Source organism: Phasianus colchicus, chromosome Z (genome assembly GCF_987193195.1).
Source record: "Phasianus colchicus chromosome Z, bPhaCol1.hap1.1, whole genome shotgun sequence".
Classification (NCBI taxonomy): Eukaryota; Metazoa; Chordata; class Aves; order Galliformes; family Phasianidae; genus Phasianus; species Phasianus colchicus.
In genome coordinates this window covers 21,977,008-22,044,508 of record NC_143476.1, presented here as the reverse complement: position 1 = coordinate 22,044,508, position 67,501 = coordinate 21,977,008, and the positions used below count along the sequence as shown (strand labels likewise).

General features: G+C 48.6%; 7 protein-coding genes across 7 annotated transcripts; all 7 read left to right on the top strand.

The window, feature by feature from the left end:
- The first annotated feature begins 4,446 nt into the window (after positions 1–4,446).
- Positions 4,447–5,967, top strand: LOC149912709 (N-acetylneuraminate-9-phosphate synthase-like). Its single transcript, XM_090132708.1, has 2 exons — positions 4,447–4,621; positions 5,674–5,967. The coding sequence occupies exons 1-2, from the start codon at positions 4,475–4,477 to the stop codon at positions 5,950–5,952; spliced, it is 426 nt and encodes a 141-aa protein (XP_089988834.1). The 5' UTR covers positions 4,447–4,474; the 3' UTR covers positions 5,953–5,967.
- A 5,572-nt stretch (positions 5,968–11,539) lies between these two features.
- LOC149912708 (uncharacterized) lies at positions 11,540–14,268 on the top strand. Its single transcript, XM_090131986.1, has one exon. The coding sequence runs from the start codon at positions 11,636–11,638 to the stop codon at positions 12,542–12,544; it is 909 nt and encodes a 302-aa protein (XP_089988112.1). The 5' UTR covers positions 11,540–11,635; the 3' UTR covers positions 12,545–14,268.
- Positions 14,269–20,638: 6,370 nt separating this feature from the next.
- On the top strand, positions 20,639–24,911 carry LOC149912707 (uncharacterized). The gene has a single exon (XM_090131043.1). It carries the CDS (start codon positions 22,279–22,281, stop codon positions 23,185–23,187), a length of 909 nt encoding a protein of 302 aa, XP_089987169.1. The 5' UTR covers positions 20,639–22,278; the 3' UTR covers positions 23,188–24,911.
- A 3,800-nt stretch (positions 24,912–28,711) lies between these two features.
- LOC149912706 (uncharacterized) lies at positions 28,712–35,554 on the top strand. Its single transcript, XM_090131966.1, has one exon. It carries the CDS (start codon positions 32,922–32,924, stop codon positions 33,828–33,830), a length of 909 nt encoding a protein of 302 aa, XP_089988092.1. The 5' UTR covers positions 28,712–32,921; the 3' UTR covers positions 33,831–35,554.
- A 5,392-nt stretch (positions 35,555–40,946) lies between these two features.
- LOC149912705 (uncharacterized) lies at positions 40,947–46,200 on the top strand. The gene has a single exon (XM_090131962.1). The coding sequence runs from the start codon at positions 43,568–43,570 to the stop codon at positions 44,474–44,476; it is 909 nt and encodes a 302-aa protein (XP_089988088.1). The 5' UTR covers positions 40,947–43,567; the 3' UTR covers positions 44,477–46,200.
- A 6,354-nt stretch (positions 46,201–52,554) lies between these two features.
- LOC149912704 (uncharacterized) lies at positions 52,555–57,843 on the top strand. The gene has a single exon (XM_090132064.1). The coding sequence runs from the start codon at positions 54,211–54,213 to the stop codon at positions 55,117–55,119; it is 909 nt and encodes a 302-aa protein (XP_089988190.1). The 5' UTR covers positions 52,555–54,210; the 3' UTR covers positions 55,120–57,843.
- Positions 57,844–58,425: 582 nt separating this feature from the next.
- On the top strand, positions 58,426–67,094 carry NANS (N-acetylneuraminate synthase). Its single transcript, XM_090131744.1, has 6 exons — positions 58,426–58,613; positions 59,210–59,425; positions 62,567–62,666; positions 63,367–63,521; positions 64,573–64,839; positions 65,302–67,094. Exons 1-6 carry the CDS (start codon positions 58,482–58,484, stop codon positions 65,509–65,511), a joined length of 1,080 nt encoding a protein of 359 aa, XP_089987870.1. The 5' UTR covers positions 58,426–58,481; the 3' UTR covers positions 65,512–67,094.
- The last annotated feature ends 407 nt before the right edge of the window (positions 67,095–67,501 follow it).

Here is a 67,501-nt window from a genome sequence, read left to right as displayed (position 1 = left end):
TGGAGAAGACCTCTAAGAGGACAGAGCCCGACCATCAGCCCACCCTCACCATGCCCGCCAACCACATCCCTCAGTGCTGCGTCCACGCAGTTGTTGAACACTCCACGGACAGCGATCCACCCCCTCCATGAGCAGCCAGCCTGTGCCAGCGCAGCACCGCTCTTTCTGAGAAGACAGTTATCTCATATCCAACTGGCCCTCCTGTCGTGCAGCTTGAGGCCACTGCCTCTTGTGCTATCGCTGTGACCTGGGAGAAGAGGCCAACCCCATTTCTTCACAGCCTCCTTTCACAGAGTTGGAGAGAGCAATAGAGACTCCTATAAGCCTCTCCAGGGTCAACCAATCCAACTCCTTTTTCGTAATCCAATGCACAGAGCCACACAAAATCCAAACCCTATGTCTGAGAATGAATGTTGCCCAAACACTTCCCAAAAGCCGGCAGGTGCCATGGCACTGCCCAGGGGAAGTGTCTTGGTGTCAGTCCTCTGCCCGCCCATGGGCCAGGCGCTGCAAAAAGAGCCAGTGGAAGCATCTGTGTATGGTGCTGTGGAGTTGTGTGTTTTCTTTCTGATAGCTGAAAGCTTAAGCTATGCATACCATGTGTTAGGTGTCTTGGTTGGAATGGTATTATTTGTAGACAGTCATTCTGTCTAAATTGCATGGATTTTCTACCAAGATCTATGGCAAGGCCTCTGCCTCCACTTAGGTGCTGCCTGTAAGTCAGTGTGTGTCACAGTACATTAGAGATAAGCCACCCAGTCCTACTTTGTAGTCCCATTCCAACCTGGTTCTGAAGGTGGCCAAATACAGAGAAAAGCATCCCTGCAAGTCAGTTTTTACCTACATGAATTAGTCAAGGTGAGGCAAACTGCAGGTTGAGGTATGTTTTGTCCCGCTGTCAGTTATATTTTGCTAGGAAGGTGGTACAAACTGGTCCCACATGACTCCCTGCATCTTGCTGAGTCAGTTAAAACATGCCTGGTTTCTCCAGTGAAAACTCAGAATCTAGCATGGCAGGAAGCTGAACTTCTGCCAGTTTTATCTTCTAGGAAGAACAGAACTGTGTCATTTATTTTAATGAATCTCCAGCAGCCACAGGAAAGTGAAAGAATAAAGAGTAATAGCAGCAACTACGTCCTTCATTCATAACAGAAGACTGTAAAAATGACACTCCCCCATGAAGCACATGTCATGCTCACGCTGAAATTTACTGGCCTTGTCCCTTAACCTGAAAGCACACTCCCATGTACATTTTAATCACTCTTCTTCCCTTTTACATAAGCACACAAAAAGGTAGAATAGCCTTACTTGTTCCCTTTCAAACATTTGAGTGAATTTGGGATATAAACTTAGCAACTTCCTCTTCTGCTTTTTTAGTCTTTCTTAGCCCTGTGGGGGATTCCGGATGACTTAATGCCACTAGTACAAAGAGAATATTGTCATTTCAAAAGAAAAGCAAATCTGCATATTTGCTTGCCTTAAAATTGCATGATGAAGGATAAAACATAAGCAAAATAATAAGCTTGCAAATGGCCCAATAAAATTATCTGAGTTAAATCAGAAAGGATAATTTAATGTTACTGGCTTTAGAGGCAGAGAAAATTGCAGTGGGTTATTAGATCTACTTTGATGATGAATTCTTCAAGTATTTTTGTGCTACCAAAACTATTATTTTGTTCCTGCTTTCTCACCCCACAAAAGAAGTAGGGATACATTGTTTTCTAAAGGCATATGTCACATCTTAGACTACAGACTATAATAATAGCGCCCTTTGTAATTCATCCATGGTGATTTATGTGCCAGGGAGACTAGCACAGGAATGTTATATGAATAACACTTTATGGAAAGACTAAATGACAGTCAGGCTACAAATGACTTTAAGGATAGTGCAATTTCTCCCCACTCTTTGTAACAGAATGACTTACAATTGTCACTTCTAAAAATACTGAGCTCTATTTTTAAAGTAATTCTAAAAAGATGTTTTCAAGCATTTAGCAAACTATGACAGCCGTTACGTACTTCCAACATTAAGGAAATAATTTCAACAGAGTACTGGGATCTTAGAATGGTTTTGATTTAAGAAATTAGAGATTTAGTAGAACAGATGTTTCCAGAGCAGAAAATTTAAAAGCAAGTGCTTTCAGCTCTCTCTTAACTCATTTGGCATGCAAATGAGACAGGCATAGTCTAGCTGACATCTGGACATGTACTGCATCTCTGAAAATTTCTCTAACTAGTCTTATTTCACAGAAGCTGATAGTTTTGGCAATTAGAAAGGAAGGGCACAGTCTGGCCCCCCAAAATCAATGAAAATATTCCTCAACCATCAAGCTATAGATAAGAGTGAGGAAAAAAAAAAAAATTCCATGCAAAGGAACCTAATATTTTGCTTGCTACTTGCTCACAAGTTACAGGAGCCAAAAAGAACTGGCTTGAGAAGCACAGGAAGCTTACAGCATCTGTCTCCCTCACAGCAGCTATTCTGCACATCATTTAACACCAAGCTGCAAGTTTCCTCGAAGCAAATGCACAGAGATCACTAAGCACACACTGACTCAGGCAGTTACAGCTACAGCTAACAAGAAATGACATAAATAAGCATGTTTGCTACAGTGGGAACAAGATGTGAGATATCATATGAATGACAGAAAATCAATGTCTTGAAAGTGAACTCTGGGGAACATGAGATTATAAGGCCCCATTTTGAATGGATTGACTGGGGCTAAATAACACAGAGAAAATAACAAAATTTAGATGTTTTGGAAAGGAATTAGACATTAAGAATGTCATTGGTTATTTTTGTTTGTTTTTTGTTTTTCCCATCAAAAGAAGTGGCAAACAAATCACAGACTCTAAGAATTATTAAGCTAAGAGGAGACCTCCTGAGTTTGTCTATTCCAATGTGCTTGCTTAAGCAGTATCAACAAGAATATGTTGGCAGGACTGTGCAGGACTGCACACGCTTTCTGGGCAACCTGTTTGAGTGTCTATCTTCACAGTAAATAAAGGTTTTCCTGTGTGCTCAAATTGAATTTATTTTTTTTTAATTTGTTTCTAATGGCTATTGTTCTGTCAATGTGCTGTACAAAGATGAGCCTGGCTGCTTCTTCATTCACTCCCATCAGGCATTTATACACATTGGTAAGATTCCCCTGAACCATCACCTGTCCAGACTAAGTAGTTCAAGCTCTCTCAACCTTCCACATGAAAGATGCTTTTCAGGTAAAAGTCTCATTAACAAGAGGAAAAAAATCTGACCAATGTAGAACAGCTGAAGACTGTAAGAAGCCATGGTGTATAAAATTTGTTTAAGCAACTCTCCTCTGGTATCCACACTAACAAGGAAGCTGATGGCATTGTAGGGCTGCTCTCGATCATCTTTGAAATGACATGGGATAGTTCCTTAAGACTGGAGGAGAGCAAGTGTCTCTCCTACACTGCATCTAAAGTGCAGGTATTTGGCATCAGCATGACCACATTTACAGGTATTGTTTTCTACATTTTTCTGCAACTGGATATCCAAACGATCTTTTGTCCCTGCTGATGGCAATGGGGCTGGTCTAGATGATATTTAAAGACCTTTCCAACTTAAATCATTCTGAGATCCATTTCATCATTCTACTTCAAGAACTGCTGCACAGAAAACTCTTCACCAGTGAGAGACAACCAAGTTCTGATTCAACAAAGTAATGATCCATATATCTGACTTTACATTTTCTTGCTCTTTTAAAATGCCCTGCACATCATATTCTTTCATCCAAAAGAATACACATCAGCCAACCTGGCAGGGAGAAAAACTAGTTTACCACAAAGACTAACTGCCTAGTATGTCTGATCAAACAGATAGCAACTGAGCAGGAAGTAACCCCCCATCATTCTGTTGTAAAAGCTAACCCTTACCTCCTCTGATATAACTGAAAGAAGCTGTTTAGCTTACAGCAAAAGCTGTAAATTCTTCCAGCCCTTTAAGGTACATGACCAATTGACCATTCAGTTAAAAGTTTCCCCTCAGTAACACTTAAACAACAAAGACACTGACCAACTAGTTTTCCATCAAGTTTTCAGGACAACAGTCAAAGCACTGTACTACAGATTTGATCCAAACTTGTTCTGCTCGCAAAAAAAAACCTAAAAAAAACAAAAAACAAAACAAAACAAAAAAATAAAACAAACAAACAAACAAAAAAAACAAAAAAAACACACGGTTTATGCCAGGTTCTTGCCAGCAAAGAATTTTCAAGTAGGGCCATAATCATGTACAAAAGTAGGAATAAAACTTGCTGAACTGGTGAAGGGGCTCTCTGGTGACAGAGCCAGAGCCAAGGTCTTACAGATGCTAATAAAAAAATCACCCGTCTTCCTTTTCTAGTTCAACCAAACGCATTACAGAACTTCAATTAAGCTTGTGCAGATTTCTTAGGGATCTAAACTTGAAATCTAGGCAAAACATTTTTCTTAATGGCTAGGACGCCCAATGGTGATTTCCAGCGGGATGCAGTCGATGAACACAATGCACCAGGTGTATCAGATTGTGAAGCCCATCAATCCAAACTTCTGCTTCCTGCAGTGCACCAGTGCCTACCCGCTTCAGCCTGAGGATGTCAATCTCCGTGTTATATCGGTCAGTGAGTAAGTAAGAGTGCCATTGGCACAGTACCACAGAAGGCCTCTGCACTTCAATTGCATTCTATTTCCAGGTCTCACGCATGCCCGAGTTTAATTCTGAGAATCAGTGGGAAAGTGCATCATGGTCCTTCATCCTGGCCTTGAAGTAAAACTATTAATTGGGTCCTCTTTTGGCAGAATTCAGCTTTAAGGAATACGATAAGAGAGACTGCTGCTGGGGCTTTGCAGTTAAATAGAAGGGAGGCTGAAGGGTGAGCGTGAGCTTTGAAAAGGAAAGAAAAGGATGTGGACAGTTACCTCACCTCTAGGAGGGTGTGTGGAACTGAGGACGTGATTCTCAGTTGGGAGCTCAATCGGATAATTCCATTAAAAAGGCTTTGTGTGAATATCAGAGCTGTGAGAGAAAACAGATTGTAGTTTCCTTTGAAATTATTCCTTGGATGTGCCTGGTACCGATGCAGTAAAATGTTCCCAGGTCAGCCAGCGTTCAAACGTCTGCCCAGCTTTATGCACGCAGTATTTGTTAGCTTGAGTATATCTGGACTTGACCGTATTTCAGTCCCACAGGCAGTTAATAACTCCTCTGTGTGCTGCTGAAAGGACCGCTTCAGATTGGAAACATGGGAAGGTGCAGCATCTGCTTTGAACACAGGTTAAGTTTAACAAGGTGTTGCGTTCTCAGATGAAAAAAAAAAAAACCTCCATTTGCACAACTTGCAGCAAGGTGGGCTTTTAAGACCTTGAAGAGCGCAAATAAATTGAAAAGAAAAGCGTGAGAGAAGTTGTAGAGTAGAACGAGCCTTTCTCCTTGCCAGTATAGATAATCACAGTGAACTTCTCAGAACACAATGGAGTGAACTTCTTAAAACAGAGTGGTTGGTAATGCAGTGTGACCTGTTCAATTGGAAATTCTTCCTGAGCGTAACCAACAGCTTGTTTTGTGGCACGGAAACTGCCCGCGTCTTCACTGCAGTTGTTATTGTTAAATTTGCTCTGTCTTTGAAATTGCTGCCTTGGCAACTGAGACCGACTCTATCGTGATTGCAGGCGTATCAGTCAGCTTTTCCCGACATCCCCATTGGCTATTCGGGGCACGAAACCGGCATTGCCATTTCGGTGGCAGCTGTTGCTCTGGGTGCAAAAGTGGTGGAGCGTCACGTGACTCTCGACAAAACATGGAAAGGAAGCGACCACCAGGCTTCCCTGGAGCCCAAGGAACTGGCAGAGCTAGTGAAAGCCATCCGTACTGTGGAAAAAGCAATGGGTTCTCCAATCAAACAGCTCTTGCCTTGTGAAATGGCTTGCAATGTGTATGGGAACTGTTGAATCAAGACCTGAACCTCTGACTCATCACCTGAGGTGAGCAATGAGTCAGCCATGGAAGCACAGGTGAAGGCAATTCACCTGTGCTGCCGGCAGGGGTGGAGCCTGGCTGCACCCCTCCTAGACCCATTTAAGAGCTGACTACCAGTGGGGAAGGATCTTTTCTGGAGATCACCTCCACTAGAGTTTCCTAAGTGAGCCCAGGATATGGGTAAGTGTCTTCTGTTTTCTGCTTTGGTGTAATAACTATGTAGCCAAGCTCTTTCTTATACTATAACATCTGTATATTCATTGATTGTATAATTGGTGTGCCGGCCAGGCCAAATAAATTTTATATTATGTCCTTTCTGTGGAATTTCTATAAGTGGGTCAGGGGGGAGAACATCACCCCCTTAGGTAAAATGATCCCCAGACAGACCCCGGGGTTTCTGGGTTCTTCTTATTACCAGTTAGCAACCGTAGTTGAGAAATGGTGTCCCCTGCATTCTCTGGGGAGTATTTCCCCATTCTGCATGATGGAATACTTTCAAGGATTAGACAGAGACATCCTAACTACAAAAGAAAGGCAGTTAGCTGCTTCCACAGTGGCATGGCCACTGTTAAATGCCTTAAATCAAGCTGAGGTAAGAGCTGACACGTTAGAAAGTGAAAATCAGCTATTAAAAGATCATATTGAAAAACTGGAACAGGAGCTTAATGTATTAACAGGGAAAAGACCAACTTTACATTCCCTGATATGTCAGGTCCACAATATTTCAGTAGATAATAGCCACACCTCTGAAGTAACGGATCTGGTTGAACAGGAAAACAAAAACTCTAAGTCAGATTTAGAGGTTCCACTTATGGCGGATTCCTCGGATCTCTGTCCTATTATAACCCAAACGACAAAAAAAGTACAAGATAGACTGACCAATGGCCCCCTGCCCAAACGCATTTACACGTAATGGCCAGGCCATATACACCAAAAGAACTAATGGATATGGTGCAGCAATTTTGGCGGAGACCAAAAGAGTAAACCCACATGGGATTCAGGGGCGGAAAGCGTCATGGTTAATGGGCCAGAAGTATCAAAATTGGCCACCATGACGGTACACCCTGCCCTCAGGCAGAGAGAGACTGTATGTTGCTATTCAGTATAACAATGAGAACCATTCAATAATAGACTGGTTAATGGCAGCATGCCGTGTGGTTTGGCTGAACAAATCAGGTATTCCATTAAACACAGGATTATGGTCCTCCATGCAGGATTTTCAAAATTATATTTGTGAACTGGGCATAAGAGAAGCGATATATGAGGACTCAGATATGGTAAAGTTTTCAGCAGGTATGCAAGATTTAATCTTACAGCAGGCCCCTTCTCACCTATATGGGACCTTAGTTTCCATATTAAACCCCCTGGTGGCCTCGGAGGCTGTGATTCAACAGGCTGCCCAGTTAGTAGCTGATCTAAGGGCGTCAGAACATGTGCGTTCTAGGTGCAGTATTCGAGTAGTAGAAGAAGCAGAGGTGCTTCTAAAACCAAGAGGCCACCTGTGCAGAATCCTCAGCTGGGGTCTGTAAGGGTCTTGCGAAAACAAATGTTCAACGATCTTATTTGGGCTGGGGTCCAATTTGCAAAAATTGACCGCCAGCCTAATCATATCCTGGAAACAGCTGAAGGACAATCAGAGATTGCAAAATTACCCTAAGAAACCAAGGGTAAGAGTAATAATATAGAAAGAGATATAGAATGTATAGAAAGATATACCAATGAAAGAGTGCCATAGAAAGAGTACCAACAATGACATGGAACTTAGAGGGTTTCATTGTTCCCAATAGAAAAAAGCCCCCTCAGGTGTCTCGGGCTACAATGCACAACAAAGACTTGACTTTGGCTCAGTTCATGGCATGATGAGGGATGTTAGTCCCCCTAGGGCCTCCAGAAGGGACTGGAGGCCTGATGTGGAGTTGACAATATTCTGGTCCCAGAAAAATGTCCAGAAAGTTATGGCACTTGTCGATATTGGAGCAGAAACATCAATTATGTACGGAGATCTGACCAAATTTGATGAAGACAGAGTGATGATTGGTGGCTTTGGGGGAGAGACTATTCCTGTCACCCAAACATGGTTGAAACTGGGGGGTGGACATCTCCCACCATGGGAGATTAAGGTGTCTATGCCCCAGTATAGGAACACATCTTGGGCATAGATACTCTATAGGGTCTGGCTCTCCAGAGTGGGAGAGTTTAGACTTCAACAGAGATGTATTAGTATCTGGGCAGTGCAGGCAATATTAAGAGGCCATGCAAAACACGGGCCTATTTGCCTGCTGAAACCACGCCAAATTACTAATGTAAGACAGTATAGACTCCCGGGTGGGCAAGATGAAATATCAAGAATGGTGCAGGAATTAGAAAAAGTGGGGATTATAAGACCTGCACAGAGCCCATATAATTCCCCCATATGGCCAGTGCGAAAGTCGGATGGCACATGGAGAATAACAGTAGTTTACAGAGAATTAAATAAGGTCATGCCACCTATTCATGCAGCCATGCCCAATATTGCCTCCCTAGTAGACACATTATGTAGGGAAATAAAAACCTATCATTGTGTCCTAGACTTAGCAAACATGTTTTTCAGTATCCCAATTGCTGAAGAATCACAAGATCAGTTTGCATTTACATGGGGAGGCAGGCAGTGGACCTTTCAGGTCCTGCCACAGGGGTACGTGCATTCACCAACGTATTGTCACAATCTAGTGGCATGTGACCTGAATGACTGGAAAAAACCTGATGATGTTAACTTATATCATTATGTTGATGATCTCCTGATGACATCCGACTCACTGGAGGCAGTAGGTCAGGCAGCGGATTCATTAACCGCCTATTTACAACAGAGGAGATGGGCTATAAATCCCCAAAAGGTGCAAGGTCCGGGCCTGTCCGTAAAATTCCTGGGGGTGGTTTGGTCAGGAAAGACCAAAGTACTACCCTGTGCTGTCATAGGTAAGGTTCAGGCGTTCCCAGTACTTACAACATTGAAGCAGCTGCAGGACATTCTAGTTATATTGTGTCACTGGTGTTCCTTTATACCTCACCTAGTGCAGCTGCTGCTGCTAAGGCCACTGTACAGACTCACAAAAAAGGGGCAGTTATGGGACTGGGGGAAAACAGAACAGGACGCTTTCCAACAGGCAAAACTGGCAGTTAAACAAGCCCAGGCATTGGGTATATTTGATCCTACTCTTCAGCTGAGTTGGACATTCATGTTACTCAAGACGGTTGAGGTTGGAGTCTGTGGCAACACCAGAGTTCTGTTCAGATCCCAGTGGTGTCTGGTCTCAGGTCTGGCATGGAGCAGAAGAAAGATACAGTATGATTGAAAAACAGTTATTCGCTGCCTATTCGGCATTACAGGCAGTAGAGCCAATAACTCAAATGGCTGAAGTTTTAGTTAAGACCACTCCACCGATTCAGGGGTGGGTGAAAGATCTGACCCACCTTCCTACGACACCCCTGCCCAAGCACAAACAGTGGCACGATGGGTCGCCAACCTCAGCCAAAGGAGTAGTCTGTCTTCATCACCCTTGAAAGAAGAACTTCAGAAGATCCTAGTCCCAGTGACATATCACAGTGATACACCAAAAGAAATATTGGTCGTTCTGCCAGAGAAGAGTCCCATTCAGGAGGGAAAATATCCTATCCCTGAAGATGCCTGGTACACAGATGGGTATAGCAAGGGCAACCTGAGCAAGTGGAGAGCAATAGCATACCATCCTTCCACTGAGACAATCTGGTTTGATGAGGGGGATGGTCAGAGCAGCCAATGGGCAGAACTGTGAGCCGTGTGGATGGTTATAATCAAGGAACTCGGTGATGGTATCCTGAATATCTGTACAGATAGTTGGGCTCACTCTTTGGATTGCACAGTGGGCCACCAAGAAATGGACTATCCACGCCCAGCCGATCTGGGGCAAAGACATGTGGTTAGACATGGAATACAATCAAGCACAGGACTGTACGTGTCTACCATGTTTCTGGTCATCAGCCCCTACTGTCACCAGGAAACAATGAAGCCGACGCGCTGGCCCAAGTTCGATGGATTGAGAATTCGCCATCTGAGAACATCGCTTGTTGGTTACATCAGAAGCTACGGCATGCGGGACAAAAGACAATGTGGGCAGCTGCTAAAGCATGGGGACTGCCATACAGCTACCTGACATTGTCCAGGCATGCTGGGATTGCTATGCTTGCTCTGAAATGAGACCAAGACTGTTGCCCGAAACAACAGCCCATCTTGCTAGAGGACACAATCCTCTCCAGTGATGGTAGGTCAATTACACTGGGCCCCTTCCTCGGTCTGAGGGGGCGAGATATGCCCTGACCTGCACTGACACTGCAAGTGGGCTACTGCAGGCCTATCCAGTGCCAAAAGCAAACCAGGTATATACCATCAAGGCACTGACTAAACTGATGTCTGCCTACGGGACACCTCAAGTTATCGAGAGCGACCAAGGGACTCATTTTACTGGTGCAATGATACAACACTGGGCAGAAGAAAATAACATAGAATGGCAATTCCATCTGCCACATAATGCAACAGGGGCAAGCCTCATTGAACGTTATAATGGTATTCTTAAGGCTGCCCTGAAGACAGAACTGCTGGTCCTGACAGGGGTGGACGAAAAGACCCTATGAAACGTTGGGGGCCTGAATGGGGACTCCAAGATGGCAGATCCGGTGCCCTGAGAATGTTGCAGACAACGTGGGCTACCCCACTTAGGATCCAAATTATGGGCACTGATCATCAGGTAAGAGCTCAGATTGGTAATGAAAATAATCTTCTGCTCCTTGCCCCGGAGAATTTAGATCCAGATACCCATAGAATAAAATGGCCTTGGATGGTGCAGGTAGGACTGAAGTGTTGTGGCCTACTTGCACCTTGGGGAGATTATTGGAGGCTCAGTAGTCCCTCCAGTAATAGGTACATAGCAAGGCAGCCCAGTGCTGTATGGATCTGGAGATTCGTCACGGCTGGGGCCATGTGGGAAGACTCGGTCAAAGCCTCAGACACTGCTGCAAAGTGCCAACAGGGAGCAGACACAATATAGGGAACGGAATGGACAGAGGCACTGCGGAAAACCCGGATGCCATTGCTGGGATTGGAGTGCTGCAGATGACGCTCGCCCGTTGTGACGTCACTGGCACCGCTCCCCTACGTGAGGGATAGTGACATACGCAGCAGGGGATTGTGACCTCTTGGCCCTGGCTGCCTGTAGCCGGGCACAGAGTCTCTCACTCTGGCTTGTGCCCGCACTCCAGCCGAGCGTGTCCGTGAGGTTTGGAGCGAGGAGCAAGGATAGCCTTGGTGCTGGTCTCGTGTTCTGGGAGCTGCCGACAGCCGCTCTCAGTGCTCGTCCCCAGAGCCACTACAGCTTCTTCCCCGCCCTGCCTGGCTCAGGCAGCCGGGGCACCCAGGAGGCAGCAGCAGCAAAGGGAACCGGTAAGGGGACGCCTCAGCCTGGGTGGCCCAGCTGGGAGGGTTTCCTTCCTGAGGGACCCGGGCACTTGTTCCTCCGCTGGCGGGCTCAGCAAGTGACCGTGGCCTCTCTTCTTTTCCTAGCGTGACCCCTGCTGCTGCAGCAGCGGGGTGAGGAGCAGCCCCTCATCCCCTTGGCACTCCTGTCCACCCAGCAGCTGGACAGCATGGCCACCGAGCTGGACCGTCGCTGCCCAATTTGCCTGGACAGCATGGATGATGCCAGCTACACGATGCCGTGCCTGCACCAGTTCTGCTTTGGCTGCATCCGGAGGTGGGCTGAGAGCAGGCCCACGTGCCCCCTCTGCAAACGCAGGGTGGAGTCCATCCTGCACTCGGTGCGTGCCGACGACAGCTTTCAAGAGGTTGTCGTCGGACAGCAGGAGAGGGCCAGGACAGCACCCCGCCAGGCAGCACCAGCACAAGAGCCACCAGCGGTGCCCATTTCCCGCCAGCCTCCAGCTGTGCTCCGGCCCCTGCTGCCCTGGCTGCGCCAGGAGCTGGGGCAGCTCTTTGGGGCTGACCACAGGGCAGCCGCTGCAGCACAGCGCCGCGTCATCTCTGGCCTGTGCTTCTTTGGTCTGGACGGGGGAGCGCTGACTTTGTGGCTGTTCGGCTCCCTGCGAAGCCAGACCGCCAGCTTTGTGCGACGGCTCGTCGTGCAAGCTGCATATGTGTGCAATGGGCTGGTGCCACCCGCTGGCCCGGAGGCCTCCCGCGCTGCCACGGGACAGGAGGGCAGCCCCGCAGCTGCCCGTGGTGCAGCTGCCTCCCAGGCACAGACGCCTGTCTCCGGTCCACGACCCTCCAGCAGCACCGGCGAAGACAACGTTTCTGTGCCCTCAGCCGCTGCCCTCAGTGAGGGGCCCAGCCAGCCTCCATCCCTCCCGGCTCCATTGCAGACCAGCCAACAAGCAGCCCAGGAGGAGCCGGGGGAGGCAGTGCCGGGTCCCTCCAGCACCAACAGGGCCAGGGAGCGCTCACGCAGGGCGCCTCGGCGAGCCCCGAAGAGGAGGGCCCACGACTCTGAGGCCCCTGCACCTCCTGCCAAGAGGCCACCCCGCCGGCAGCACTAGGACACCGCCCCAGCAGCTGGCGAGAACAGGGCCGGGCCTGCAGCTGGGGCACAACCAGCTGTCAGACCACAGAATCACAGCATGGCCCGGGTTGGAAGGGACCTCAAAGATCGGCAATCTCCAACCCCCCGCCACAGGCAGGGCCACCAACCTCCACATGTAACACCGGACCAGGCTGCCCAAGGCCCCTCCAACCTGGCCTTGAACACCTCCAGGGACGGGGCATCCGCAACTTCTCTGGGCAGCCTCACCACTCTCCCTGTAAAGAACTTCCCCCCGACATCCCACCTAAATCTTCCCTCCTTCAACTTCAAACCTTTTCCCCTTGTCCTGCTGTTATCTACCCTTTCAAAGAGCTGACTCTGCAATAAAATTTCAGAAAAATCTCCGTGTTGCTACCAGTGCCTTTGTCAGCGCTGTGCACGGGGGAGGTCAGACCTCTGCTGGGCCTGGAGGCCTCCCATGCTGCTGTTACCGTTTCTTTAGAATTGTTGGGCCACAGAATCACACAGAATCACAGAATCGTAGGGGTCAGAACGGACCTCCACAGATCATTGAGTCCAACCCCCCTGCCAAAGCAGGTTCCCTACACCACGTCACACAAGTAGGTGTCCAGGCAGGTCTTGAATATCTCCAGAGAAGGAGACTCCACAACCTCCCTGGGCAGCCTGTTCCACTGCTCCGTCACCCTCACCGTAAAGAAGTTCTTGCACACATTTGTGAGGAACTTCCTATGCTCCAGTTTCTGGCCGTTTCCCCTTGTCCTCTCTCCACACATTGCTGAAAAGAGTCTGGCCTCGCCACTCTGCCCCTCACACCTTAGATATTTATAGACCTGGATCAGGTCCCCTCTCAGTCTTCTTTTCTCAAGGCTAAACAGACCCAGTTCACGTAGCCTTTCTTCACAGGGGAGATACTCCAGGCCCCTCGCTATCTTTGTGGTCCCCCGCTGGACTCTTTCCAAGAGATCCCTGTCTTTTTTGTACTGGGGAGCCCAGAACTGGACACAGTCCTCCAGATGAGGCCTTACCAGGGCAGAGTAGAGGGGGAGAATCACCTCCCTCGACCTGCTGGCCACGCTCTTTTTAATGCACCCCAGAATGCCACTGGCCATTGGCCAAGGGTCCATCCCTTCCGGTCACATAGGGAGCAGAACTGCCAGCAATTTGCCTGCGCTCCCTGGGCCAGCCTCACCCCTTCTCCAGGTGCTCAATCACCAGTGCAAGCCATGACCTAACAGTTCCCCTGCATGAGGATGCCTAGTCTCCACCTAGATCCGACTGGTTGGTTACTGTGCTGGAATCGCGCCCCTATTTTGAGGATGTTGCTTTTGTGATAGAGGTCTTGTGGTCAGAAGGGACATTTAGCACAGAGAAGCAATACACCTGGAAGTAACTATGAGCAAGTACCTTGACTAGGCAAAATGGCAGATATGCAAGGGCACTGCTCTTATGAAGCACTATGCCTGCAAGTCACAACTAGAATGATAACTGCGATCAAGAATGGCAAATTACTGGCTCTAACACATCGCTGTCCCAGGGCAGGAGGGCAGCCCCACAGCTGCCCCTGGCCCAGTTGCCGCCCCAGCGGAAACTCCTGCCTCTGGCCCAGAGCCCTCCTGCAGTATGGAACAGCGTAGATGAGGTCCCACCTGCAGCTTTCTCCCACTTTTTCAAGGGAGAACTTGACAAGCGTGGCTCCTTGCCTTCCAGTCTTGCAGGACCTCTTTCCCTTTGTGACTCAGCAACCACAGGGCCTGGCCATACATACTTGCTGAGGTGAGGGCCTCTCAATCGGCTTCACAGAATCATGCGAAATTAAGGCTGGAGAAGAACTCAAAGCTAACCAAATCCAACTCTCAGCTCATCCTCACCGCGCCCACTGAACCTCGTCTCTAAACGCCACATCTACGTGCTGCTCGATCTCCTTCAGGGACAGTGATTCCATCACTTCCCCGCGCAGCCTGTTCTAGCGCCTCAGCACTCTTTCAGATAAGAAATTCTTCCCCTACGCACTTCTTCATAATTTTCTCGGTCCTCTGCTATCAGCGATGGTGGAAGGTCTGCAAATCCTGATGCAGTACATCTAACTGAAACATTAACAAAGAATGTAGTACTCCTTTTGTGGAATAATTTCCTGCTGACTTCCTTACAATAAAACCATCGAATAGCTGCCTTTTCTTTCTTTGAGTTGTAGATTTGTAGAATCATTAAAGGGCCACTTCCTCTGGAAGAGTTAAAAAAATGTAAACTTTGAGCATGTTCTTTTTTTCTTGCTCAAAATTATTTCTATTGGAGCCAGAGGGCCAGGATTACCATTGATCATTACCATCTCATTGCTGATAGTCCCCAGTGTGTTTGTTGGCTGTCGCCCCAGGTAAACTAACATTCAAATATCTGATTGGAATACTTCTCCTTCTTTCCTGAATTTCGCCTACTAAATTAGGGCCAGAAAAGTCTGGTTCTCATTCTGCATGTGGACATCATCCTTCCTAGGGAGCCCACCATATATCTGACAGGGGCTGAGGATGAGCTCTGAAATATCTGTAGGGCTTCACCAGTATAGAAGCTGTTACAAATCCCTGAATATGCACAGTTCGCCGTCTCTTCTAGCTCTCAGACGCTGGCTTGGAGCAAATAGAACAGACAGCTTCTCTCCACGAGGGACCTGAGAAGAAAGACAGAGCTATGAACTTTCAGGGACTCACACTTGAAATACAATGTCACCTTCAACAGCTCCTCCACACTCTTATTAGATGGCAGTTCCCTGCTGCATTGCAGCAGGGATGTGTACCCTGAGAAGTGCTTTGACAAAGTGCCATCCCGAGGGACCTGGACAGGCTCGAGCAGTGGGCCCAGGTGAACCTCCAGGGTCAAAGTGGGCAGCCCCCACTATCAGTACAAGCTGGGTGTTGAAGGAATAGAGCACAGCCCTGCTGAAAAGGACCTGGGGCTATCGATAGATGCCTGGACATGAGCCAGCAATGTGCAGAAAGCCAACCGTATCCTGGGCTGCATCGAAAGAAGTGTGGTCAGCTGGGAGAGGGAAGTGCTCCTGCCCTCCTGCTGGGGAGACCTGACCTGGCGTATTGCATCCAGGTGTGGAGTTCTCAGTACAGGAGAGACATGGACCTGTTGAACCGTGTCCAGCGGAGGGCTGCAAACATGACCCAAGGGATGGAACACCTTTCCTTTGAGGACACGCTGAGAGAGCTGGGGCTGTTCATCCTGGAGAAGAGAAGGCTCCACGGAGACCTGATTACAGCCTGTCAGTATCTCTGCGGGGGCTATCAGAAAGAAGGGGGCAGACTCTTTATCAGGGTTTGCTGTGATAGGACAAGTGGACATGGTTTCAAACTAAAAGATGGGAGATTTACATTGGTCACAAGGAAGCAATTTTTTTACGTAAGAGTGACGAGGCACTGGAACAGGGTGCCCACAGAGGCGGTGGGTACCACGCAGGATCTTTGGATACGTTCAAGGTCACACTGGAACAGGCTCTGAGCAACCTGATCTAGCTAAAGAAGTCCCTGTTCATTGCAAGAGAGTTGGCTAGATGACCTACAAGTGTCCCTCCCAACTGAAATGATTCTATGATTGTGCATGATGGCATCTCGGGGAAATACATTTATTAAGTAAATTCTAGAAGAAAATACATCCTGTATTTACTAAGGCATCTACCCACTTCAGTTCTTTTCCACAGGAAATACTAGGATATCGTAAGGCCACACAGGAAGAAAGTAAACTAGAGGGCCAGAGAGAGGAACTCAAACATGCAGACCAAGTGAGTAGTATCTGCTGGAGTACTTAGTACTGCCTCTTACTACTTACACTTACGTTTGAGCAGTGAACAGAAATATGACTAGGTAAAGTTTCTCAGACTCTCTCATCTTTCCTAGCCGTCACCTGGGTTTCCTCTGGCTCCAGAGTGCCAGGTGCCTTTCTGAAACAGGTGGCGTTGGTCTCAGCCTCTACCCTCCATGCTCGTTCCACCTCATGTTAACACCAGTCAGCCATGAAGAACACGCCAAATGACTTTGTCCCTCAAGAGCAGTGGTGCACAAGAATTTCTGCCCGAGGTCCTGGAAGCCTGAATTCTGCGACAGAACGAGAGGACCTGGAGTTGTTGTCCACTGTGCCTTGTGATCTGCTGGAGAAAAGTAACAGACCCGGATTGCAGATGTGCCTCTCCCAGCGGAGTGGAAGGCAAATTGGTGAGGACTTGTGGCTCAAACATACAAACAGGCTGGGAAAGATCCAGGCTTGACTTATGACAGCCCACAGATTGCAGTGATGACGCAGGTCTGAGATCCAGCTGGGATTTCAGCCGATGGGTCAGAGTCTCAGCACTCCTACAGTGCCCCTGGGGCACTGAAACAGGGCTACTGGGCCCTGACACTAAGGATTTCTAAGTTTCTTCTGGCTGGTTTTTGTGTCACGCCAGACCTTCTGCACCACATACTTTTCAAACACCACTCTGACAAGAGGTATCTTCATTTCACATTACTCGTGTGGCTCTTGCATGTGCCTTTCAGAAGAGCTGGGAGGATTTTCAAACTAATAGTTTACTTTCACACGCCTCTTGCCAAAATGAGAATTATTCCTCCCCTCTCTGCCCTTCGTTTACAGACTGTGTATTTCTTCCTGCACTTTTTTGCAAGGTAGAACTGAAGTATGGTGAGATATGAGTGAAAAGTGTCTGATTTATTCCCAAAGTCCGTTTAGAATTGTCAGAGACCAGGTATTTTTTATAATCAGTGTGTTAATTCAGCACACTTCTCCTGTTGATTTGTAGCTGCATGAATTCAGCCCTTCTATAAACTAGATCGTAATATCTTATAGCACACAGACATAAAATGAGGAATCCAAATTGGTAATCACACGTTAAGAGCCTATTTTAGTGATTTGCCCAGCATCCCCCAGCAAATCTGCAGCAAAGGCTGGGGAAATCAGCACTGACACAATTTATGGACCATCTTTTCTTTTCCACAAGGCCTTGATCACTCAGCCTCTCACCTTTTAAAACACTCCTAACATACGCACCTAAAGACAGTCATCTCCACTGCATCTGGTACAACCAGGGCAAATATTCCTTTCAGGGAGGGGAGTATATTTTGCTGACCATTCATTCTATACCAAGTAAGGTGAAAGATGCTTAAAATCAGCACCCCTTATCTTCAGCGTTTTTTACAGCCCTAAACATGTGCTTTGTGTCATCCCTTGTCATGCGCACTGCCAAATCAGAAAGCGGTGTCTCCCAGTGATACGCATAGGGATGGAACTTCTACACCTCTGCTCCATCGGCACAGGAAATAACTGAAGGAGGAGCAGACAGCTGTGCTGAAGGAAGGAGAAAATATGCCGATGGCACATCTCTGGCTAGACTCAAGATCGGTTTGATATGTGTGCTGGTGGGTCACCAGCTTTCCTACTGTGACTTTTTAGGGAAAAAAAAAATGGGAGGTAGAAGAAGGGGGGTGGGGGAGGAAAGAAAAGAAAGGAGAAGGGGGGGGGGGGGGGAATAATAAAAGAATGCTTAGCATCATCAGTCCTGTATCCTTCATTTCTCTCCTGCCTTTTTCTCATGCAGACTCCTTACTTTCAATCCCATTTGTCTCACTTTAGTCATCCCATTACAGAAGAGCACTTTGCTATTCATGACTCCTCAGCTGCACTCCTTTCACTTAGCCTCCAGCTCCCACTAGTTCCCCTGTCCCACACCCTTCAATTCAGCTTCTTGGGCTTTTCAGCTCTTTTTCTCTTCCCAGCTCTCCCTAGTCCAGTGATCCAATATCAGCCAGTTTCACTCTTCATTCTCGTTTTTCCCTATTTTCTCCTTTCATTTGTTCCTATGCACTTCTGTTACCTTTACTTATTGGCTTCTAGTCACACAGTTGTCTTCTCTACACCACCCCAGCCAATGCTTCCAAAGTCTTTATCCAGTCTCAGTCTTTCTCTTCTTCCCTAGCCCACAGTAATTCAAAATTTACAGAATATTGTGACAGGGCATATCTATCCATTCCCATAATTTAACTGAGCTGCTAGCAAGCTTAGAATCACTCAAAATATGGAGGCTTGCTTTCAAACTGGCAAGAGACAGGTGCACAGAGCAAAAGGGAAATGCTGGTAATCCTGAGTAGTCAGGGTCTATGTGGAGTCTGTGTGGAGTATGTACGAAGACAGGCTGAGGGAGCTGAGCTTGTGAAGAGAAGGCTGCAGGGTGACCTCGTTGCAGCCTTTCAGTACCTGAAGGGAGCCTAAAATCAGGAGGGGAGTCAACTCCTTGAAAGGATAGATAACAGCAGGACAAGGGGGAATGGTCTGAAGTTGAAGGAGGGAAGATTTAGGTTGAATGCCAGGGAGAAGTTCTTTACTATGAGAGTGGTGAGGTGCTGGAACAGGTTGTCCAGAGCGGCTGTGGATGCCCCATCCTTGGAGGTGTTAAAGGCCAGGTTGGATGGGGCCTTGGACAGCCTGGTCTGGTATGAAATGGGAGCTTGGTGGCACTGCCTGTTGCAGGGGGTTGGAGATTCTTGAGTGGTCCTTGAGGTCCCTTCTACCCAGGCCATTCTGTGATTCTGTGAGTCTGAGGTTCAGATGCTCTGCTGTAATAAAAAATATCTGCAGAAAAAAAATAAAATTCTTGTTGTTACCACAAGCAGGTATACAGCCTGTGACTGTTGCCTGCTGTCCCAGTAAAATGGTAGTGCCACTGTTAGAAACCTCACGTTAGCTTTGCAGGAGCTTTGGTGGGCTATTAGGGTTGTTACCGTCTTGTGCAAATTTTTAGTGCAAACTGGAAGTCAATACCAGGCGTTTTTTGTTGCAATGCATGTAGGTTCAATGTGGAGCAATAGCAAAGACCTCAAAAATACATGCACAGGCTGAGAACGTAAGCTACAAGACTAAACAGCTAAACTTTGGTCAGCTTCTGCTTACTGAAGAGGTACTACCATAAGAGCTGGGAAAGAATACAGAATAGAACCAAGAAGCAGTCCAACAGCACAATAAGGGCACCTTACGTGTCCTGGGGAAGTTACATCCACCAGCACTGCACAGCATACAGTCCCAGGAGCTGAGCACAACGGCTTACAACGCAACCTGAGGGGTAGTCTGACAGAATGGCATCTGATGCAGATGAAACAAAGGTGTGTCACTGAATTCTTCCGTGTGGAAACAATGGCATCTGCTGACATTCATCGACATTTGCTGCATGTTTGCGGAGACCACAAAGTGGATGTGAGCACAGTGAGGCGGTGGGTGGTACGTTTCAGCAGTGGTGACAGCATCAAAGAGCAGAGGTGTATCGGTTCTGTGGAGCTGATGGTGACTATTTCTGTAAGAAGAACTCAGAACACCTACTGAACTTTGAGGAAAAAACAGGGGCTTCGGACCACAAGACACGTTGCTTGGTTGCAGTAATACCTGCTCATGAGCAAGCGCTGTAGGGAAAATTAAAATTCTGTGAGAACTGGTATTTTAGAGGTTTGCTTTAAGAAATGCTTCTTAACGAACTGCTTTTTCAGTCAGCTAATTTTTGGGGGGAACATTATCAATCTCCACTTGCATATACATTCTGTGCTAATGCTGCACTCACAAGTTGTGTTGTACAGCCAATAAGGGGTGTGAGGTGGCTTAATAAATGGCCGGTTAACATTTACAGCCATGAAATTCATCAGCCTACGCTACGGCTTGCATCACCATACAACTCCTCAAGACAGCAATGCACTATTCCCTTTGCAATGGGGCAGGGGGCAGCAGGTGGTGCTAAATGTGCGTAGGAAAAGTCTTGGAAATCCCATTCAGCTTCACCCTGCAAAAAAAACATGTACCACACAATCATAATAAATGCCATGTGAGCCTTCGGTTCCATTAGAACTTCACAGAGAGGCCCACCGTGTGTCTGCATGTCTGCTACGGGATGTTTTTGGAGTAAAACAGTCTCAGAGGCAGCCTTTGTCCAAACGCTGAGGTCGACATTGTTTCTCTGGCGCCTCTGTACGGCCAGTTGGAGGCACGGACTCAGGACAGGTAGCTAAACCCCTGAAGACTTTTAGGAAGCGTACAAAAGCACAGGACTATGACACAGATATTCAAGCCTTTGGAGACAGCAAACTTTATCCACAAATTTATTTCTAAGGAGAAAATTGTGTCTTTGTTCCCATTCCTATCAGTTTTCTAAACCATTCTCTTACCGCGGTGATGGCGGTCTCCTCCTTTCTTGAACCTCTTGAGATTTCTGGTATGTTTTTGCATTCGTGTAGGACGAAAGTAAATAAACTAAGTAATCTATACTTCTCTGATCCTGTCACAGAAAATCTAAATGTTAAAAACCGAACTGTGTGACCAATCAAAATATCACGATCTCAGTTTCTCCAGAAGAGAGAATTTCCAAACAAAATTACTACGCTGCAATTAGATGGATCACCAGGGGAAAGCAAGCAATACCACCATGAGCTTATCTTTAAGCAGAACATCTTCCAGTCAGAAATCCCTTAGCTTTCCAAAACGTGTGCCCCCCTTCTTAATAAAATAAAATGTTGGTAATAATAATAAAAAGAAAACTTATCTTCTGTCCTACTTCCTGAGAACGGGAATGGGGCTGTCTTTCTACAGCCTCAGAACTTGCAGCAGCGGAGCTGTTGACTGCAGTGCCACGTTTTCTCTCATCAGGATGCAGAAACTTTTCTGGTATTCTCACTGCCTCATTACCAAGTTTAACCACCAGAAGTTCACTGGCGTGGCCTAATTCCTTTTCTAAGAGCATCATACGTTCAGCAAAATCTGTGGATGTTCTTTGCTTATATGAAGGTTAATGGGTAGGGTCAACATAAATGACCCACCAGAATGTCTCTCTCTTGCAGTGATCTTGATTGCTTAAAGTCTACTCCCTTAAAGATTATTGCTTGGAGTCTGTTCCCTAAGCACCATGCTTTGAAGTTCTCCAGCAGTTTGCACTGGGTAGAACAAGCCAATTAGTTAACCTGTCCTGTTGCCTCAGAGGAAGACATGGGTTTTGCTGAAGGCAGCCCAGTGCTGTATGGATCTGGAGATTTGTCACGGCTGGGGCCATGTGGGAAGACTCGGTCAAAGCCTCAGACACTGCTGCAAAGTGCCAACAGGGAGCAGACACAATATAGGGAACGGAATGGACAGAGGCACTGCGGAAAACCCGGATGCCATTGCTGGGATTGGAGTGCTGCAGATGACGCTCGCCCGTTGTGACGTCACTGGCACCGCTCCCCTACGTGAGGGATAGTGACATACGCAGCAGGGGATTGTGACCTCTTGGCCCTGGCTGCCTGTAGCCGGGCACAGAGTCTCTCACTCTGGCTTGTGCCCGCACTCCAGCCGAGCGTGTCCGTGAGGTTTGGAGCGAGGAGCAAGGATAGCCTTGGTGCTGGTCTCGTGTTCTGGGAGCTGCCGACAGCCGCTCTCAGTGCTCGTCCCCAGAGCCACTAGAGCTTCTTCCCCGCCCTGCCTGGCTCAGGCAGCCGGGGCACCCAGGAGGCCGCAGCAGCAAAGGGAACCGGTAAGGGGACGCCTCAGCCTGGGCGGCCCAGCTGGGAGGGTTTCCTTCCTGAGGGACCCGGGCACTTGTTCCTCCGCTGGCGGGCTCAGCAAGTGACCGTGGCCTCTCTTCTTCTCCTAGCGTGACCCCTGCTGCTGCAGCAGCGGGGTGAGGAGCAGCCCCTCATCCCCTTCGCACTCCTGTCCACCCAGCAGCTGGACAGCATGGCCACCGAGCTGGACCGTCGCTGTCCCATTTGCCTGGACAGCATGGATGATGCCAGCTACACGATGCCGTGCCTGCACCAGTTCTGCTTTGGCTGCATCCGGAGGTGGGCTGAGAGCAGGCCCACGTGCCCCCTCTGCAAACGCAGGGTGGAGTCCATCCTGCACTCGGTGCGTGCCGACGACAGCTTTCAAGAGGTTGTCGTCGGACAGCAGGAGAGGGCCAGAACAGCACCCCGCCAGGCAGCACCAGCACAAGAGCCACCAGCGGTGCCCATTTCCCGCCAGCCTCCAGCTGTGCTCCGGCCCCTGCTGCCCTGGCTGCGCCAGGAGCTGGGGCAGCTCTTTGGGGCTGACCACAGGGCAGCCGCTGCAGCACAGCGCCGTGTCATCTCTGGCCTGTGCTTATTTGGTCTGGACGGGGGAGCGCTGACTTTGTGGCTGTTCGGCTCCCTGCGAAGCCAGACCGCCAGCTTTGTGCGACGGCTCGTCGTGCAAGCTGCATATGTGTGCAATGGGCTGGTGCCACCCGCTGGCCCGGAGGCCTCCCGCGCTGCCACGGGACAGGAGGGCAGCCCCGCAGCTGCCCGTGGTGCAGCTGCCTCCCAGGCACAGACGCCTGTCTCCGGTCCACGACCCTCCAGCAGCACCGGCGAAGACAACGTTTCTGTGCCCTCAGCCGCTGCCCTCAGTGAGGGGCCCAGCCAGCCTCCATCCCTCCCGGCTCCATTGCAGACCAGCCAACAAGCAGCCCAGGAGGAGCCGGGGGAGGCAGTGCCGGGTCCCTCCAGCACCAACAGGGCCAGGGAGCGCTCACGCAGGGCGCCTCGGCGAGCCCCGAAGAGGAGGGCCCACGACTCTGAGGCCCCTGCACCTCCTGCCAAGAGGCCACCCCGCCGGCAGCACTAGGACGCCGCCCCAGCAGCTGGCGAGAACAGGGCCGGGCCTGCAGCTGGGGCACAACCAGCTGTCAGACCACAGAATCACAGCATGGCCCGGGTTGGAAGGGACCTCAAAGATCGGCAATCTCCAACCCCCCGCCACAGGCAGGGCCACCAACCTCCACATGTAACACCGGACCAGGCTGCCCAAGGCCCCTCCAACCTGGCCTTGAACACCTCCAGGGACGGGGCATCCGCAACTTCTCTGGGCAGCCTCACCACTCTCCCTGTAAAGAACTTCCCCCCGACATCCCACCTAAATCTTCCCTCCTTCAACTTCAAACCTTTTCCCCTTGTCCTGCTGTTATCTACCCTTTCAAAGAGCTGACTCTGCAATAAAATTTCAGAAAAATCTCCGTGTTGCTACCAGTGCCTTTGTCAGCGCTGTGCACGGGGGAGGTCAGACCTCTGCTGGGCCTGGAGGCCTCCCATGCTGCTGTTACCGTTTCTTTAGAATTGTTGGGCCACAGAATCACACAGAATCACAGAATCGTAGGGGTCAGAACGGACCTCCACAGATCATTGAGTCCAACCCCCCTGCCAAAGCAGGTTCCCTACACCACGTCACACAAGTAGGTGTCCAGGCAGGTCTTGAATATCTCCAGAGAAGGAGACTCCACAACCTCCCTGGGCAGCCTGTTCCACTGCTCCGTCACCCTCACCGTAAAGAAGTTCTTGCACACATTTGTGAGGAACTTCCTATGCTCCAGTTTCTGGCCGTTTCCCCTTGTCCTCTCTCCACACATTGCTGAAAAGAGTCTGGCCTCGCCACTCTGCCCCTCACACCTTAGATATTTATAGACCTGGATCAGGTCCCCTCTCAGTCTTCTTTTCTCAAGGCTAAACAGACCCAGTTCACGTAGCCTTTCTTCACAGGGGAGATACTCCAGGCCCCTCGCTATCTTTGTGGTCCCCCGCTGGACTCTTTCCAAGAGATCCCTGTCTTTTTTGTACTGGGGAGCCCAGAACTGGACACAGTCCTCCAGATGAGGCCTTACCAGGGCAGAGTAGAGGGGGAGAATCACCTCCCTCGACCTGCTGGCCACGCTCTTTTTAATGCACCCCAGAATGCCACTGGCCATTGGCCAAGGGTCCATCCCTTCCGGTCACATAGGGAGCAGAACTGCCAGCAATTTGCCTGCGCTCCCTGGGCCAGCCTCACCCCTTCTCCAGGTGCTCAATCACCAGTGCAAGCCATGACCTAACAGTTCCCCTGCATGAGGATGCCTAGTCTCCACCTAGATCCGACTGGTTGGTTACTGTGCTGGAATCGCGCCCCTATTTTGAGGATGTTGCTTTTGTGATAGAGGTCTTGTGGTCAGAAGGGACATTTAGCACAGAGAAGCAATACACCTGGAAGTAACTATGAGCAAGTACCTTGACTAGGCAAAATGGCAGATATGCAAGGGCACTGCTCTTATGAAGCACTATGCCTGCAAGTCACAACTAGAATGATAACTGCGATCAAGAATGGCAAATTACTGGCTCTAACACATCGCTGTCCCAGGGCAGGAGGGCAGCCCCACAGCTGCCCCTGGCCCAGTTGCCGCCCCAGCGGAAACTCCTGCCTCTGGCCCAGAGCCCTCCTGCAGTATGGAACAGCGTAGATGAGGTCCCACCTGCAGCTTTCTCCCACTTTTTCAAGGGAGAACTTGACAAGCGTGGCTCCTTGCCTTCCAGTCTTGCAGGACCTCTTTCCCTTTGTGACTCAGCAACCACAGGGCCTGGCCATACATACTTGCTGAGGTGAGGGCCTCTCAATCGGCTTCACAGAATCATGCGAAATTAAGGCTGGAGAAGAACTCAAAGCTAACCAAATCCAACTCTCAGCTCATCCTCACCGCGCCCACTGAACCTCGTCTCTAAACGCCACATCTACGTGCTGCTCGATCTCCTTCAGGGACAGTGATTCCATCACTTCCCCGCGCAGCCTGTTCTAGCGCCTCAGCACTCTTTCAGATAAGAAATTCTTCCCCTACGCACTTCTTCATAATTTTCTCGGTCCTCTGCTATCAGCGATGGTGGAAGGTCTGCAAATCCTGATGCAGTACATCTAACTGAAACATTAACAAAGAATGTAGTACTCCTTTTGTGGAATAATTTCCTGCTGACTTCCTTACAATAAAACCATCGAATAGCTGCCTTTTCTTTCTTTGAGTTGTAGATTTGTAGAATCATTAAAGGGCCACTTCCTCTGGAAGAGTTAAAAAAATGTAAACTTTGAGCATGTTCTTTTTTTCTTGCTCAAAATTATTTCTATTGGAGCCAGAGGGCCAGGATTACCATTGATCATTACCATCTCATTGCTGATAGTCCCCAGTGTGTTTGTTGGCTGTCGCCCCAGGTAAACTAACATTCAAATATCTGATTGGAATACTTCTCCTTCTTTCCTGAATTTCGCCTACTAAATTAGGGCCAGAAAAGTCTGGTTCTCATTCTGCATGTGGACATCATCCTTCCTAGGGAGCCCACCATATATCTGACAGGGGCTGAGGATGAGCTCTGAAATATCTGTAGGGCTTCACCAGTATAGAAGCTGTTACAAATCCCTGAATATGCACAGTTCGCCGTCTCTTCTAGCTCTCAGACGCTGGCTTGGAGCAAATAGAACAGACAGCTTCTCTCCACGAGGGACCTGAGAAGAAAGACAGAGCTATGAACTTTCAGGGACTCACACTTGAAATACAATGTCACCTTCAACAGCTCCTCCACACTCTTATTAGATGGCAGTTCCCTGCTGCATTGCAGCAGGGATGTGTACCCTGAGAAGTGCTTTGACAAAGTGCCATCCCGAGGGACCTGGACAGGCTCGAGCAGTGGGCCCAGGTGAACCTCCAGGGTCAAAGTGGGCAGCCCCCACTATCAGTACAAGCTGGGTGTTGAAGGAATAGAGCACAGCCCTGCTGAAAAGGACCTGGGGCTATCGATAGATGCCTGGACATGAGCCAGCAATGTGCAGAAAGCCAACCGTATCCTGGGCTGCATCGAAAGAAGTGTGGTCAGCTGGGAGAGGGAAGTGCTCCTGCCCTCCTGCTGGGGAGACCTGACCTGGCGTATTGCATCCAGGTGTGGAGTTCTCAGTACAGGAGAGACATGGACCTGTTGAACCGTGTCCAGCGGAGGGCTGCAAACATGACCCAAGGGATGGAACACCTTTCCTTTGAGGACACGCTGAGAGAGCTGGGGCTGTTCATCCTGGAGAAGAGAAGGCTCCACGGAGACCTGATTACAGCCTGTCAGTATCTCTGCGGGGGCTATCAGAAAGAAGGGGGCAGACTCTTTATCAGGGTTTGCTGTGATAGGACAAGTGGACATGGTTTCAAACTAAAAGATGGGAGATTTACATTGGTCACAAGGAAGCAATTTTTTTACGTAAGAGTGACGAGGCACTGGAACAGGGTGCCCACAGAGGCGGTGGGTACCACGCAGGATCTTTGGATACGTTCAAGGTCACACTGGAACAGGCTCTGAGCAACCTGATCTAGCTAAAGAAGTCCCTGTTCATTGCAAGAGAGTTGGCTAGATGACCTACAAGTGTCCCTCCCAACTGAAATGATTCTATGATTGTGCATGATGGCATCTCGGGGAAATACATTTATTAAGTAAATTCTAGAAGAAAATACATCCTGTATTTACTAAGGCATCTACCCACTTCAGTTCTTTTCCACAGGAAATACTAGGATATCGTAAGGCCACACAGGAAGAAAGTAAACTAGAGGGCCAGAGAGAGGAACTCAAACATGCAGACCAAGTGAGTAGTATCTGCTGGAGTACTTAGTACTGCCTCTTACTACTTACACTTACGTTTGAGCAGTGAACAGAAATATGACTAGGTAAAGTTTCTCAGACTCTCTCATCTTTCCTAGCCGTCACCTGGGTTTCCTCTGGCTCCAGAGTGCCAGGTGCCTTTCTGAAACAGGTGGCGTTGGTCTCAGCCTCTACCCTCCATGCTCGTTCCACCTCATGTTAACACCAGTCAGCCATGAAGAACACGCCAAATGACTTTGTCCCTCAAGAGCAGTGGTGCACAAGAATTTCTGCCCGAGGTCCTGGAAGCCTGAATTCTGCGACAGAACGAGAGGACCTGGAGTTGTTGTCCACTGTGCCTTGTGATCTGCTGGAGAAAAGTAACAGACCCGGATTGCAGATGTGCCTCTCCCAGCGGAGTGGAAGGCAAATTGGTGAGGACTTGTGGCTCAAACATACAAACAGGCTGGGAAAGATCCAGGCTTGACTTATGACAGCCCACAGATTGCAGTGATGACGCAGGTCTGAGATCCAGCTGGGATTTCAGCCGATGGGTCAGAGTCTCAGCACTCCTACAGTGCCCCTGGGGCACTGAAACAGGGCTACTGGGCCCTGACACTAAGGATTTCTAAGTTTCTTCTGGCTGGTTTTTGTGTCACGCCAGACCTTCTGCACCACATACTTTTCAAACACCACTCTGACAAGAGGTATCTTCATTTCACATTACTCGTGTGGCTCTTGCATGTGCCTTTCAGAAGAGCTGGGAGGATTTTCAAACTAATAGTTTACTTTCACACGCCTCTTGCCAAAATGAGAATTATTCCTCCCCTCTCTGCCCTTCGTTTACAGACTGTGTATTTCTTCCTGCACTTTTTTGCAAGGTAGAACTGAAGTATGGTGAGATATGAGTGAAAAGTGTCTGATTTATTCCCAAAGTCCGTTTAGAATTGTCAGAGACCAGGTATTTTTTATAATCAGTGTGTTAATTCAGCACACTTCTCCTGTTGATTTGTAGCTGCATGAATTCAGCCCTTCTATAAACTAGATCGTAATATCTTATAGCACACAGACATAAAATGAGGAATCCAAATTGGTAATCACACGTTAAGAGCCTATTTTAGTGATTTGCCCAGCATCCCCCAGCAAATCTGCAGCAAAGGCTGGGGAAATCAGCACTGACACAATTTATGGACCATCTTTTCTTTTCCACAAGGCCTTGATCACTCAGCCTCTCACCTTTTAAAACACTCCTAACATACGCACCTAAAGACAGTCATCTCCACTGCATCTGGTACAACCAGGGCAAATATTCCTTTCAGGGAGGGGAGTATATTTTGCTGACCATTCATTCTATACCAAGTAAGGTGAAAGATGCTTAAAATCAGCACCCCTTATCTTCAGCGTTTTTTACAGCCCTAAACATGTGCTTTGTGTCATCCCTTGTCATGCGCACTGCCAAATCAGAAAGCGGTGTCTCCCAGTGATACGCATAGGGATGGAACTTCTACACCTCTGCTCCATCGGCACAGGAAATAACTGAAGGAGGAGCAGACAGCTGTGCTGAAGGAAGGAGAAAATATGCCGATGGCACATCTCTGGCTAGACTCAAGATCGGTTTGATATGTGTGCTGGTGGGTCACCAGCTTTCCTACTGTGACTTTTTAGGGAAAAAAAAAATGGGAGGTAGAAGAAGGGGGGTGGGGGAGGAAAGAAAAGAAAGGAGAAGGGGGGGGGGGGGGAAATAATAAAAGAATGCTTAGCATCATCAGTCCTGTATCCTTCATTTCTCTCCTGCCTTTTTCTCATGCAGACTCCTTACTTTCAATCCCATTTGTCTCACTTTAGTCATCCCATTACAGAAGAGCACTTTGCTATTCATGACTCCTCAGCTGCACTCCTTTCACTTAGCCTCCAGCTCCCACTAGTTCCCCTGTCCCACACCCTTCAATTCAGCTTCTTGGGCTTTTCAGCTCTTTTTCTCTTCCCAGCTCTCCCTAGTCCAGTGATCCAATATCAGCCAGTTTCACTCTTCATTCTCGTTTTTCCCTATTTTCTCCTTTCATTTGTTCCTATGCACTTCTGTTACCTTTACTTATTGGCTTCTAGTCACACAGTTGTCTTCTCTACACCACCCCAGCCAATGCTTCCAAAGTCTTTATCCAGTCTCAGTCTTTCTCTTCTTCCCTAGCCCACAGTAATTCAAAATTTACAGAATATTGTGACAGGGCATATCTATCCATTCCCATAATTTAACTGAGCTGCTAGCAAGCTTAGAATCACTCAAAATATGGAGGCTTGCTTTCAAACTGGCAAGAGACAGGTGCACAGAGCAAAAGGGAAATGCTGGTAATCCTGAGTAGTCAGGGTCTATGTGGAGTCTGTGTGGAGTATGTACGAAGACAGGCTGAGGGAGCTGAGCTTGTGAAGAGAAGGCTGCAGGGTGACCTCGTTGCAGCCTTTCAGTACCTGAAGGGAGCCTAAAATCAGGAGGGGAGTCAACTCCTTGAAAGGATAGATAACAGCAGGACAAGGGGGAATGGTCTGAAGTTGAAGGAGGGAAGATTTAGGTTGAATGCCAGGGAGAAGTTCTTTACTATGAGAGTGGTGAGGTGCTGGAACAGGTTGTCCAGAGCGGCTGTGGATGCCCCATCCTTGGAGGTGTTAAAGGCCAGGTTGGATGGGGCCTTGGACAGCCTGGTCTGGTATGAAATGGGAGCTTGGTGGCACTGCCTGTTGCAGGGGGTTGGAGATTCTTGAGTGGTCCTTGAGGTCCCTTCTACCCAGGCCATTCTGTGATTCTGTGAGTCTGAGGTTCAGATGCTCTGCTGTAATAAAAAATATCTGCAGAAAAAAAATAAAATTCTTGTTGTTACCACAAGCAGGTATACAGCCTGTGACTGTTGCCTGCTGTCCCAGTAAAATGGTAGTGCCACTGTTAGAAACCTCACGTTAGCTTTGCAGGAGCTTTGGTGGGCTATTAGGGTTGTTACCGTCTTGTGCAAATTTTTAGTGCAAACTGGAAGTCAATACCAGGCGTTTTTTGTTGCAATGCATGTAGGTTCAATGTGGAGCAATAGCAAAGACCTCAAAAATACATGCACAGGCTGAGAACGTAAGCTACAAGACTAAACAGCTAAACTTTGGTCAGCTTCTGCTTACTGAAGAGGTACTACCATAAGAGCTGGGAAAGAATACAGAATAGAACCAAGAAGCAGTCCAACAGCACAATAAGGGCACCTTACGTGTCCTGGGGAAGTTACATCCACCAGCACTGCACAGCATACAGTCCCAGGAGCTGAGCACAACGGCTTACAACGCAACCTGAGGGGTAGTCTGACAGAATGGCATCTGATGCAGATGAAACAAAGGTGTGTCACTGAATTCTTCCGTGTGGAAACAATGGCATCTGCTGACATTCATCGACATTTGCTGCATGTTTGCGGAGACCACAAAGTGGATGTGAGCACAGTGAGGCGGTGGGTGGTACGTTTCAGCAGTGGTGACAGCATCAAAGAGCAGAGGTGTATCGGTTCTGTGGAGCTGATGGTGACTATTTCTGTAAGAAGAACTCAGAACACCTACTGAACTTTGAGGAAAAAACAGGGGCTTCGGACCACAAGACACGTTGCTTGGTTGCAGTAATACCTGCTCATGAGCAAGCGCTGTAGGGAAAATTAAAATTCTGTGAGAACTGGTATTTTAGAGGTTTGCTTTAAGAAATGCTTCTTAACGAACTGCTTTTTCAGTCAGCTAATTTTTGGGGGGAACATTATCAATCTCCACTTGCATATACATTCTGTGCTAATGCTGCACTCACAAGTTGTGTTGTACAGCCAATAAGGGGTGTGAGGTGGCTTAATAAATGGCCGGTTAACATTTACAGCCATGAAATTCATCAGCCTACGCTACGGCTTGCATCACCATACAACTCCTCAAGACAGCAATGCACTATTCCCTTTGCAATGGGGCAGGGGGCAGTAGGTGGTGCTAAATGTGCGTAGGAAAAGTCTTGGAAATCCCATTCAGCTTCACCCTGCAAAAAAAACATGTACCACACAATCATAATAAATGCCATGTGAGCCTTCGGTTCCATTAGAACTTCACAGAGAGGCCCACCGTGTGTCTGCATGTCTGCTACGGCATGTTTTTGGAGTAAAACAGTCTCAGAGGCAGCCTTTGTCCAAACGCTGAGGTCGACATTGTTTCTCTGGCGCCTCTGTACGGCCAGTTGGAGGCACGGACTCAGGACAGGTAGCTAAACCCCTGAAGACTTTTAGGAAGCGTACAAAAGCACAGGACTATGACACAGATATTCAAGCCTTTGGAGACAGCAAACTTTATCCACAAATTTATTTCTAAGGAGAAAATTGTGTCTTTGTTCCCATTCCTATCAGTTTTCTAAACCATTCTCTTACCGCGGTGATGGCGGTCTCCTCCTTTCTTGAACCTCTTGAGATTTCTGGTATGTTTTTGCATTCGTGTAGGACGAAAGTAAATAAACTAAGTAATCTATACTTCTCTGATCCTGTCACAGAAAATCTAAATGTTAAAAACCGAACTGTGTGACCAATCAAAATATCACGATCTCAGTTTCTCCAGAAGAGAGAATTTCCAAACAAAATTACTACGCTGCAATTAGATGGATCACCAGGGGAAAGCAAGCAATACCACCATGAGCTTATCTTTAAGCAGAACATCTTCCAGTCAGAAATCCCTTAGCTTTCCAAAACGTGTGCCCCCCTTCTTAATAAAATAAAATGTTGGTAATAATAATAAAAAGAAAACTTATCTTCTGTCCTACTTCCTGAGAACGGGAATGGGGCTGTCTTTCTACAGCCTCAGAACTTGCAGCAGCGGAGCTGTTGACTGCAGTGCCACGTTTTCTCTCATCAGGATGCAGAAACTTTTCTGGTATTCTCACTGCCTCATTACCAAGTTTAACCACCAGAAGTTCACTGGCGTGGCCTAATTCCTTTTCTAAGAGCATCATACGTTCAGCAAAATCTGTGGATGTTCTTTGCTTATATGAAGGTTAATGGGTAGGGTCAACATAAATGACCCACCAGAATGTCTCTCTCTTGCAGTGATCTTGATTGCTTAAAGTCTACTCCCTTAAAGATTATTGCTTGGAGTCTGTTCCCTAAGCACCATGCTTTGAAGTTCTCCAGCAGTTTGCACTGGGTAGAACAAGCCAATTAGTTAACCTGTCCTGTTGCCTCAGAGGAAGACATGGGTTTTGCTGAAGGCAGCCCAGTGCTGTATGGATCTGGAGATTTGTCACGGCTGGGGCCATGTGGGAAGACTCGGTCAAAGCCTCAGACACTGCTGCAAAGTGCCAACAGGGAGCAGACACAATATAGGGAACGGAATGGACAGAGGCACTGCGGAAAACCCGGATGCCATTGCTGGGATTGGAGTGCTGCAGATGACGCTCGCCCGTTGTGACGTCACTGGCACCGCTCCCCTACGTGAGGGATAGTGACATACGCAGCAGGGGATTGTGACCTCTTGGCCCTGGCTGCCTGTAGCCGGGCACAGAGTCTCTCACTCTGGCTTGTGCCCGCACTCCAGCCGAGCGTGTCCGTGAGGTTTGGAGCGAGGAGCAAGGATAGCCTTGGTGCTGGTCTCGTGTTCTGGGAGCTGCCGACAGCCGCTCTCAGTGCTCGTCCCCAGAGCCACTAGAGCTTCTTCCCCGCCCTGCCTGGCTCAGGCAGCCGGGGCACCCAGGAGGCCGCAGCAGCAAAGGGAACCGGTAAGGGGACGCCTCAGCCTGGGCGGCCCAGCTGGGAGGGTTTCCTTCCTGAGGGACCCGGGCACTTGTTCCTCCGCTGGCGGGCTCAGCAAGTGACCGTGGCCTCTCTTCTTCTCCTAGCGTGACCCCTGCTGCTGCAGCAGCGGGGTGAGGAGCAGCCCCTCATCCCCTTCGCACTCCTGTCCACCCAGCAGCTGGACAGCATGGCCACCGAGCTGGACCGTCGCTGTCCCATTTGCCTGGACAGCATGGATGATGCCAGCTACACGATGCCGTGCCTGCACCAGTTCTGCTTTGGCTGCATCCGGCGGTGGGCTGAGAGCAGGCCCACGTGCCCCCTCTGCAAACGCAGGGTGGAGTCCATCCTGCACTCGGTGCGTGCCGACGACAGCTTTCAAGAGGTTGTCGTCGGACAGCAGGAGAGGGCCAGGACAGCACCCCGCCAGGCAGCACCAGCACAAGAGCCACCAGCGGTGCCCATTTCCCGCCAGCCTCCAGCTGTGCTCCGGCCCCTGCTGCCCTGGCTGCGCCAGGAGCTGGGGCAGCTCTTTGGGGCTGACCACAGGGCAGCCGCTGCAGCACAGCGCCGTGTCATCTCTGGCCTGTGCTTATTTGGTCTGGACGGGGGAGCGCTGACTTTGTGGCTGTTCGGCTCCCTGCGAAGCCAGACCGCCAGCTTTGTGCGACGGCTCGTCGTGCAAGCTGCATATGTGTGCAATGGGCTGGTGCCACCCGCTGGCCCGGAGGCCTCCCGCGCTGCCACGGGACAGGAGGGCAGCCCCGCAGCTGCCCGTGGTGCAGCTGCCTCCCAGGCACAGATGCCTGTCTCCGGTCCACGACCCTCCAGCAGCACCGGCGAAGACAACGTTTCTGTGCCCTCAGCCGCTGCCCTCAGTGAGGGGCCCAGCCAGCCTCCATCCCTCCCGGCTCCATTGCAGACCAGCCAACAAGCAGCCCAGGAGGAGCCGGGGGAGGCAGTGCCGGGTCCCTCCAGCACCAACAGGGCCAGGGAGCGCTCACGCAGGGCGCCTCGGCGAGCCCCGAAGAGGAGGGCCCACGACTCTGAGGCCCCTGCACCTCCTGCCAAGAGGCCACCCCGCCGGCAGCACTAGGACGCCGCCCCAGCAGCTGGCGAGAACAGGGCCGGGCCTGCAGCTGGGGCACAACCAGCTGTCAGACCACAGAATCACAGCATGGCCCGGGTTGGAAGGGACCTCAAAGATCGGCAATCTCCAACCCCCCGCCACAGGCAGGGCCACCAACCTCCACATGTAACACCGGACCAGGCTGCCCAAGGCCCCTCCAACCTGGCCTTGAACACCTCCAGGGACGGGGCATCCGCAACTTCTCTGGGCAGCCTCACCACTCTCCCTGTAAAGAACTTCCCCCCGACATCCCACCTAAATCTTCCCTCCTTCAACTTCAAACCTTTTCCCCTTGTCCTGCTGTTATCTACCCTTTCAAAGAGCTGACTCTGCAATAAAATTTCAGAAAAATCTCCGTGTTGCTACCAGTGCCTTTGTCAGCGCTGTGCACGGGGGAGGTCAGACCTCTGCTGGGCCTGGAGGCCTCCCATGCTGCTGTTACCGTTTCTTTAGAATTGTTGGGCCACAGAATCACACAGAATCACAGAATCGTAGGGGTCAGAACGGACCTCCACAGATCATTGAGTCCAACCCCCCTGCCAAAGCAGGTTCCCTACACCACGTCACACAAGTAGGTGTCCAGGCAGGTCTTGAATATCTCCAGAGAAGGAGACTCCACAACCTCCCTGGGCAGCCTGTTCCACTGCTCCGTCACCCTCACCGTAAAGAAGTTCTTGCACACATTTGTGAGGAACTTCCTATGCTCCAGTTTCTGGCCGTTTCCCCTTGTCCTCTCTCCACACATTGCTGAAAAGAGTCTGGCCTCGCCACTCTGCCCCTCACACCTTAGATATTTATAGACCTGGATCAGGTCCCCTCTCAGTCTTCTTTTCTCAAGGCTAAACAGACCCAGTTCACGTAGCCTTTCTTCACAGGGGAGATACTCCAGGCCCCTCGCTATCTTTGTGGTCCCCCGCTGGACTCTTTCCAAGAGATCCCTGTCTTTTTTGTACTGGGGAGCCCAGAACTGGACACAGTCCTCCAGATGAGGCCTTACCAGGGCAGAGTAGAGGGGGAGAATCACCTCCCTCGACCTGCTGGCCACGCTCTTTTTAATGCACCCCAGAATGCCACTGGCCATTGGCCAAGGGTCCATCCCTTCCGGTCACATAGGGAGCAGAACTGCCAGCAATTTGCCTGCGCTCCCTGGGCCAGCCTCACCCCTTCTCCAGGTGCTCAATCACCAGTGCAAGCCATGACCTAACAGTTCCCCTGCATGAGGATGCCTAGTCTCCACCTAGATCCGACTGGTTGGTTACTGTGCTGGAATCGCGCCCCTATTTTGAGGATGTTGCTTTTGTGATAGAGGTCTTGTGGTCAGAAGGGACATTTAGCACAGAGAAGCAATACACCTGGAAGTAACTATGAGCAAGTACCTTGACTAGGCAAAATGGCAGATATGCAAGGGCACTGCTCTTATGAAGCACTATGCCTGCAAGTCACAACTAGAATGATAACTGCGATCAAGAATGGCAAATTACTGGCTCTAACACATCGCTGTCCCAGGGCAGGAGGGCAGCCCCACAGCTGCCCCTGGCCCAGTTGCCGCCCCAGCGGAAACTCCTGCCTCTGGCCCAGAGCCCTCCTGCAGTATGGAACAGCGTAGATGAGGTCCCACCTGCAGCTTTCTCCCACTTTTTCAAGGGAGAACTTGACAAGCGTGGCTCCTTGCCTTCCAGTCTTGCAGGACCTCTTTCCCTTTGTGACTCAGCAACCACAGGGCCTGGCCATACATACTTGCTGAGGTGAGGGCCTCTCAATCGGCTTCACAGAATCATGCGAAATTAAGGCTGGAGAAGAACTCAAAGCTAACCAAATCCAACTCTCAGCTCATCCTCACCGCGCCCACTGAACCTCGTCTCTAAACGCCACATCTACGTGCTGCTCGATCTCCTTCAGGGACAGTGATTCCATCACTTCCCCGCGCAGCCTGTTCTAGCGCCTCAGCACTCTTTCAGATAAGAAATTCTTCCCCTACGCACTTCTTCATAATTTTCTCGGTCCTCTGCTATCAGCGATGGTGGAAGGTCTGCAAATCCTGATGCAGTACATCTAACTGAAACATTAACAAAGAATGTAGTACTCCTTTTGTGGAATAATTTCCTGCTGACTTCCTTACAATAAAACCATCGAATAGCTGCCTTTTCTTTCTTTGAGTTGTAGATTTGTAGAATCATTAAAGGGCCACTTCCTCTGGAAGAGTTAAAAAAATGTAAACTTTGAGCATGTTCTTTTTTTCTTGCTCAAAATTATTTCTATTGGAGCCAGAGGGCCAGGATTACCATTGATCATTACCATCTCATTGCTGATAGTCCCCAGTGTGTTTGTTGGCTGTCGCCCCAGGTAAACTAACATTCAAATATCTGATTGGAATACTTCTCCTTCTTTCCTGAATTTCGCCTACTAAATTAGGGCCAGAAAAGTCTGGTTCTCATTCTGCATGTGGACATCATCCTTCCTAGGGAGCCCACCATATATCTGACAGGGGCTGAGGATGAGCTCTGAAATATCTGTAGGGCTTCACCAGTATAGAAGCTGTTACAAATCCCTGAATATGCACAGTTCGCCGTCTCTTCTAGCTCTCAGACGCTGGCTTGGAGCAAATAGAACAGACAGCTTCTCTCCACGAGGGACCTGAGAAGAAAGACAGAGCTATGAACTTTCAGGGACTCACACTTGAAATACAATGTCACCTTCAACAGCTCCTCCACACTCTTATTAGATGGCAGTTCCCTGCTGCATTGCAGCAGGGATGTGTACCCTGAGAAGTGCTTTGACAAAGTGCCATCCCGAGGGACCTGGACAGGCTCGAGCAGTGGGCCCAGGTGAACCTCCAGGGTCAAAGTGGGCAGCCCCCACTATCAGTACAAGCTGGGTGTTGAAGGAATAGAGCACAGCCCTGCTGAAAAGGACCTGGGGCTATCGATAGATGCCTGGACATGAGCCAGCAATGTGCAGAAAGCCAACCGTATCCTGGGCTGCATCGAAAGAAGTGTGGTCAGCTGGGAGAGGGAAGTGCTCCTGCCCTCCTGCTGGGGAGACCTGACCTGGCGTATTGCATCCAGGTGTGGAGTTCTCAGTACAGGAGAGACATGGACCTGTTGAACCGTGTCCAGCGGAGGGCTGCAAACATGACCCAAGGGATGGAACACCTTTCCTTTGAGGACACGCTGAGAGAGCTGGGGCTGTTCATCCTGGAGAAGAGAAGGCTCCACGGAGACCTGATTACAGCCTGTCAGTATCTCTGCGGGGGCTATCAGAAAGAAGGGGGCAGACTCTTTATCAGGGTTTGCTGTGATAGGACAAGTGGACATGGTTTCAAACTAAAAGATGGGAGATTTACATTGGTCACAAGGAAGCAATTTTTTTACCGTAAGAGTGACGAGGCACTGGAACAGGGTGCCCACAGAGGCGGTGGGTACCACGCAGGATCTTTGGATACGTTCAAGGTCACACTGGAACAGGCTCTGAGCAACCTGATCTAGCTAAAGAAGTCCCTGTTCATTGCAAGAGAGTTGGCTAGATGACCTACAAGTGTCCCTCCCAACTGAAATGATTCTATGATTGTGCATGATGGCATCTCGGGGAAATACATTTATTAAGTAAATTCTAGAAGAAAATACATCCTGTATTTACTAAGGCATCTACCCACTTCAGTTCTTTTCCACAGGAAATACTAGGATATCGTAAGGCCACACAGGAAGAAAGTAAACTAGAGGGCCAGAGAGAGGAACTCAAACATGCAGACCAAGTGAGTAGTATCTGCTGGAGTACTTAGTACTGCCTCTTACTACTTACACTTACGTTTGAGCAGTGAACAGAAATATGACTAGGTAAAGTTTCTCAGACTCTCTCATCTTTCCTAGCCGTCACCTGGGTTTCCTCTGGCTCCAGAGTGCCAGGTGCCTTTCTGAAACAGGTGGCGTTGGTCTCAGCCTCTACCCTCCATGCTCGTTCCACCTCATGTTAACACCAGTCAGCCATGAAGAACACGCCAAATGACTTTGTCCCTCAAGAGCAGTGGTGCACAAGAATTTCTGCCCGAGGTCCTGGAAGCCTGAATTCTGCGACAGAACGAGAGGACCTGGAGTTGTTGTCCACTGTGCCTTGTGATCTGCTGGAGAAAAGTAACAGACCCGGATTGCAGATGTGCCTCTCCCAGCGGAGTGGAAGGCAAATTGGTGAGGACTTGTGGCTCAAACATACAAACAGGCTGGGAAAGATCCAGGCTTGACTTATGACAGCCCACAGATTGCAGTGATGACGCAGGTCTGAGATCCAGCTGGGATTTCAGCCGATGGGTCAGAGTCTCAGCACTCCTACAGTGCCCCTGGGGCACTGAAACAGGGCTACTGGGCCCTGACACTAAGGATTTCTAAGTTTCTTCTGGCTGGTTTTTGTGTCACGCCAGACCTTCTGCACCACATACTTTTCAAACACCACTCTGACAAGAGGTATCTTCATTTCACATTACTCGTGTGGCTCTTGCATGTGCCTTTCAGAAGAGCTGGGAGGATTTTCAAACTAATAGTTTACTTTCACACGCCTCTTGCCAAAATGAGAATTATTCCTCCCCTCTCTGCCCTTCGTTTACAGACTGTGTATTTCTTCCTGCACTTTTTTGCAAGGTAGAACTGAAGTATGGTGAGATATGAGTGAAAAGTGTCTGATTTATTCCCAAAGTCCGTTTAGAATTGTCAGAGACCAGGTATTTTTTATAATCAGTGTGTTAATTCAGCACACTTCTCCTGTTGATTTGTAGCTGCATGAATTCAGCCCTTCTATAAACTAGATCGTAATATCTTATAGCACACAGACATAAAATGAGGAATCCAAATTGGTAATCACACGTTAAGAGCCTATTTTAGTGATTTGCCCAGCATCCCCCAGCAAATCTGCAGCAAAGGCTGGGGAAATCAGCACTGACACAATTTATGGACCATCTTTTCTTTTCCACAAGGCCTTGATCACTCAGCCTCTCACCTTTTAAAACACTCCTAACATACGCACCTAAAGACAGTCATCTCCACTGCATCTGGTACAACCAGGGCAAATATTCCTTTCAGGGAGGGGAGTATATTTTGCTGACCATTCATTCTATACCAAGTAAGGTGAAAGATGCTTAAAATCAGCACCCCTTATCTTCAGCGTTTTTTACAGCCCTAAACATGTGCTTTGTGTCATCCCTTGTCATGCGCACTGCCAAATCAGAAAGCGGTGTCTCCCAGTGATACGCATAGGGATGGAACTTCTACACCTCTGCTCCATCGGCACAGGAAATAACTGAAGGAGGAGCAGACAGCTGTGCTGAAGGAAGGAGAAAATATGCCGATGGCACATCTCTGGCTAGACTCAAGATCGGTTTGATATGTGTGCTGGTGGGTCACCAGCTTTCCTACTGTGACTTTTTAGGAAAAAAAAAAATGGGAGGTAGAAGAAGGGGGGTGGGGGAGGAAAGAAAAGAAAGGAGAAGGGGGGGGGGGGGGGGGAATAATAAAAGAATGCTTAGCATCATCAGTCCTGTATCCTTCATTTCTCTCCTGCCTTTTTCTCATGCAGACTCCTTACTTTCAATCCCATTTGTCTCACTTTAGTCATCCCATTACAGAAGAGCACTTTGCTATTCATGACTCCTCAGCTGCACTCCTTTCACTTAGCCTCCAGCTCCCACTAGTTCCCCTGTCCCACACCCTTCAATTCAGCTTCTTGGGCTTTTCAGCTCTTTTTCTCTTCCCAGCTCTCCCTAGTCCAGTGATCCAATATCAGCCAGTTTCACTCTTCATTCTCGTTTTTCCCTATTTTCTCCTTTCATTTGTTCCTATGCACTTCTGTTACCTTTACTTATTGGCTTCTAGTCACACAGTTGTCTTCTCTACACCACCCCAGCCAATGCTTCCAAAGTCTTTATCCAGTCTCAGTCTTTCTCTTCTTCCCTAGCCCACAGTAATTCAAAATTTACAGAATATTGTGACAGGGCATATCTATCCATTCCCATAATTTAACTGAGCTGCTAGCAAGCTTAGAATCACTCAAAATATGGAGGCTTGCTTTCAAACTGGCAAGAGACAGGTGCACAGAGCAAAAGGGAAATGCTGGTAATCCTGAGTAGTCAGGGTCTATGTGGAGTCTGTGTGGAGTATGTACGAAGACAGGCTGAGGGAGCTGAGCTTGTGAAGAGAAGGCTGCAGGGTGACCTCGTTGCAGCCTTTCAGTACCTGAAGGGAGCCTAAAATCAGGAGGGGAGTCAACTCCTTGAAAGGATAGATAACAGCAGGACAAGGGGGAATGGTCTGAAGTTGAAGGAGGGAAGATTTAGGTTGAATGCCAGGGAGAAGTTCTTTACTATGAGAGTGGTGAGGTGCTGGAACAGGTTGTCCAGAGCGGCTGTGGATGCCCCATCCTTGGAGGTGTTAAAGGCCAGGTTGGATGGGGCCTTGGACAGCCTGGTCTGGTATGAAATGGGAGCTTGGTGGCACTGCCTGTTGCAGGGGGTTGGAGATTCTTGAGTGGTCCTTGAGGTCCCTTCTACCCAGGCCATTCTGTGATTCTGTGAGTCTGAGGTTCAGATGCTCTGCTGTAATAAAAAATATCTGCAGAAAAAAAATAAAATTCTTGTTGTTACCACAAGCAGGTATACAGCCTGTGACTGTTGCCTGCTGTCCCAGTAAAATGGTAGTGCCACTGTTAGAAACCTCACGTTAGCTTTGCAGGAGCTTTGGTGGGCTATTAGGGTTGTTACCGTCTTGTGCAAATTTTTAGTGCAAACTGGAAGTCAATACCAGGCGTTTTTTGTTGCAATGCATGTAGGTTCAATGTGGAGCAATAGCAAAGACCTCAAAAATACATGCACAGGCTGAGAACGTAAGCTACAAGACTAAACAGCTAAACTTTGGTCAGCTTCTGCTTACTGAAGAGGTACTACCATAAGAGCTGGGAAAGAATACAGAATAGAACCAAGAAGCAGTCCAACAGCACAATAAGGGCACCTTACGTGTCCTGGGGAAGTTACATCCACCAGCACTGCACAGCATACAGTCCCAGGAGCTGAGCACAACGGCTTACAACGCAACCTGAGGGGTAGTCTGACAGAATGGCATCTGATGCAGATGAAACAAAGGTGTGTCACTGAATTCTTCTGTGTGGAAACAATGGCATCTGCTGACATTCATCGACATTTGCTGCATGTTTGCGGAGACCACAAAGTGGATGTGAGCACAGTGAGGCGGTGGGTGGTACGTTTCAGCAGTGGTGACAGCATCAAAGAGCAGAGGTGTATCGGTTCTGTGGAGCTGATGGTGACTATTTCTGTAAGAAGAACTCAGAACACCTACTGAACTTTGAGGAAAAAACAGGGGCTTCGGACCACAAGACACGTTGCTTGGTTGCAGTAATACCTGCTCATGAGCAAGCGCTGTAGGGAAAATTAAAATTCTGTGAGAACTGGTATTTTAGAGGTTTGCTTTAAGAAATGCTTCTTAACGAACTGCTTTTTCAGTCAGCTAATTTTTGGGGGGAACATTATCAATCTCCACTTGCATATACATTCTGTGCTAATGCTGCACTCACAAGTTGTGTTGTACAGCCAATAAGGGGTGTGAGGTGGCTTAATAAATGGCCGGTTAACATTTACAGCCATGAAATTCATCAGCCTACGCTACGGCTTGCATCACCATACAACTCCTCAAGACAGCAATGCACTATTCCCTTTGCAATGGGGCAGGGGGCAGTAGGTGGTGCTAAATGTGCGTAGGAAAAGTCTTGGAAATCCCATTCAGCTTCACCCTGCAAAAAAAACATGTACCACACAATCATAATAAATGCCATGTGAGCCTTCGGTTCCATTAGAACTTCACAGAGAGGCCCACCGTGTGTCTGCATGTCTGCTACGGCATGTTTTTGGAGTAAAACAGTCTCAGAGGCAGCCTTTGTCCAAACGCTGAGGTCGACATTGTTTCTCTGGCGCCTCTGTACGGCCAGTTGGAGGCACGGACTCAGGACAGGTAGCTAAACCCCTGAAGACTTTTAGGAAGCGTACAAAAGCACAGGACTATGACACAGATATTCAAGCCTTTGGAGACAGCAAACTTTATCCACAAATTTATTTCTAAGGAGAAAATTGTGTCTTTGTTCCCATTCCTATCAGTTTTCTAAACCATTCTCTTACCGCGGTGATGGCGGTCTCCTCCTTTCTTGAACCTCTTGAGATTTCTGGTATGTTTTTGCATTTGTGTAGGACGAAAGTAAATAAACTAAGTAATCTATACTTCTCTGATCCTGTCACAGAAAATCTAAATGTTAAAAACCGAACTGTGTGACCAATCAAAATATCACGATCTCAGTTTCTCCAGAAGAGAGAATTTCCAAACAAAATTACTACGCTGCAATTAGATGGATCACCAGGGGAAAGCAAGCAATACCACCATGAGCTTATCTTTAAGCAGAACATCTTCCAGTCAGAAATCCCTTAGCTTTCCAAAACGTGTGCCCCCCTTCTTAATAAAATAAAATGTTGGTAATAATAATAAAAAGAAAACTTATCTTCTGTCCTACTTCCTGAGAACGGGAATGGGGCTGTCTTTCTACAGCCTCAGAACTTGCAGCAGCGGAGCTGTTGACTGCAGTGCCACGTTTTCTCTCATCAGGATGCAGAAACTTTTCTGGTATTCTCACTGCCTCATTACCAAGTTTAACCACCAGAAGTTCACTGGCGTGGCCTAATTCCTTTTCTAAGAGCATCATACGTTCAGCAAAATCTGTGGATGTTCTTTGCTTATATGAAGGTTAATGGGTAGGGTCAACATAAATGACCCACCAGAATGTCTCTCTCTTGCAGTGATCTTGATTGCTTAAAGTCTACTCCCTTAAAGATTATTGCTTGGAGTCTGTTCCCTAAGCACCATGCTTTGAAGTTCTCCAGCAGTTTGCACTGGGTAGAACAAGCCAATTAGTTAACCTGTCCTGTTGCCTCAGAGGAAGACATGGGTTTTGCTGAAGGCAGCCCAGTGCTGTATGGATCTGGAGATTTGTCACGGCTGGGGCCATGTGGGAAGACTCGGTCAAAGCCTCAGACACTGCTGCAAAGTGCCAACAGGGAGCAGACACAATATAGGGAACGGAATGGACAGAGGCACTGCGGAAAACCCGGATGCCATTGCTGGGATTGGAGTGCTGCAGATGACGCTCGCCCGTTGTGACGTCACTGGCACCGCTCCCCTACGTGAGGGATAGTGACATACGCAGCAGGGGATTGTGACCTCTTGGCCCTGGCTGCCTGTAGCCGGGCACAGAGTCTCTCACTCTGGCTTGTGCCCGCACTCCAGCCGAGCGTGTCCGTGAGGTTTGGAGCGAGGAGCAAGGATAGCCTTGGTGCTGGTCTCGTGTTCTGGGAGCTGCCGACAGCCGCTCTCAGTGCTCGTCCCCAGAGCCACTAGAGCTTCTTCCCCGCCCTGCCTGGCTCAGGCAGCCGGGGCACCCAGGAGGCCGCAGCAGCAAAGGGAACCGGTAAGGGGACGCCTCAGCCTGGGCGGCCCAGCTGGGAGGGTTTCCTTCCTGAGGGACCCGGGCACTTGTTCCTCCGCTGGCGGGCTCAGCAAGTGACCGTGGCCTCTCTTCTTCTCCTAGCGTGACCCCTGCTGCTGCAGCAGCGGGGTGAGGAGCAGCCCCTCATCCCCTTCGCACTCCTGTCCACCCAGCAGCTGGACAGCATGGCCACCGAGCTGGACCGTCGCTGTCCCATTTGCCTGGACAGCATGGATGATGCCAGCTACACGATGCCGTGCCTGCACCAGTTCTGCTTTGGCTGCATCCGGCGGTGGGCTGAGAGCAGGCCCACGTGCCCCCTCTGCAAACGCAGGGTGGAGTCCATCCTGCACTCGGTGCGTGCCGACGACAGCTTTCAAGAGGTTGTCGTCGGACAGCAGGAGAGGGCCAGGACAGCACCCCGCCAGGCAGCACCAGCACAAGAGCCACCAGCGGTGCCCATTTCCCGCCAGCCTCCAGCTGTGCTCCGGCCCCTGCTGCCCTGGCTGCGCCAGGAGCTGGGGCAGCTCTTTGGGGCTGACCACAGGGCAGCCGCTGCAGCACAGCGCCGTGTCATCTCTGGCCTGTGCTTATTTGGTCTGGACGGGGGAGCGCTGACTTTGTGGCTGTTCGGCTCCCTGCGAAGCCAGACCGCCAGCTTTGTGCGACGGCTCGTCGTGCAAGCTGCATATGTGTGCAATGGGCTGGTGCCACCCGCTGGCCCGGAGGCCTCCCGCGCTGCCACGGGACAGGAGGGCAGCCCCGCAGCTGCCCGTGGTGCAGCTGCCTCCCAGGCACAGACGCCTGTCTCCGGTCCACGACCCTCCAGCAGCACCGGCGAAGACAACGTTTCTGTGCCCTCAGCCGCTGCCCTCAGTGAGGGGCCCAGCCAGCCTCCATCCCTCCCGGCTCCATTGCAGACCAGCCAACAAGCAGCCCAGGAGGAGCCGGGGGAGGCAGTGCCGGGTCCCTCCAGCACCAACAGGGCCAGGGAGCGCTCACGCAGGGCGCCTCGGCGAGCCCCGAAGAGGAGGGCCCACGACTCTGAGGCCCCTGCACCTCCTGCCAAGAGGCCACCCCGCCGGCAGCACTAGGACGCCGCCCCAGCAGCTGGCGAGAACAGGGCCGGGCCTGCAGCTGGGGCACAACCAGCTGTCAGACCACAGAATCACAGCATGGCCCGGGTTGGAAGGGACCTCAAAGATCGGCAATCTCCAACCCCCCGCCACAGGCAGGGCCACCAACCTCCACATGTAACACCGGACCAGGCTGCCCAAGGCCCCTCCAACCTGGCCTTGAACACCTCCAGGGACGGGGCATCCGCAACTTCTCTGGGCAGCCTCACCACTCTCCCTGTAAAGAACTTCCCCCCGACATCCCACCTAAATCTTCCCTCCTTCAACTTCAAACCTTTTCCCCTTGTCCTGCTGTTATCTACCCTTTCAAAGAGCTGACTCTGCAATAAAATTTCAGAAAAATCTCCGTGTTGCTACCAGTGCCTTTGTCAGCGCTGTGCACGGGGGAGGTCAGACCTCTGCTGGGCCTGGAGGCCTCCCATGCTGCTGTTACCGTTTCTTTAGAATTGTTGGGCCACAGAATCACACAGAATCACAGAATCGTAGGGGTCAGAACGGACCTCCACAGATCATTGAGTCCAACCCCCCTGCCAAAGCAGGTTCCCTACACCACGTCACACAAGTAGGTGTCCAGGCAGGTCTTGAATATCTCCAGAGAAGGAGACTCCACAACCTCCCTGGGCAGCCTGTTCCACTGCTCCGTCACCCTCACCGTAAAGAAGTTCTTGCACACATTTGTGAGGAACTTCCTATGCTCCAGTTTCTGGCCGTTTCCCCTTGTCCTCTCTCCACACATTGCTGAAAAGAGTCTGGCCTCGCCACTCTGCCCCTCACACCTTAGATATTTATAGACCTGGATCAGGTCCCCTCTCAGTCTTCTTTTCTCAAGGCTAAACAGACCCAGTTCACGTAGCCTTTCTTCACAGGGGAGATACTCCAGGCCCCTCGCTATCTTTGTGGTCCCCCGCTGGACTCTTTCCAAGAGATCCCTGTCTTTTTTGTACTGGGGAGCCCAGAACTGGACACAGTCCTCCAGATGAGGCCTTACCAGGGCAGAGTAGAGGGGGAGAATCACCTCCCTCGACCTGCTGGCCACGCTCTTTTTAATGCACCCCAGAATGCCACTGGCCATTGGCCAAGGGTCCATCCCTTCCGGTCACATAGGGAGCAGAACTGCCAGCAATTTGCCTGCGCTCCCTGGGCCAGCCTCACCCCTTCTCCAGGTGCTCAATCACCAGTGCAAGCCATGACCTAACAGTTCCCCTGCATGAGGATGCCTAGTCTCCACCTAGATCCGACTGGTTGGTTACTGTGCTGGAATCGCGCCCCTATTTTGAGGATGTTGCTTTTGTGATAGAGGTCTTGTGGTCAGAAGGGACATTTAGCACAGAGAAGCAATACACCTGGAAGTAACTATGAGCAAGTACCTTGACTAGGCAAAATGGCAGATATGCAAGGGCACTGCTCTTATGAAGCACTATGCCTGCAAGTCACAACTAGAATGATAACTGCGATCAAGAATGGCAAATTACTGGCTCTAACACATCGCTGTCCCAGGGCAGGAGGGCAGCCCCACAGCTGCCCCTGGCCCAGTTGCCGCCCCAGCGGAAACTCCTGCCTCTGGCCCAGAGCCCTCCTGCAGTATGGAACAGCGTAGATGAGGTCCCACCTGCAGCTTTCTCCCACTTTTTCAAGGGAGAACTTGACAAGCGTGGCTCCTTGCCTTCCAGTCTTGCAGGACCTCTTTCCCTTTGTGACTCAGCAACCACAGGGCCTGGCCATACATACTTGCTGAGGTGAGGGCCTCTCAATCGGCTTCACAGAATCATGCGAAATTAAGGCTGGAGAAGAACTCAAAGCTAACCAAATCCAACTCTCAGCTCATCCTCACCGCGCCCACTGAACCTCGTCTCTAAACGCCACATCTACGTGCTGCTCGATCTCCTTCAGGGACAGTGATTCCATCACTTCCCCGCGCAGCCTGTTCTAGCGCCTCAGCACTCTTTCAGATAAGAAATTCTTCCCCTACGCACTTCTTCATAATTTTCTCGGTCCTCTGCTATCAGCGATGGTGGAAGGTCTGCAAATCCTGATGCAGTACATCTAACTGAAACATTAACAAAGAATGTAGTACTCCTTTTGTGGAATAATTTCCTGCTGACTTCCTTACAATAAAACCATCGAATAGCTGCCTTTTCTTTCTTTGAGTTGTAGATTTGTAGAATCATTAAAGGGCCACTTCCTCTGGAAGAGTTAAAAAAATGTAAACTTTGAGCATGTTCTTTTTTTCTTGCTCAAAATTATTTCTATTGGAGCCAGAGGGCCAGGATTACCATTGATCATTACCATCTCATTGCTGATAGTCCCCAGTGTGTTTGTTGGCTGTCGCCCCAGGTAAACTAACATTCAAATATCTGATTGGAATACTTCTCCTTCTTTCCTGAATTTCGCCTACTAAATTAGGGCCAGAAAAGTCTGGTTCTCATTCTGCATGTGGACATCATCCTTCCTAGGGAGCCCACCATATATCTGACAGGGGCTGAGGATGAGCTCTGAAATATCTGTAGGGCTTCACCAGTATAGAAGCTGTTACAAATCCCTGAATATGCACAGTTCGCCGTCTCTTCTAGCTCTCAGACGCTGGCTTGGAGCAAATAGAACAGACAGCTTCTCTCCACGAGGGACCTGAGAAGAAAGACAGAGCTATGAACTTTCAGGGACTCACACTTGAAATACAATGTCACCTTCAACAGCTCCTCCACACTCTTATTAGATGGCAGTTCCCTGCTGCATTGCAGCAGGGATGTGTACCCTGAGAAGTGCTTTGACAAAGTGCCATCCCGAGGGACCTGGACAGGCTCGAGCAGTGGGCCCAGGTGAACCTCCAGGGTCAAAGTGGGCAGCCCCCACTATCAGTACAAGCTGGGTGTTGAAGGAATAGAGCACAGCCCTGCTGAAAAGGACCTGGGGCTATCGATAGATGCCTGGACATGAGCCAGCAATGTGCAGAAAGCCAACCGTATCCTGGGCTGCATCGAAAGAAGTGTGGTCAGCTGGGAGAGGGAAGTGCTCCTGCCCTCCTGCTGGGGAGACCTGACCTGGCGTATTGCATCCAGGTGTGGAGTTCTCAGTACAGGAGAGACATGGACCTGTTGAACCGTGTCCAGCGGAGGGCTGCAAACATGACCCAAGGGATGGAACACCTTTCCTTTGAGGACACGCTGAGAGAGCTGGGGCTGTTCATCCTGGAGAAGAGAAGGCTCCACGGAGACCTGATTACAGCCTGTCAGTATCTCTGCGGGGGCTATCAGAAAGAAGGGGGCAGACTCTTTATCAGGGTTTGCTGTGATAGGACAAGTGGACATGGTTTCAAACTAAAAGATGGGAGATTTACATTGGTCACAAGGAAGCAATTTTTTTACCGTAAGAGTGACGAGGCACTGGAACAGGGTGCCCACAGAGGCGGTGGGTACCACGCAGGATCTTTGGATACGTTCAAGGTCACACTGGAACAGGCTCTGAGCAACCTGATCTAGCTAAAGAAGTCCCTGTTCATTGCAAGAGAGTTGGCTAGATGACCTACAAGTGTCCCTCCCAACTGAAATGATTCTATGATTGTGCATGATGGCATCTCGGGGAAATACATTTATTAAGTAAATTCTAGAAGAAAATACATCCTGTATTTACTAAGGCATCTACCCACTTCAGTTCTTTTCCACAGGAAATACTAGGATATCGTAAGGCCACACAGGAAGAAAGTAAACTAGAGGGCCAGAGAGAGGAACTCAAACATGCAGACCAAGTGAGTAGTATCTGCTGGAGTACTTAGTACTGCCTCTTACTACTTACACTTACGTTTGAGCAGTGAACAGAAATATGACTAGGTAAAGTTTCTCAGACTCTCTCATCTTTCCTAGCCGTCACCTGGGTTTCCTCTGGCTCCAGAGTGCCAGGTGCCTTTCTGAAACAGGTGGCGTTGGTCTCAGCCTCTACCCTCCATGCTCGTTCCACCTCATGTTAACACCAGTCAGCCATGAAGAACACGCCAAATGACTTTGTCCCTCAAGAGCAGTGGTGCACAAGAATTTCTGCCCGAGGTCCTGGAAGCCTGAATTCTGCGACAGAACGAGAGGACCTGGAGTTGTTGTCCACTGTGCCTTGTGATCTGCTGGAGAAAAGTAACAGACCCGGATTGCAGATGTGCCTCTCCCAGCGGAGTGGAAGGCAAATTGGTGAGGACTTGTGGCTCAAACATACAAACAGGCTGGGAAAGATCCAGGCTTGACTTATGACAGCCCACAGATTGCAGTGATGACGCAGGTCTGAGATCCAGCTGGGATTTCAGCCGATGGGTCAGAGTCTCAGCACTCCTACAGTGCCCCTGGGGCACTGAAACAGGGCTACTGGGCCCTGACACTAAGGATTTCTAAGTTTCTTCTGGCTGGTTTTTGTGTCACGCCAGACCTTCTGCACCACATACTTTTCAAACACCACTCTGACAAGAGGTATCTTCATTTCACATTACTCGTGTGGCTCTTGCATGTGCCTTTCAGAAGAGCTGGGAGGATTTTCAAACTAATAGTTTACTTTCACACGCCTCTTGCCAAAATGAGAATTATTCCTCCCCTCTCTGCCCTTCGTTTACAGACTGTGTATTTCTTCCTGCACTTTTTTGCAAGGTAGAACTGAAGTATGGTGAGATATGAGTGAAAAGTGTCTGATTTATTCCCAAAGTCCGTTTAGAATTGTCAGAGACCAGGTATTTTTTATAATCAGTGTGTTAATTCAGCACACTTCTCCTGTTGATTTGTAGCTGCATGAATTCAGCCCTTCTATAAACTAGATCGTAATATCTTATAGCACACAGACATAAAATGAGGAATCCAAATTGGTAATCACACGTTAAGAGCCTATTTTAGTGATTTGCCCAGCATCCCCCAGCAAATCTGCAGCAAAGGCTGGGGAAATCAGCACTGACACAATTTATGGACCATCTTTTCTTTTCCACAAGGCCTTGATCACTCAGCCTCTCACCTTTTAAAACACTCCTAACATACGCACCTAAAGACAGTCATCTCCACTGCATCTGGTACAACCAGGGCAAATATTCCTTTCAGGGAGGGGAGTATATTTTGCTGACCATTCATTCTATACCAAGTAAGGTGAAAGATGCTTAAAATCAGCACCCCTTATCTTCAGCGTTTTTTACAGCCCTAAACATGTGCTTTGTGTCATCCCTTGTCATGCGCACTGCCAAATCAGAAAGCGGTGTCTCCCAGTGATACGCATAGGGATGGAACTTCTACACCTCTGCTCCATCGGCACAGGAAATAACTGAAGGAGGAGCAGACAGCTGTGCTGAAGGAAGGAGAAAATATGCCGATGGCACATCTCTGGCTAGACTCAAGATCGGTTTGATATGTGTGCTGGTGGGTCACCAGCTTTCCTACTGTGACTTTTTAGGGAAAAAAAAAATGGGAGGTAGAAGAAGGGGGGTGGGGGAGGAAAGAAAAGAAAGGAGAAGGGGGGGGGGGGGAAATAATAAAAGAATGCTTAGCATCATCAGTCCTGTATCCTTCATTTCTCTCCTGCCTTTTTCTCATGCAGACTCCTTACTTTCAATCCCATTTGTCTCACTTTAGTCATCCCATTACAGAAGAGCACTTTGCTATTCATGACTCCTCAGCTGCACTCCTTTCACTTAGCCTCCAGCTCCCACTAGTTCCCCTGTCCCACACCCTTCAATTCAGCTTCTTGGGCTTTTCAGCTCTTTTTCTCTTCCCAGCTCTCCCTAGTCCAGTGATCCAATATCAGCCAGTTTCACTCTTCATTCTCGTTTTTCCCTATTTTCTCCTTTCATTTGTTCCTATGCACTTCTGTTACCTTTACTTATTGGCTTCTAGTCACACAGTTGTCTTCTCTACACCACCCCAGCCAATGCTTCCAAAGTCTTTATCCAGTCTCAGTCTTTCTCTTCTTCCCTAGCCCACAGTAATTCAAAATTTACAGAATATTGTGACAGGGCATATCTATCCATTCCCATAATTTAACTGAGCTGCTAGCAAGCTTAGAATCACTCAAAATATGGAGGCTTGCTTTCAAACTGGCAAGAGACAGGTGCACAGAGCAAAAGGGAAATGCTGGTAATCCTGAGTAGTCAGGGTCTATGTGGAGTCTGTGTGGAGTATGTACGAAGACAGGCTGAGGGAGCTGAGCTTGTGAAGAGAAGGCTGCAGGGTGACCTCGTTGCAGCCTTTCAGTACCTGAAGGGAGCCTAAAATCAGGAGGGGAGTCAACTCCTTGAAAGGATAGATAACAGCAGGACAAGGGGGAATGGTCTGAAGTTGAAGGAGGGAAGATTTAGGTTGAATGCCAGGGAGAAGTTCTTTACTATGAGAGTGGTGAGGTGCTGGAACAGGTTGTCCAGAGCGGCTGTGGATGCCCCATCCTTGGAGGTGTTAAAGGCCAGGTTGGATGGGGCCTTGGACAGCCTGGTCTGGTATGAAATGGGAGCTTGGTGGCACTGCCTGTTGCAGGGGGTTGGAGATTCTTGAGTGGTCCTTGAGGTCCCTTCTACCCAGGCCATTCTGTGATTCTGTGAGTCTGAGGTTCAGATGCTCTGCTGTAATAAAAAATATCTGCAGAAAAAAAATAAAATTCTTGTTGTTACCACAAGCAGGTATACAGCCTGTGACTGTTGCCTGCTGTCCCAGTAAAATGGTAGTGCCACTGTTAGAAACCTCACGTTAGCTTTGCAGGAGCTTTGGTGGGCTATTAGGGTTGTTACCGTCTTGTGCAAATTTTTAGTGCAAACTGGAAGTCAATACCAGGCGTTTTTTGTTGCAATGCATGTAGGTTCAATGTGGAGCAATAGCAAAGACCTCAAAAATACATGCACAGGCTGAGAACGTAAGCTACAAGACTAAACAGCTAAACTTTGGTCAGCTTCTGCTTACTGAAGAGGTACTACCATAAGAGCTGGGAAAGAATACAGAATAGAACCAAGAAGCAGTCCAACAGCACAATAAGGGCACCTTACGTGTCCTGGGGAAGTTACATCCACCAGCACTGCACAGCATACAGTCCCAGGAGCTGAGCACAACGGCTTACAACGCAACCTGAGGGGCAGTCTGACAGAATGGCATCTGATGCAGATGAAACAAAGGTGTGTCACTGAATTCTTCCGTGTGGAAACAATGGCATCTGCTGACATTCATCGACATTTGCTGCATGTTTGCGGAGACCACAAAGTGGATGTGAGCACAGTGAGGCGGTGGGTGGTACGTTTCAGCAGTGGTGACAGCATCAAAGAGCAGAGGTGTATCGGTTCTGTGGAGCTGATGGTGACTATTTCTGTAAGAAGAACTCAGAACACCTACTGAACTTTGAGGAAAAAACAGGGGCTTCGGACCACAAGACACGTTGCTTGGTTGCAGTAATACCTGCTCATGAGCAAGCGCTGTAGGGAAAATTAAAATTCTGTGAGAACTGGTATTTTAGAGGTTTGCTTTAAGAAATGCTTCTTAACGAACTGCTTTTTCAGTCAGCTAATTTTTGGGGGGAACATTATCAATCTCCACTTGCATATACATTCTGTGCTAATGCTGCACTCACAAGTTGTGTTGTACAGCCAATAAGGGGTGTGAGGTGGCTTAATAAATGGCCGGTTAACATTTACAGCCATGAAATTCATCAGCCTACGCTACGGCTTGCATCACCATACAACTCCTCAAGACAGCAATGCACTATTCCCTTTGCAATGGGGCAGGGGGCAGTAGGTGGTGCTAAATGTGCGTAGGAAAAGTCTTGGAAATCCCATTCAGCTTCACCCTGCAAAAAAAACATGTACCACACAATCATAATAAATGCCATGTGAGCCTTCGGTTCCATTAGAACTTCACAGAGAGGCCCACCGTGTGTCTGCATGTCTGCTACGGGATGTTTTTGGAGTAAAACAGTCTCAGAGGCAGCCTTTGTCCAAACGCTGAGGTCGACATTGTTTCTCTGGCGCCTCTGTACGGCCAGTTGGAGGCACGGACTCAGGACAGGTAGCTAAACCCCTGAAGACTTTTAGGAAGCGTACAAAAGCACAGGACTATGACACAGATATTCAAGCCTTTGGAGACAGCAAACTTTATCCACAAATTTATTTCTAAGGAGAAAATTGTGTCTTTGTTCCCATTCCTATCAGTTTTCTAAACCATTCTCTTACCGCGGTGATGGCGGTCTCCTCCTTTCTTGAACCTCTTGAGATTTCTGGTATGTTTTTGCATTTGTGTAGGACGAAAGTAAATAAACTAAGTAATCTATACTTCTCTGATCCTGTCACAGAAAATCTAAATGTTAAAAACCGAACTGTGTGACCAATCAAAATATCACGATCTCAGTTTCTCCAGAAGAGAGAATTTCCAAACAAAATTACTACGCTGCAATTAGATGGATCACCAGGGGAAAGCAAGCAATACCACCATGAGCTTATCTTTAAGCAGAACATCTTCCAGTCAGAAATCCCTTAGCTTTCCAAAACGTGTGCCCCCCTTCTTAATAAAATAAAATGTTGGTAATAATAATAAAAAGAAAACTTATCTTCTGTCCTACTTCCTGAGAACGGGAATGGGGCTGTCTTTCTACAGCCTCAGAACTTGCAGCAGCGGAGCTGTTGACTGCAGTGCCACGTTTTCTCTCATCAGGATGCAGAAACTTTTCTGGTATTCTCACTGCCTCATTACCAAGTTTAACCACCAGAAGTTCACTGGCGTGGCCTAATTCCTTTTCTAAGAGCATCATACGTTCAGCAAAATCTGTGGATGTTCTTTGCTTATATGAAGGTTAATGGGTAGGGTCAACATAAATGACCCACCAGAATGTCTCTCTCTTGCAGTGATCTTGATTGCTTAAAGTCTACTCCCTTAAAGATTATTGCTTGGAGTCTGTTCCCTAAGCACCATGCTTTGAAGTTCTCCAGCAGTTTGCACTGGGTAGAACAAGCCAATTAGTTAACCTGTCCTGTTGCCTCAGAGGAAGACATGGGTTTTGCTGAAGGCAGCCCAGTGCTGTATGGATCTGGAGATTTGTCACGGCTGGGGCCATGTGGGAAGACTCGGTCAAAGCCTCAGACACTGCTGCAAAGTGCCAACAGGGAGCAGACACAATATAGGGAACGGAATGGACAGAGGCACTGCGGAAAACCCGGATGCCATTGCTGGGATTGGAGTGCTGCAGATGACGCTCGCCCGTTGTGACGTCACTGGCACCGCTCCCCTACGTGAGGGATAGTGACATACGCAGCAGGGGATTGTGACCTCTTGGCCCTGGCTGCCTGTAGCCGGGCACAGAGTCTCTCACTCTGGCTTGTGCCCGCACTCCAGCCGAGCGTGTCCGTGAGGTTTGGAGCGAGGAGCAAGGATAGCCTTGGTGCTGGTCTCGTGTTCTGGGAGCTGCCGACAGCCGCTCTCAGTGCTCGTCCCCAGAGCCACTAGAGCTTCTTCCCCGCCCTGCCTGGCTCAGGCAGCCGGGGCACCCAGGAGGCCGCAGCAGCAAAGGGAACCGGTAAGGGGACGCCTCAGCCTGGGCGGCCCAGCTGGGAGGGTTTCCTTCCTGAGGGACCCGGGCACTTGTTCCTCCGCTGGCGGGCTCAGCAAGTGACCGTGGCCTCTCTTCTTCTCCTAGCGTGACCCCTGCTGCTGCAGCAGCGGGGTGAGGAGCAGCCCCTCATCCCCTTCGCACTCCTGTCCACCCAGCAGCTGGACAGCATGGCCACCGAGCTGGACCGTCGCTGTCCCATTTGCCTGGACAGCATGGATGATGCCAGCTACACGATGCCGTGCCTGCACCAGTTCTGCTTTGGCTGCATCCGGCGGTGGGCTGAGAGCAGGCCCACGTGCCCCCTCTGCAAACGCAGGGTGGAGTCCATCCTGCACTCGGTGCGTGCCGACGACAGCTTTCAAGAGGTTGTCGTCGGACAGCAGGAGAGGGCCAGAACAGCACCCCGCCAGGCAGCACCAGCACAAGAGCCACCAGCGGTGCCCATTTCCCGCCAGCCTCCAGCTGTGCTCCGGCCCCTGCTGCCCTGGCTGCGCCAGGAGCTGGGGCAGCTCTTTGGGGCTGACCACAGGGCAGCCGCTGCAGCACAGCGCCGTGTCATCTCTGGCCTGTGCTTATTTGGTCTGGACGGGGGAGCGCTGACTTTGTGGCTGTTCGGCTCCCTGCGAAGCCAGACCGCCAGCTTTGTGCGACGGCTCGTCGTGCAAGCTGCATATGTGTGCAATGGGCTGGTGCCACCCGCTGGCCCGGAGGCCTCCCGCGCTGCCACGGGACAGGAGGGCAGCCCCGCAGCTGCCCGTGGTGCAGCTGCCTCCCAGGCACAGACGCCTGTCTCCGGTCCACGACCCTCCAGCAGCACCGGCGAAGACAACGTTTCTGTGCCCTCAGCCGCTGCCCTCAGTGAGGGGCCCAGCCAGCCTCCATCCCTCCCGGCTCCATTGCAGACCAGCCAACAAGCAGCCCAGGAGGAGCCGGGGGAGGCAGTGCCGGGTCCCTCCAGCACCAACAGGGCCAGGGAGCGCTCACGCAGGGCGCCTCGGCGAGCCCCGAAGAGGAGGGCCCACGACTCTGAGGCCCCTGCACCTCCTGCCAAGAGGCCACCCCGCCGGCAGCACTAGGACGCCGCCCCAGCAGCTGGCGAGAACAGGGCCGGGCCTGCAGCTGGGGCACAACCAGCTGTCAGACCACAGAATCACAGCATGGCCCGGGTTGGAAGGGACCTCAAAGATCAGCAATCTCCAACCCCCCGCCACAGGCAGGGCCACCAACCTCCACATGTAACACCGGACCAGGCTGCCCAAGGCCCCATCCAACCTGGCCTTGAACACCTCCAGGGACGGGGCATCCGCAACTTCTCTGGGCAGCCTCACCACTCTCCCTGTAAAGAACTTCCCCCCGACATCCCACCTAAATCTTCCCTCCTTCAACTTCAAACCTTTTCCCCTTGTCCTGCTGTTATCTACCCTTTCAAAGAGCTGACTCTGCAATAAAATTTCAGAAAAATCTCCGTGTTGCTACCAGTGCCTTTGTCAGCGCTGTGCACGGGGGAGGTCTGACCTCTGCTGGGCCTGGAGGCCTCCCATGCTGCTGTTACCGTTTCTTTAGAACCTCCCTTTACACATTGCAAAGGAAACCTTCAGAGAGCAGGCTCTGTTTTATTTCTACGCAGGTCACAAGGTGGCTCATCTCCACCCATCAAACACACCCGTCTCCCTGCACTGTCTTCTACTGACAGTCCCAAAGGTTTCACTCCACACTGCTCCCATTGATACACAACGTGCTTACAAGGTTACACAGGCATAACTGAGCCTCCTGCGCCTGCGCAGAGGTTTCGGGGTCTTTGATGGTTGTTTGGGAAGGTGTCCCCCTCCTCACTTTGAGCTCGCTTGGGCGCAGGTTTTCTGAGGTGCTCTGCTCATGAGAAAGCTAAATTGCTTGTGACAGGTTCTTGGCAATACCCAGCAAATATTTGCAAGTAGGCCCATAGCCATAAACAGAAGAAGAATGGAACTTGTTAGTAAGCTTTGAAGTTCTCCAGTGGCTTGCACTAGGAAGCCACTAACTACTTCACCTGTCCTTTACTCACCACCTGAATCTTGGCTTTCAGTTATTACAAGGGTAATGCAAAGCAGCCCTGCAAATCTACACTGGAAAGAGTGAAAAATGACGTTACACAGCTGGCTCCAGAACAGTTGGCTGCTGTTTCATTATCTTTTATAACTGCCAATTATGCCACACCAGAGTATTTAAAAATGACAAGTGAAACTGTAAGGCCAAGAGATTTTTCAGATTTGTTTTGGTCATTGATTTTTTTTTTTTTTTTCAAAGTTTGAAAGAGAAGACAGAAAGGCAAGCCATTTGTCCTGGAGGGGCAGGATTGTGAAGCAGTTAACCACATGGATATCTCCAAACACAGGAACTCTTTATTCTGTTAATTCATCATTTTTCCCCAAAGATATACATTAGTATACATGGGGAAAAACAAACAAACAAACAACGACAACAAAAAACAACAACCTGTGGTTAATACAAGTAAATAAGCAATTCAGTGTTTTGCAGTTGTACCATGTGCAGTTGAGTGAAAACTGGAGGAAGGCAGAAATGGGACTCCAGTCTCTGCATGGATGTCTGGTTTAGCTCCTGACTCAAACACATCACTTCAGAACTTTCTTGGAGTTAAAACACTGTTGTCCAGCATGGATAACAAACCGTTATGTGCAAATGCAAACAGACTGCTCCTAGGTCTATCCCATTAGTGTAACAGACCTGCCCAACCTGCTTCCATTTACATAGAAACTTGCTCCTCTGGCTTAACAATCCACTTGTCTTTCATCCTGTGAGTGTTCTTTACAATGTCCTCGTGCTCTAGAAGAGTGTAACTGAAGCCTTGAGCAAAATGTTACAGGGAAGTTGCAGGCAGCTCATGAGATAAGCAAAAACCTGAGTGCAAAGAAGGGTTATGTGCACAGCATTACTTAACATTTCTGTAACAATCTCCATTTCACAATGCTTTTTAGCTTACATCATCATAATACATCCAATTTGTGGTCCATTTCATATTGAGAGAAAAGGAAATAGGAGTTCTTTACCTACAGATGCCATTTCAATGCAGTCAGAATCATATGTTTGTGCTACATTTATTTATTTATAATGGTCTCACTTTGCTTGTTTATGTAATCTTAAGGCAGAGTAAGAATGCATTAGCTAGAACACTGTGATCCAGCCCAACTGTTTGGTTGGAGAATGTTTGCTGGGCACCTTCTTGAAAACGTGTAAAGCTTTGAAATGTTTTCCTGAGCAGAAATTGTTGTTTATACAAGGTATACTCCTACATGCAGAGAAAAGCAAACATCAAAAGCATAACATGTAAGTCAGATGAAGAATCTGTAATTGCTCTGGGGTTAAATACATTAAGCAGCCTTTTCCAGGAATGCTTCCATCCAACTGTATATAGCACAGAAACCTACAGACAAACACCTTGTTATAAGCAGGAGGAAGAGGGTGCACTGCATCATTTCCAGGAATTTTTGCAACCACATACCTAAATCTGATGCTTCCCTTGTTTCTGACAAGCAGTTTAAACCCAAACTGAAACACCAGTATTTTGACTCACACTTTAATACCCATGCCACGCTGCATGGCCCTTGGTCAAGGCATGATAAACAAAGGGTATGGGTAAGTCAACTAGGAAACTGAGCGTATCCTTGGTGAGTTTGACATCATGTTTGGAGAAAGTGTTTCCTTATTTGCCTGGGGTAAAAAGGCCCTGCAGAGCAATTTGGACAGGCTGGATGGATGGGCTGAGGGCACTGGGATGAAGTTCAACAAGACCAAGTGCTATGTCCTGCATATTGGCCACAACAACCCCAGGCAACGCTACAGGCTTGGTGCAGTGAAGCTGGAGAGCTGCGTGGCTTAAAAGGTGTCTTGGTTGGACGTGTGGCTGAACACGAGCCAGCAGCGTGCCCAGTGGCCAAAGCAGGTCAACGGCATTCTGGCCTGTACACCAGCGCAGCCAGCAGGAGCAGGGAGGCGATCGTCCTTCTGTACTCGGCCCAGACGAAGCCACACCTCCAGTACCGTGTCCAATTTCGGGTCCCTCACTACAAGACGTCGAGGTGCTGGAGCGTGGCCAGAGAAGGACAACGAAGCTGTGAGGAGTCTGGAGCGCACGGCTTACGGGAAGCGCGGAGGGAACAGGAAGCATTCAGTCCGGAGACAAGGAGGCTCAAGGAGAACTACGCCTCTCCACTCCCTAAGAGGAGGGCGCGGACAAGCGCGGACCGCCCTCCCCGCCGCAGCCCGCGGACAGCCCCCAGCCGGACTCCCGGCCCCTCCGCTCCCGGGGCCGGGCGGCCCCGCCTCCGACCACTCGCCGCCCAGCCCCGCCCCGCGGCCGGGCGGAGCCAGCGGGCGGGCCGCCGGCTGCCGGGGGCGGTCGGCGCAGTCGCGAGCGGCCGGCGGTGGTGGCGGCGCCGTCATGCCGCGGGAGTTCGAGCTGTGCCCCGGGCGCCGCATCGGCGGCGACTATCCCTGCTTCATCATCGCGGAGATCGGGCAGAACCACCAGGGCGACCTGGACATCGCCAAGCGCATGATCCGCATGGCCAAGGTGCTCGGGGAGGGCCGCGGGCAGCCGCTGCCGGCGGGGAGGTGCGAGCGGGCCCGAGGCTCGCCCCGGGATGAACGGGCTGGGTGCGGGTGAGCGGCTGGAGAATAAGGTCGTGGTGGGAGGCAGCAAAAAGAGCGTTTCGGAGCCGCCGGTCGGTGCGCGACGGCGCCGTGCTGGCGCAGGGCCGCTGTCCGCTGCGCGCAGCTGCGGGGGGCGGCGGCGGTCGGTGCGCCGCGCCCAGGTGTGCGCGCGGTGCGGCGCCGGGGCGCTGCGCTTCGGTCTGCCTCGGCTGCCTTAGCGCGTTTGTGTGTCGACTTCCCCTGGAGTAACGCTTCAGTCACCCCGTCGGAAAAAAAGCCCTTCTAAAATTTGGTATTAGGTATGTTGGTTGGACCTGTGTTTGGAAACTGCGCATCGTCGCAGGGGAAACCGCGGCAAAAGGCGTTCGGAGCCGCGGGCGGAGCCGCTCTGCGTTCTCACCGGTGGCACGGTGGTGTGAGCGCTGCGGTGCAGGCGACTGCTACCTGCACAGCCTTTGCGTGTTCGCACTAGGACCGGTTGCGCTGCTCCTGTGAGTGACCCAGCTTCTTTTGCAGGACTGTGGGGCAGACTGCGCTAAGTTTCAGAAGAGCGAACTGGAATACAAATTCAACAAAAAAGCCTTAGAGAGGCCGTACACCTCAAAACACTCCTGGGGGAAGACCTACGGAGAGCACAAGCGCCACTTGGAGTTCAGTCACGACCAGTACAGAGAGCTGAAGAAGTACGCGGAGGAAGTTGGGATTTTCTTCACGGCTTCTGGCATGGATGAGGTATATACACCACACCAGTGTGATGCAAAATTCAGCTGTTGCGTATCTTGTTTGCCCCTTACAGTTCTTATATAAAAAGTCCACCAAGTGCGTGTGGATGTTGAGTTCGTAAATGAGGAAACTAGACTAATATAGTTCTGCCTGCTCACTTGTGTATCCACTGTGATTATATGTCAGGCTTTCCTCTGTAGATTTTTTTTTTCTCTACTTAATGCCAATCTTTCGCTATTTTTTTTTTTTTCATTTATTTCGGTTTACTAGATGTAAGTTTATGTTTCTAAACATTAAAAATGGTTACACTCCCTTTTCCTTCAAGATGGAGAGGGTCTTCACGTTGCCCTGCTGCTCTTACAACTTTTACTGATTTTGTCAGTGGACTTTTGAGTAGTCATCCACTAGCCTGTATACTTCTGTGGAACTCATCTGCTGCTGTTCCCCCTTTAGAGATGTGAAGTCTTTAACTTTTGCAGGTTGCCTACCTCAAATTAATAAATGCAGTTTATGATTGAAAGACGTAGGCAGGAAAGTTCAGGTAGCAGTTAAACCTCAGTGAAGTTATGTATTATTTTACTTTCATTCATGGCCTAGAAAATGAAGAAAATAAACTAAAAGAAACTGTCTAGAAGTAAGCCAGTCACTTTTTCCCTAAGGCACGCATGCCAGCCTGTAGCCTTGCCCAGGATGGCATGAGATGGTATTTCTCTGATGTCCTAAAGTGATCTGTTCTGTGTCTTGCTTTCCTTACCATCAGAGGGAATTGCTGACCCATCAGTTTAATCTTCTTGTAATTCTTCATCTGACATAAAAGTTCCTATTTTCATTTCATTTTATTTGAATGACATTATCATCTCCTTTTTTTAATACTCCCTGGATTAAGGAATTGTGATTCCTTCGAGCTTTTTCCCTCGTCTTTTCTAGTCCTTTGGCCATTCTCACTGTTTCTTTTAACACACTGTTCTGTTGGCTGAAATCCTTGAATTGCTGTGTCCCAGCTGCATGCAGCTCCAAACTCCATCAGAAGCCTATTTCAGGTGTCTGACAGATGGAAAGGTGTTCTGCATGTATTGTTGCAATGGGCTCAGGAATAGATCAGGGAAGAGAAAGTGGTGTGATATTTATTTAATTGGTATCTTCATGTCTAAGGGACCTGAGGAATAGCAACACTTCCTCTGTTTTTTCATTTAAGAACAGAACATTTTAATCCGTTCATCTTGGATTTCCATACCTAAGATCTTAAACACGTGTGCACTTTTGGAGTGAAAAATCAGGTCCTTTTCTGACATTGTAGTGAAATGCAGAATGTGTGGGATGTGGTAGTAGAGTTCACTTTCCACCTTATTTTTCTCAAGATGCTTCCCAAGCTTGTTGCCTTATCAGTTGGTTAGCAGTACTGACATCGTTCTTTGAACAGCAGTTTCTTCACATAGCTGCTGTCACTTCAGCAGTGTTTCTGCTAGCCACAGTTCTTTGAGCTTGCTGTAGACGTTGCATAGATTGATGTAGTATTTGTTATCTTCTGTAAATTGAACGTAATCTCTGGAACTCCAGGTACGTCAGGGAGGTTAAAATGTGTGTTTAATTGTATGAGGAAGTTCTGTAAAGTGACGTGTGAAGTAAATACAAAGACTACAGGTAAGTTATTTGTCTGTTCTGTTCCAGAATGTACCGGAGATGGAACAGGATCCCATTGAACCACTCCCTCTAGCCTTGTCTCTTCTGCTTGAAATTACACAGAGTGGTTGAGGTTAGGAGGGACCTCTGGAGGTTGTCTGGTCCAGCCCTGCTGCTCAGGCTGGGCCTGCTCATGGAAAATGGCCTTATGAAAAAGCTGCTGACTTTCAGGGGATAGTCATCCTATGAACAGTAGTATTAGATACTGTGTCCAAATGTTGTACTTCATTTTGTGCGATCTCCTTGAATTAAGTCTATGGCTTTGTAGTATGTCTTTATACATCTTAATGAATAAACTGTATCAAAGGAACATTATACATCCTAGATACAAGCAATTGAACCTCCATCTTAATGATTATAGAAAAATTAAACTTTTGAACATTACTCTTTCTTTCTCTAGTGCTAAATATATTTGGCAGCAACGAAGAATCAGCCAATGAAACTAGAATTGTTTGGGGAGTGATTGAAAGGGGGACAAAGTTAGGTGACTGCTCATAGTTCCCCTCAGGTGTGAGTGAAGGTTTTTAATATCACTTGCTATATGGGATTTTTTCTTCAGTGTACTTGTTTTCAGATTAACTTACTAGTGGAATTCAGATTTTAATAGAACCTTCAATAATTGTCTCAAATATAGCATGCATGTTTTGAGAAGGAGGCAGAGAGAAATTAAGGTTTGAGTAAACTGCTTTACTGTCTTTTCTTTGGCACGTTTTATATTTATTTTCAGATACCGCTGATAGAAGAAAATCCCTTGTAGTTTTCTTTTTGTGCACTGATTGTTTTTCAGATGCCTATGTAATAGTATCAGAGCCATTTTTCCTGAAAGGGGGATGTTCACTCTACCTAGTGTCAAATTATGAAATAAAAGACTAAGAATAAAGTTCTATGAATTTCAAACTTGTAATATTTTTCTATTTTTGATTCTGATGTTTAACAGAATACATAGGAGGTAGAGCCATATATTTCACTATACAAATGTGATTTTTGCTATGTCTGTGCATTACTTACTTTTTTGGAAGGAAGCAATAATGTTCTTACTACTTGCCTCCATAGTACTAAGAGTATTTTGACAACAGTTTCAGAAATTCAAGCTTAGTATTTGTAGAAGGCATCGTTACAACACCATTGTTGTAAAGATATCTGACAGAAAAATCCAGCCATGTTGTCAGTGTCAATCTTGAAATGTAATCATTTGTTTGACCCAGAGTTTCCTAACTGTTAACCTGCAGACCAACCTCCAGAAGCAGAATGGTGCATCTACTTTGGATTTATTTGACCTACCTTTCCATTTATTTTGTACCTTATATATTCTGGACTAGTATAATTTGAGGATTATGTATACGTGCCCTATTTAATTAAACTTTGCTTTTGCTATGTTGTAGGGTTGGTTTGATGGTTCTTCTCTGTCGTTAACCCAGCCGAATTGGTATGTTGAAAAGCAGTGATTTTTATTTATTTATTTCCTTGCAGATGGCTGTGGAATTTCTTCATGAACTGGATGTTCCATTTTTCAAAGTAGGATCAGGAGATACAAACAATTTCCCATATTTGGAAAAGACTGCAAAGAAAGGTAAGCATTATCTACCGAGCAATATTTGCAGAATTGCAAATTGTAGGGACTGGAGGGAACCTCTGAAGGTCATTGAGTCCAACTACCTGCTAAAGCACATTTGCTACAGCAGATTGCACAGAAAAATAACCAGGAAGGTTTTGAACATCTCTAGAGAAGGAGGCTGCACAGTGTCTCTGGGTAGCCTGTTCCACTGCTCTGTCACACTTGCAGTAAAGAAGTTTTTCTTTGTGCTCAGATGGAACTACTTATGTTCTGGATTGTGCTCACTGCCCCTTGTTCTGTCACTGGGCACTACTGAAGTGAGCTTGGGCTCCATCCACTAGGCTTGTGCCCATTTTCAGTTGATCCCCTCTTTCTCCAGGCTGAATAGCCACAGGTCTCACAGCCTTTCCTCATGGAGCAGATGTTCCGGGCCCCTCATCTTTGTGCCCCTCCACTGGACTCTCCCTAGAATTTCTCTGTCTTTCATGAACTGAGGAACCCAGTCTCAGTAAACTTCACTGGTTTCACAGTGTCTCACCATTTGAGTTATTATGTGTTCCCTTCACTTAATTTCAGGAAAAAATAATAAAAAAAAAATCACCCATCTTCCTTTTCTAGTTCAACCAAACGCATTACAGAACTTCAGTTAAGCTTGTGCAGATTTCTTAGGGATCTAAACTTGAAATCTAGGCAAAACATTTTTTTTCATGTCTAGGACGCCCAATGGTGATTTCCAGCGGGATGCAGTCGATGAACACAATGCACCAGGTGTATCAGATTGTGAAGCCCATCAATCCAAACTTCTGCTTCCTGCAGTGCACCAGTGCCTACCCGCTTCAGCCTGAGGATGTCAATCTCCGTGTTATATCGGTCAGTGAGTAAGTAAGAGTGCCATTGGCACAGTACCACAGAAGGCCTCTGCATTTCAATTGCATTCTATTTCCAGGTCTCACGCATGCCCGAGTTTAATTCTGAGAATCAGTGGGAAAGTGCATCATGGTCCTTCATCCTGGCCTTGAAGTAAAACTATTAATTGGGTCCTCTTTTGGCAGAATTCAGCTTTAAGGAATACGATAAGAGAGACTGCTGCTGGGGCTTTGCAGTTAAATAGAAGGGAGGCTGAAGGGTGAGCGTGAGCTTTGAAAAGGAAAGAAAAGGATGTGGACAGTTACCTCACCTCTAGGAGGGTGTGTGGAACTGAGGACGTGATTCTCAGTTGGGAGCTCAACTGGATAATTCCATTAAAAAGGCTTTGTGTGAATATCAGAGCTGTGAGAGAAAACAGATTGTAGTTTCCTTTGAAATTATTCCTTGGATGTGCCTGGTACCGATGCAGTAAAATGTTCCCAGGTCAGCCAGCGTTCAAACGTCTGCCCAGCTTTATGCACGCAGTATTTGTTAGCTTGAGTATATCTGGACTTGACCGTATTTCAGTCCCACAGGCAGTTAATAACTCCTCTGTGTGCTGCTGAAAGGACCGCTTCAGACTGGAAACATGGGAAGGTGCAGCATCTGCTTTGAACACAGGTTAAGTTTAACAAGGTGTTGCGTTCTCAGATGAAAAAAAAAAAACCTCCATTTGCACAACTTGCAGCAAGGTGGGCTTTTAAGACCTTGAAGAGCGCAAATAAATTGAAAAGAAAAGCGTGAGAGAAGTTGTAGAGTAGAACGAGCCTTTCTCCTTGCCAGTATAGATAATCACAGTGAACTTCTCAGAACACAATGGAGTGAACTTCTTAAAACAGAGTGGTTGGTAATGCAGTGTGACCTGTTCAATTGGAAATTCTTCCTGAGCGTAACCAACAGCTTGTTTTGTGGCACGGAAACTGCCCGCGTCTTCACTGCAGTTGTTATTGTTAAATTTGCTCTGTCTTTGAAATTGCTGCCTTGGCAACTGAGACCGACTCTATCGTGATTGCAGGCGTATCAGTCAGCTTTTCCCGACATCCCCATTGGCTATTCGGGGCACGAAACCGGCATTGCCATTTCGGTGGCAGCTGTTGCTCTGGGTGCAAAAGTGGTGGAGCGTCACGTGACTCTCGACAAAACATGGAAAGGAAGCGACCACCAGGCTTCCCTGGAGCCCAAGGAACTGGCAGAGCTAGTGAAAGCCATCCGTACTGTGGAAAAAGCAATGGGTTCTCCAATCAAACAGCTCTTGCCTTGTGAAATGGCTTGCAACGAAAAGGTAACTCTTGCTTTTGATTCACAGTCAGTAACTCCTCTGCAGAAAAACAGCAGATAATACTTGGGTTTGTGGTCTGAATATGTCAGTTTTTATTGCAGTGTTTTAAGTTCAGTGGAGTTTTATGGATGTCCCCTGTGATTAACTCCCTTGAGCAGTAAATATGTTTGAATGCATAAGTTGTGTTTACACGAAGCTAGAATGCTCATCGGTCTACTCAGATTCCTTCCATTCTAATACTGGGATATGCCAGTGTGATACTGTCTGAATTCAGAAAGGATTTAAGTTTTCCCATCAGCCTTGTTACAGTAAACATTTCCGTACTAACTCAAGCTTCTTGTGGAGTAAGAAGTTAAGCAACAGTTTAGGCAACCCTTTCCCAAGTAGGCGTATAGTCTTTTTGTCCTCTTCTGGTGCCTATGATTGTATTTGACTTAAACGTTCTTTTTATTTTCTCCTCTGTAGCTGGGAAAGTCTGTTGTGGCAAAAGTGACCATTCCTGAAGGAACCGTACTGACACTTGATATGCTGACAGTGAAAGTAGGAGAGCCTAAGGGATTTGCTCCAGAAGCCATCTTTGATCTGGTGGGCCAGAAGGCTAAGAAAACAATTGAGGAAGATGAAACCGTCACTGAGCAGGCAGTGGAAAATCATGTCAAGAAAGTGAAGTGCTAAACCAAAGCCCTCCATTTGATATTTTATGATGTCGGTCTGTCCTACTGCACAACATGTTTAAGTATAGTGACATGGTGGGTTAGAAAGGATCTGAGAAGATTAACATTTTCAGGATTGTTCTGCAAGAAGTTTTGCAACTAGGGGATATAAATTATGAAAAGCAATCTTATTAGAAACTGCATAGTACTGTGTCTAGAAAATACCATGTTCCTCCTCTTCCATTCCACTTTGATTAATTTGGAATTTTTGCCAAATCTGTGACCAACGTCTACTGTTTTCTAGCTTTCCTTTTCTGATAAGAATACACTAATCCTAATAATTTGTCTATACTTGAATTGTTTTCTTGCTGTAAAGTCTCTCTTCTGCCATTTCCTTTAATCCCATGAATATAGGATGCAAGTTTGTGTTGAATGCAAAGAGAAAGATTACCTAAACAGACAGTTTACACATGCAATATGATGGATTCTTCTTAAGATATGTTTTCAGATTTTAAAAAAAGTCTCAAGTTAAAGGAATGGGTGGCAGGAACCTGCTTGAGTAATAGAAGTGGACGAACTCACAGAAGTGCAGCAGTATAGAGAAGGGAGATAATTGTCTATTCCTGTGATGCCACTCTTTCAGAAGCTAGCTCCTTGAGGAAAGATAGGTTCCAGTATACTGCCTTCTCAAAGGCAGAACCAACAAAGTCAGTGAATTGGATATGTAGACAGCTCCCACGTAAGGAGCTAGAAAAGGAGCCTTGCAGCTTACAGAAAGTATGAAAAGGCAAGAGAGCAAGCTAAATGGGGCAAAATTCACCCAAGATGGATCAGTAGAAGTAAATTTAACATGTGCTTCCAGAAATTGGCAAAAGCATCTGTCAGCTTACTGAATTTTGGCATCCTAATAAATTCTGTTGTGCAGTTTCTCTATTTGTATGTGAGAGCAGCTGCTCAAATGAGAAATCAAATGCTAGTAAAGATTTTGCAGCCTCCTTTTTGCATGAAGATGCTGTGTTGGAATTATTCCCCCCAACCCCCACACGCTGCTCTTTGAAACAGCTGAAGCTAGCTGCTTGAGTAGATCATCTCATTGACTAGATCACAGCGTGACTGCCAGCACTCCTCTGTGCACTCCACTCTTGCAATACAGGTTCTTTTCAAGTAAAAAGTGCAATCCTTCTGCCTATTGTCTTTGTTTGGACAGGACCAGGTGGCAGCACGTATAACGCATCTCTCAGCTAGCTCGATAAGCACGAAATTACATTGGTGTTATCAGTCTGCATTTGTCTGCAACAGAATCAATTGCTAGTTATGGTTGTTACGGTTATTGCTACCTCTTGATTATGAATTGGTAAAATGTCTTGAATTTGATGGTGATGTTTCTGTGCCTGTAAGTAGTGTTACTTTCCAAATGTGTACTTTTTTGCAGTTCTGAGAAGTCTGTAGTTCTATCTTTAAACTGGGAAGAAGCTGTTTGAATCATGTGCTTGTGACAGTCTGGGAGTGCTGATGCAGTATGTTTGCCTTACATTAAGAAACAACTCAACTGTTGAATTTTTTTTAAATGGCAAATTTTAAAAATAAATCCAGCTTTCAAAACAAGCAACTCTTTTTGCATTTCAATCTTTAGTAAGATCTTGCCTTTGCTAGCAGCAGAGAGGAGTTAATGGCCTTTAGTATTTGAATCACCAAAGATTACCTGGCTTGTTTCAAGCAGTGCTTCTTCAGTTGGACAGTACACCTGCTCCAATAAACTGACAAAAACATAGGCTCCAAAGATTTCCAGGACTTAAATCATAGAATCACCTAGGTTAGAAAAGGCCTTCAAGAACATCACATCCAAACATCAAACTGGCATACCAAATCTTAGCACTAAACTATCTCTCCTACAGCCATGTCCACATCTCTCTTAAGTATCTCAAGGGATGGGGACACTACCAGTTCCGTGTACAGTTTGTTCCAGTGCTTAACTACCCTCTACATGAAAAAATGCATAATATAAAATTTCA

Excerpts from the sequence above, each read along its gene's own strand:
- LOC149912709 (XM_090132708.1), top strand. The coding sequence starts at position 4,475 with ATGGTGATTTCCAGCGGGATGCAGTCGATGAACACAATGCACCAGGTG. Across the intron at positions 4,622-5,673 it reads TCAATCTCCGTGTTATATCG|GCGTATCAGTCAGCTTTTCC; the intron begins GTCAGTGAGTAA and ends TCGTGATTGCAG.
- LOC149912708 (XM_090131986.1), top strand. The coding sequence starts at position 11,636 with ATGGCCACCGAGCTGGACCGTCGCTGCCCAATTTGCCTGGACAGCATG.
- LOC149912707 (XM_090131043.1), top strand. The coding sequence starts at position 22,279 with ATGGCCACCGAGCTGGACCGTCGCTGTCCCATTTGCCTGGACAGCATG.
- LOC149912706 (XM_090131966.1), top strand. The coding sequence starts at position 32,922 with ATGGCCACCGAGCTGGACCGTCGCTGTCCCATTTGCCTGGACAGCATG.
- LOC149912705 (XM_090131962.1), top strand. The coding sequence starts at position 43,568 with ATGGCCACCGAGCTGGACCGTCGCTGTCCCATTTGCCTGGACAGCATG.
- LOC149912704 (XM_090132064.1), top strand. The coding sequence starts at position 54,211 with ATGGCCACCGAGCTGGACCGTCGCTGTCCCATTTGCCTGGACAGCATG.
- NANS (XM_090131744.1), top strand. The coding sequence starts at position 58,482 with ATGCCGCGGGAGTTCGAGCTGTGCCCCGGGCGCCGCATCGGCGGCGAC. Across the intron at positions 58,614-59,209 it reads GCATGATCCGCATGGCCAAG|GACTGTGGGGCAGACTGCGC; the intron begins GTGCTCGGGGAG and ends CTTCTTTTGCAG. Across the intron at positions 63,522-64,572 it reads TCAATCTCCGTGTTATATCG|GCGTATCAGTCAGCTTTTCC; the intron begins GTCAGTGAGTAA and ends TCGTGATTGCAG.